At 46.0% G+C, this 60,948-nt stretch overlaps 1 protein-coding gene, 1 long non-coding RNA gene, 14 other non-coding genes and 2 pseudogenes across 17 annotated transcripts; 17 read left to right on the plus strand and 1 right to left on the minus strand.

Annotated features, from left to right (window-relative positions):
* Window positions 1-40,934: 40,934 nt before the first annotated feature.
* On the minus strand, window positions 40,935-47,601 carry LOC123449424 (J domain-containing protein required for chloroplast accumulation response 1). Of its 2 annotated transcripts, none has more exons than XM_045126648.1 (9): window positions 47,019-47,601; window positions 45,535-46,175; window positions 45,055-45,365; window positions 44,692-44,806; window positions 44,242-44,306; window positions 43,162-43,221; window positions 42,986-43,063; window positions 41,916-42,092; window positions 40,935-41,192 (listed from the first exon to the last, which is right to left on the minus strand). In XM_045126648.1, the coding sequence occupies exons 1-9, from the start codon at window positions 47,447-47,449 to the stop codon at window positions 41,154-41,156; spliced, it is 1,917 nt and encodes a 638-aa protein (XP_044982583.1). In that variant the 5' UTR covers window positions 47,450-47,601; the 3' UTR covers window positions 40,935-41,153. The 2 variants fall into 2 exon arrangements, with proteins under 2 accessions (XP_044982583.1, XP_044982582.1); XM_045126647.1 differs by having other exon boundaries at window positions 44,242-44,327.
* Window positions 47,602-47,955: 354 nt separating this feature from the next.
* Window positions 47,956-53,863, plus strand: LOC123449425. Its single transcript, XR_006632015.1, has 2 exons — window positions 47,956-50,514; window positions 51,549-53,863. It is a non-coding gene; the product is annotated as an uncharacterized LOC123449425 (long non-coding RNA).
* LOC123451561 lies at window positions 48,389-48,477 on the plus strand. Its single transcript, XR_006632401.1, has one exon. It is a non-coding gene; the product is annotated as a small nucleolar RNA R16 (small nucleolar RNA).
* Window positions 48,524-48,608, plus strand: LOC123451560. The gene has a single exon (XR_006632400.1). It is a non-coding gene; the product is annotated as a small nucleolar RNA R16 (small nucleolar RNA).
* LOC123451645 lies at window positions 48,662-48,747 on the plus strand. Its single transcript, XR_006632473.1, has one exon. It is a non-coding gene; the product is annotated as a small nucleolar RNA U36a (small nucleolar RNA).
* Window positions 48,791-48,885, plus strand: LOC123451523. The gene has a single exon (XR_006632371.1). It is a non-coding gene; the product is annotated as a small nucleolar RNA Z223 (small nucleolar RNA).
* Window positions 49,220-49,324, plus strand: LOC123451633. Its single transcript, XR_006632462.1, has one exon. It is a non-coding gene; the product is annotated as a small nucleolar RNA snoR97 (small nucleolar RNA).
* On the plus strand, window positions 49,450-49,545 carry LOC123451518. The gene has a single exon (XR_006632366.1). It is a non-coding gene; the product is annotated as a small nucleolar RNA SNORD25 (small nucleolar RNA).
* Window positions 49,613-49,757, plus strand: LOC123451653. The gene has a single exon (XR_006632480.1). It is a non-coding gene; the product is annotated as a small nucleolar RNA snoR136 (small nucleolar RNA).
* Window positions 50,260-50,353, plus strand: LOC123451522. The gene has a single exon (XR_006632370.1). It is a non-coding gene; the product is annotated as a small nucleolar RNA Z223 (small nucleolar RNA).
* LOC123451556 lies at window positions 50,821-50,913 on the plus strand. The gene has a single exon (XR_006632397.1). It is a non-coding gene; the product is annotated as a small nucleolar RNA R64/Z200 family (small nucleolar RNA).
* LOC123451519 lies at window positions 51,334-51,429 on the plus strand. The gene has a single exon (XR_006632367.1). It is a non-coding gene; the product is annotated as a small nucleolar RNA SNORD25 (small nucleolar RNA).
* Window positions 52,020-52,117, plus strand: LOC123451607. The gene has a single exon (XR_006632442.1). It is a non-coding gene; the product is annotated as a small nucleolar RNA Z101 (small nucleolar RNA).
* LOC123451619 lies at window positions 52,161-52,239 on the plus strand (annotated as a pseudogene).
* LOC123451614 lies at window positions 52,410-52,496 on the plus strand. Its single transcript, XR_006632447.1, has one exon. It is a non-coding gene; the product is annotated as a small nucleolar RNA Z102/R77 (small nucleolar RNA).
* On the plus strand, window positions 52,610-52,693 carry LOC123451618. The gene has a single exon (XR_006632451.1). It is a non-coding gene; the product is annotated as a small nucleolar RNA Z102/R77 (small nucleolar RNA).
* On the plus strand, window positions 52,919-52,997 carry LOC123451630. Its single transcript, XR_006632459.1, has one exon. It is a non-coding gene; the product is annotated as a small nucleolar RNA U83 (small nucleolar RNA).
* LOC123451599 lies at window positions 53,232-53,318 on the plus strand (annotated as a pseudogene).
* Window positions 53,864-60,948: the final 7,085 nt, after the last annotated feature.

Below are 60,948 nucleotides of genomic sequence, written 5' to 3' on the forward strand. Positions count from 1 at the left end.
CTAGCGAATGGGACGCCAAGGACGCCAACATGGCAAGCTACCGCTTCCTCATCCAGCAGCTCAGCGGCCCCTTCGAGGGCTGCGAGTTCCACCATGTTCCCAGAGCAGACAAGGAGGCGGATGATACATTGGCCAAGATTGGCTCCATGAGACAGGCTATCCCAGCCGGCGTCTCCCTCGAGCAGCTCCACAAGTCGTCTATCAGGTCATCTCCAGAGTCGGCATCGATCTTCGTGCCGGCTGATTCTTCGGTGCAAGCATCGTCGGCTCCACCATCTACGCCGGCTACAGCTCCTGTGCCTACTACGCTGGCTATGCCAACTCCAATTGCGGCAACGGCTGAATTTTCAGTGCAAATGCTGTCGGCTCCACCAGCTACGCCGGCTACAGCTCCTGTGTCGGCTACGCTGGCTATGACGACTCCAATTGCGGCACCGACTACAACAACAACTCCGGCTCCGCCCTGCCTCGAATCCTGTCGTCTTGACACCCAGTGGGTGGATGTCATGGAGGTAGACGGCGAGCCAGCCGCCACGACGATAGCAGAGACACCTTGTCTCGAGCCCACGACTACTGCTTCATCAAGCGCGGGGGTTGCAGAAGCCCTTGACAGCTAGGTCGAGGCGGAGCCAGCCCTTGTGTCGGCTCCGTCATGGGCTCAACCCATCCTAGCCTTCCTCCTTCGCGGCGAGCTTCCTAAAGACAAGGCGGAGGCGAGGCAGATCCAGCGTAGATCTGCAGCCTACGCCATCATCAATCGCAGTTGGTTCTGCGTAGCGTGACTGGCGTGTTCGAGCGTTGCGTCGAATCAAAAAAGGGACAGGAGATCCTCAGAGACATTCACGAGGGGGAGTGCGGGCATCATGCTGCCTCTAGAACCCTGGTGGCCAAGGCGTTCCGCCACGAATTCTACTGGCACACGGCCCTTGAGGAGGCCATGGACATGGTCAACAAATGCGAGGGCTGCCAATTCTTTGGCACGCAGAGCCACATGCCGCCTTTGGCCCTCAAAACCATCCCCGTGTCATGGCCTTTCGCCGTCTGGGGGTTGGACATGGTGGGGCCTTTCAAGACGGCTCGCCGTGGCATGACTCACCTCTTGGTGACCGTTGACAAATTTACCAAGTGGATCGAGGCTAGGCCGATCAAGAAGCTTGATGGCCCCACGGCTGTCAAGTTCATCACGGACATCTCTGTTCGATATGGCGTCCCTCACAGCATCATCACCGACAACGGCACCAACTTCGCAAAGGGCGCTCTGGCGCTCTACTGCTCCAAGGTAGGCATCCGGCTCGACTTGGTGTCAGTGGCACATCCCCAGTCCAATGGCCAGGTGGAGGGCACCACTTGTCAGCTCAGTCGGCTGCTGGATCGAAGAACCGCCGGCTGTACTATGGAGTCTCTGCACCACGCCCAACCGGTCACCCGGCTTCACTCCGTTCTTTCTGGTATACGGGTCCGCGGCCATCATCCCTACGGATATCGAGTTCGGCTCGCCACGGGTCACCCTGTACATGGAAACGGAGGCGAAGGAGGCAAGATAAGACGGTGTTGGCCTCCTCGAGGAAGCAAGGGACCTGGCCTTGAGCCGGACGACCATCTATCAACAAAAGCTGAGATACTACCACAGCAAGAAGAGCAAGCCTCTCTCTTTCAGAGAGGGAGACTTGGTGCTCAGAAGAATCCAACGCACCACCGGCCAGCACAAGCTCTCATCCCCATGGGAGGGACCCTTTATCATCAGTAGGGCATTGCACAACAACGCATACTACTTGATCGATGCCCATAAGCCAAGGAAGCGCAAGAGGGACGACTCCGGCCAGGAGACAGAATGCCCATGGAACGCGGCATTGCTTCGCCCGTTCTATTGCTAGAAGGCAAGTATCAAACATGGAAAGAACATGCACATATGTATATTTCTCCCTCTTCAGGTATTTCCAATGAATGCAATGAAAAGAGCATGCCTTATGCTTCTTTTTAAGTTCATATCTAGAGTGCTCACTCTGTGAGCCCCTGGCTGGCTCTAATAAGCTCGGGGGCTCGCTAGCCGCCCGGACGACTTCCTTATGTTGTAGAAAAAACACATAGTGTACGCCGGACCAATCCCTGGTCACCTCGTAACACCTACAGACCGGCTCCCGGCTGTCCGGCTAGCGAGGCGACACCAGGTAAGGCCGGATGCATGTAAAGTTTAACTACAAAAAGGTTGCCGGCTCGGGTTAGCTTGATCTATTTTATGATCTCATTCTAGCCGGCCTCTGTTGGTTTATGTCTGCATCTTTAAGTCTTGATGGCTTTGAAAAATCTAAGTCTGATATTCTCAAAGTCAGAAACCTCGACCCAGTCACAGATAGGCTCCCGGCTGTCGGACTGGCGGGGTGGAAACTTGGGGGGTAAAGGAGTTGGAGAAGAAGAAGTCAAACAGGAATCAAAAGATAAAGATATAAAACAACACACATGGCAATACGAATATAATGTTGAATCCATACATTCAAAATGCATTGGCCAACGGCCGAAGTTCATTACACCCCCCAGTGGGTGGAAATGTTGGATTGACAAGATAATTGCAGACAACAAAAAGAAAAAACAGGATCGGCTAAGGGGTTGCGGCCTCGTCGGTCGCCCCGGCCGCTGCTCCTGAAGTGGTGGCTTTACCATCGCCGGCTCCTCCCGGGGCGGTGGCGCAGTCTCCTCCGCAAGGGCTCCCGGCTCCGTCCGCGTCGGAGTCGGCATACGCCCTGTCGCTGGAGGCGGCAACATTTTCCACCTCATGGGCCGCTTCATCGGAGCTGCCATCGGTGTCATAGGGCTGAAGGCCATGCAGATCCTCAGGGATCACATTGCCGCCTTCGCCCTGCTCCAAGTTGAGCTCATCCTAGGCCTCCTATGAGGCGATGTCGCTCGCCCTCACGCGCAGCACCTCCTCCATGGCTTGCAGCTCCGCCTCCGAGCCGTCGCGCTGAGCGACGAGCTTGCCCAAGTCCAGGTTCTGGTACCAAGACTTGGCCAAGCGCAGGGCCATGTAGGCTCCAGCGCGTGCAGCCGAGGCACGCCAGGCGTCAAGACATTCCTCGCCGGCCGCAAACCAGCGGGTGAGCCGGCTCATCAACACCGGCTTCACGCCTTCAGGCCACAGGGCCGCCACCATCGACGAGCCTGTGATCTGGAGTTGAGCCAGAGACTCACCCAGGACGCGCAGGCGGGCCCTGAGGCCCACTCTGATCTCCTCCACGCTCCATTCGGAGGTAGCGTCTACCTCCTGCCCAGCCATGCGGCGCTCCTCGCGGCTCACCTCAACGGCCGTGTCGGCTGCGCCCTGTGTCTCACGGAAGAGGCCTGAGACAGGGAAAGGGGTGCAAAAACGAGTAAGAAGAAGAGACGGCCAAGAAAGTTCAAGACGAAACAAAAGAAGACTCACGATTGAAGTCGCCATCGGTCTCATGAGCGCTCTCTAGAACCTCGAGTTCCCGCACCTTGCTCGCTTGAGTAAGGCGGGCAACTTCCTCCTGGAGGGTCGCTGCCGAGTCCAGGGCCTTGGCCAGCTGCGTCTGCTTCTGGGCCAGGGCGTCCTCCTTCTCCTTCAAGGCGGCGTCCTTGAGCTTCATCTCCTCGAGATGAAGCGACCCCAGACATTCCACATCAGCAGTGTGGGAAGCGTCCTTCTCCTGCAGAGAGGCATGCAGCTGCTCCAGCTTCGCCCAGCGGGCCGCCTCTAGCTCTTTCTTCTCCGTCTGGAGAAGATCCTGTTGCTTCTGGAGCCGGCCGTCCGCGTCACACAGGGCGTCCCGCTCCACGACCACCTCGCCCAGCCGGGCTTGAAGCTCGGCAACCTGACCTTCAGCTGCCTGGTGTTGAGCCCGGAGCATGTTGAAGGCCTGCACCTGGGCATCATAAAGATCCTACAAGGCAAGGATAAAGCAGAAGTAAGATTCGGCCTGGTTAAGTCATAACCAGCCTGATTCTCGGGGGCTACACCCCAGTGGGTGCGCTAGGGCGCCCCCACTAAAGAAGCAAAGCAAGAGAAGAAGCTCAAAAGAGATTCGGCCCGGCCGATGCTCGCCCGACCCGACTCTCAGGGGCTACACCCAGTGGGTGCGTTGGCGCGCCCCCACTGATTCAAGAAAAGAAAAAAAATTAAAGACAGAGGCGAGGCAATTACCCTGGTGTGCTCCTCCAAGCGCTCCAGATCGCCGCTCACCACTCGGGCCGTCTGGTCCACCTTGAACCGGCTGCTGGCAAACATTGACACCAGCTCCGAGATGCCGTGGAGCACGGTGCATGCGGGCAGCTTCGAGCGCTCCAGGTTAGCTGCTCGCCAGGCCTTCATGGGACAGCTCCTGACTCTGGGACCGGCTCTAGGAGCAGTCGGACCACGGTTGGAGACGACGATGGTGCCGTCTCCAGGTGCTGGCATGGCGGCCGGCTCCGCCGACGTCCCAGGCGGCGCCGCCTCCTCAGCAGGAGGTGGATGGGCCACGTCCGGCGCATCCCTGTTCACCCCTGGCGCATCCGGGGCCACGTCTGGCGCGTCCAGGATCAGTTCCGACGCGTCGGGTGATACGTCACCAACGTATCTATAATTTTTATGGTTTCATGCTATTATCTTGTCAAACCCTCGTTGTTTTGTATGCCTTTTATATCTTTTTTGGGACTAACTTATTAATTCAGTGCCAAGTGCCAGTTCCTGTTTTTTTCATGTTTTTGACCCCTTTCAAAGGAGGATTTTAAACGGGGTCCAAACGGAACGAAACTTCCAAAAAGACTTTCTCCGAAATAGAAGAAGATCGGGAAGCCTCAAAATCAGGGCAGGGGGCTACCAGGGACCCCACAAGCCCCCTAGCCGCGGCCAGGGGGGCCCGCGCCTCCCAGGATTGTGGGCTCCCTGGGCTACCTCTGCCCTAGGTATTTCGCCTATATATTCCCTAAAATCCTAGAAAAAATTAGGAGATCATCGAAAGTACTTTTCCGCTGCCGCAAGCTTCTGTCTCCGCAAGATCCCATCTGGGTCATGTTCTGGTGCCCTATCGGAGGGGGGATTCGGATACGAAGGGCTTCTTCATCAACACCATGACCTATCCGATTATGCGTGAGTAGTTCACCATAGACCTACGGGTCCATAGCTAGTAGCTAGATGGCTTCTTGTCTCTCTTGGATCTTCAATACAAAGCTCTCCATGATCTTCATGGAGATCTATCTGATGTAATTTTCTTTTGCAGTGTGTTTGTCGAGATCCAATGAATTATGGATTTATGACCAGATTATCTATGAATCTTATTTCAGTTTCTTCTGATCTCTTATATGCATGATTCCATATCCTTGTAATTCTTTTCGAGTTGTGGGTTTTGTTTGGCCAGCTTGATCTATGATTCTTGCAATGGGAGAAGTGCTTGGTTTTGGGTTCATACCGTGCGGTGACCTCACCCAGTGACAGAAGGGGTAGCGAGGCACGCATCATGTTGTTGCCATCAAGGGTGAAAAGATGGGGTTTTCATCATTGGTTTGAGTTTATCCCTCTACATCATGTCATCTTGCTTAAGGCGTTTCTCTTTTCGTCATGAACTCAATACACTAGATGCATGCTGGATAGCGGTCGATGTGTGGAGTAATAGTAGTAGATGCAGAAAGTATCGGTCCACTTGTCTCGGACATGATGCCTATATGTATGATCATTGCCTTAGATATCGTCATGACTTTGCGCAGTTCTATCAATTGCTCGACAGTAATTTGTTCACCCACCGTAATATTTGCTATTTTGAGAGAAGCCTCTAGTGAACACTATGGCCCCCGGGTCTACTCCACACCATATTTCCAGCCTTACTCTTTTTCTTCGTTGCACTTTCCGCCTTCAGATCTCACTTTGCAATCAATCTTAAAGGGATTGACAACCCCTTTATAGAGTTGGGTGCAAGCTCTTTTGTGTTTGCGCAGGTACTCTGGACTTGACGAGATTCTCCTACTGGACTGATACCTTGGTTCTTGAACTGAGGGAAATACTTACTGCTCCTGTGCTGCATCACCATTTCCTCTTCAAGGGAAAAACCAACGCAAGCAAGTCTCCATCAACGTGTCAAATTCTGGCGTTGTTGTTTGAGAAGTAGCAAGAAGGATTTCTGGCGCCGTTGCCGGGGAGGATCAAGTCAAGAACTCATCCAAGTAAGTGTCGCAAACTCATCGCTTGCATTTACTTTTTTGCCTCTCGTTTTCCTCTCCCCCCACTTCTGAAAAACAAAAAAATTACAAAAAAATATTTGCCTTTTTCGTTTGCCTTTTTGTTTGCCCTTTTCTCTCGCTTGCTTTCTGTTCGTTTGTGTGGGATAGTCTATCCTCATGGCTAGATCCACCACTTTGAACGATACTCCCGAGAACGAAGTTCTCAATTTCAAACAAACTGAGGAAGAAAACTTAAAGGATGCTTGGTATAGGATTTGCAATGCTCAGAGTAGATCTACTCATAAGCAATCCACTACCGTCCTGCTTCGCAGTTTTTACGTGGGTGTTTCTCCTTGGAATAGGTATATTCTTGACACCATCGTAGGTGGAAATTTCTTGGGTAGCCATACCGTTGATTCTTATGGAGCGGTATTAAATTTGGTAGGCTCACCCCCACTCATGGTTAATGGAACTACCTTGACTCTGGAACATGTGATGCGTAGGCTGGATGTCATTGAAAATAAAGTTGCTACGATCGAACTTATTGAGAATTTGGATAAAAAGATCCACAATCAAATCACTCGATACGGATCCAAGGTAGGAATGGTTTTGAAAAATTTAAAGGAGAAGCAACCCGCAGTTAACGAAAAACTAGGTCATGATTCCGCTAGGATTGGCAAACTAGAGGATGTTATAACCAACTTGGGTTCCGCTTTTGCCGCTGTGCAGAATACTCCAAATTTTGCCCACAATAAGGTCACCAAGTCTGTTTTTGTTCCCAAAAATAGTGGTGAACCATCTAGCAAGAAAGATGAAAACCTTAAGATTATAAGTGATCACGCTACTTATGGTTTGAGCACCAAAGACGACGATACGTGATTCTATCGCCTTATGCCTAGCTAAGGGCGTTAAACAATAGCAATTGTTGGGAGGCAACCCAATGAATTTATTTCTTTTTCTTTCTGTTTTGTTGCGTCCACACCATCATAATTCTGTTATGATTGTGTCTTTTGTGTTTTTTTTGTGTTTGAGCTAAGCAAAACTTTTATGACTGGTCTTGGTAATGGTTGTTTGATCCTGCTAGAAAAAGACAGAAACTTTTCGCTCACGAGATGATTTTTCATTTTTATTAAGAAAGAGATTTTAAGTTGATTCTTTTTTATGCTGGTTGATATGCCTTTTTCCTAGGCAGTCGTAATTTTTCAGAATTTTTGACGTACCAGAAGTATACAAAGTATACAGATTGCTACAGACTAGTCTGTTTTTGACAGATTCTATTTTTGTTGAGTTGGTTGCTTGCTTTGATGAAACTATGGATAGTATCGGGGGGGTAATAGCCATGTAAAAGTGAGAATACAGTAATCTAACACCAATATAAATAGAAACCAAGATTGCTACAGTACCTAAAGTGGTGGTAGTTTGTTTTCTTGTGTTAATGTTATCACGAGTTTCTGTTTAAGTTTTGTGTTGTGAAGTTTTCAAGTTTTGGGTGATGTTCTCATGGACAAAGAGATAAGGAGTGGAAAGAGCTCAAGCTTGGGGATTCCCAAGGCATACCAAGCCAAATTCAAGGACACCAAAAATCCTAAGCCTGGGGATGCCCCGGGAAGGCATCCCCTCTTTCGTCTTCAATCCATCGGTAACATTACTTGGAGCTATATTTTTATTCACCACATGATATGTGTTTTGCTTGGAGCGTCTTGTATCGTAGGAGTCTTTTCTTTTTGTTGTGTCACAATCATCCTTGTTGCACACCTTTTTGAGAGAGAGACATGCACTCATCGTGATTTTGCTAGAATGCTCATAGTGCTTCACTTATATCTTTTGAGCTAGATAATTTTGCTCTATGTGCTTCACTTAGATCTTTTAGAGCACGGCGGTGCGTGACTTGGTAGTTAGCTTGTGCTATGAAAGTAGTGTTGGGGAACGTCGCATGGGAAACAAAAATTTTCCTACGCGCACGAAGACCTATCATGGTGATGTCCATCTACGAGAGGGGATGAGTGATCTACGTACCCTTGTAGATCGTACAGCAGAAGCGTTAGAGAACGCGGTTGATGTAGTGGAACATCCTCACGTCCCTCGATCCGCCCCGCGAACAATCCCGCGATCAGTCCCACGATCTAGTACCGAAAGGACGGCACCTCCGCGTTCAGCACACGTACAGCTCGACGATGATCTCGGCCTTCTTGATCCAGCAAGAGAGACGGAGAGGTAGAAGAGTTCTCCGGCAGCGTGACGGCGCTCCGGAGGTTGGTGATGATCTTGTCTCAGCAGGGCTCCGCCTGAGCTCCGCAGAAACGCGATCTAGAGGAAAAACTATGGAGGTATGTGGTCGGGCAGCCGTGAGAAAGTCGTCTCAAATCTGCCCTAAAAGCCCCATATATATAGGAGGAGGGAGGGGGACCTTGCCTTGGGGTCCAAGGGACCCTCAAGGGGTCGGCCGAGCCAAGGGGGGGAGGACTCCCCCCCCCCAAACCGAGTTGGACTTGGTTCGGTGGGAGGAGTACCCCTTCCTTCCCACTTCCTCCCTCTTTTTTTTTCTTTTCCTTTGATCTCCTTCTCTTGGCGCATAGGCCCCCTTGGGGCTGTCCCACCAGCCCACTAAGGGCTGGTGTGTCTCCCCAAAGCCTATGGGCTTCCCCGGGGTGGGTTGCCCCCCCCCCCCCGGTGAACTCCCGGAACCCATTCGTCATTCCCGGTACATTCCCGGTAACTCCGAAAACCTTCCGGTAATCAAATGAGGTCATCCTATATATCAATCTTCGTTTCCGGACCACTACGGAAACCCTCGTGACGTCCGTGATCTCATCCGGGACTCCGAACAACATTCGGTAACCAACCATATAACTCAAATACGCATAAAACAACGTCGAACCTTAAGTGTGCAGACCCTGCGGGTTCGAGAACTATGTAGACATGACCCGAGAGACTCCTCGGTCAATATCCAATAGCGGGACCTGGATGCCCATATTGGGTCCTACATATTCTACGAAGATCTTATCGTTTGAACCTCAGTGCCAAGGATTCGTATAATCCCATATGTCATTCCCTTTGTCCTTCGGTATGTTACTTGCCCGAGATTCGATCGTCAGTATCCGCATACCTATTTCAAGCTCGTTTACCGGCAAGTCTCTTTACTCGTTCCGTAATACAATATCCCGCAACTTACACTAAGTTACATTGCTTGCAAGGCTTGTGTGTGATGTTGTATTACCGAGTGGGCCCCGAGATACCTCTCCGTCACACAGAGTGACAAATCCCAGTCTTGATCCATACTAAATCAACTAACACCTTCGGAGATACCTGTAGAGCATCTTTATAGTCACCCAGTTACGTTGCGACGTTTGATACACACGAAGCATTCCTCCGGTGTCAGTGAGTTATATGATCTCATGGTCATAGGAATAAATACTTGACACGCAGAAAAACAGTAGCAACAAAATGACACGATCAACATGCTACGTCTATTAGTTTGGGTCTAGTCCATCACGTGATTCTCCCAATGACGTGATCCAGTTATCAAGCAACAACACCTTGTTCATAATCAGAAGACACTGACTATCATCGATCAACTGGCTAGCCAACTAGAGGCATGCTAGGGAAGGTGTTTTGTCTATGTATCCACACATGTAAATGAGTCTTCATTCAATACAATTATAGCATGGATAATAAACTATTATCTTGATACAGGAATTATAATAATAACTATACATTTATTATTGCCTCTAGGGCATAATTCCAACAGTCTCCCACTTGCACTAGAGTCAATAATCTAGCCCTCACATCACCATGTGAATTACATTGTAATAAATCTAACACCCATACAGTTCTGGTGTCGATCATGTTTTGGCCGTGGAAGAGGTTTAGTCAGCGGGTCTGCTACATTCAGATCCGTGTGCACTTTGCAGATTTTTACGTCCTCCTCCTCGACGTAGTCGCGGATGAGGTTGAAGCGTCGTTTGATGTGTCTGGTCTTCTTGTGAAACCTTGGTTCCTTTGCTAAGGCAATGGCACCAGTGTTGTCACAGAACAAGGTTATTGGATCCAGTGCACTTGGCACCACTCCAAGATCCGTCATGAACTGCTTCATCCAGACACCCTCCTTAGCCGCCTCCGAGGCAGCCATGTACTCCGCTTCACATGTAGAATCTGCTACGACGCTTTGCTTGGAACTGCACCAGCTTACAGCACCCCCATTAAGAATAAATACGTATCCGGTTTGCGACTAAGAGTCGTCCGGATCTGTGTCAAAGCTTGCATCGACGTAACCTTTTACGGCGAGCTCTTCGTCACCTCCATACACGAGAAACATCTCCTTAGTCCTTTTCAGGTACTTCAGGATATTCTTGACCGCCGTCCAGTGATCCACTCCTGGATTACTCTGGAACCTACCTGCCATACTTATGGCCAGGCTAACATCCGGTCTAGTGCACAGCATTGCATACATGATAGAGCCTATGGCTGAAGCATAGGGGACGGAGCGCATATGCTCTCTATCTTCATCAGTTGTTGGGCACTGAGTCTTACTCAATCTCGTACCTTGTAACACTGGCAAGAACCCTTTCTTGGACTGTTCCAATTTGAACCTCTTCAAAACTTTATCAAGGTATGTGCTTTGTGAAAGTCCTATCAGGCGCTTTGATCTATCCCTATAGATCTTAATGCCTAGAATGTAAGCAGCTTCTCCTAGGTCCTTCATGGAGAAACTTTTATTCAAGTAACCTTTTATGCTTTCCAAAAGCTCTACGTTGTTTCCAATCAGTAATATGTCATCCACATATAATATCAGAAACGCCACAGAGCTCCCACTCACTTTCTTGTAAATACAAGATTCTCCAACCACTTGTATAAACCCAAATGCTTTGATCACCTCATCAAAGCGTTTGTTCCAACTCCGAGATGCTTGCACCAGTCCATAAATGGATCGCTGGAGCTTGCACACCTTGTCAGCATTTTTAGGATCGACAAAACCTTCGGGTTGCATCATATACAACTCTTCCTTAAGGAAACCGTTAAGGAACGCCGTTTTGACATCCATCTGCCAGATTTCATAATCGAAAAATGCAGCTATTGCTAACATGATTCTGACGGACTTAAGCATCGCTACGGGTGAGAAGGTCTCATCGTAGTCAACTCCTGGAACTTGTGAAAAACCCTTTGCCACAAGTCGAGCTTTATAAACGGTCACATTACCGTCAGCGTCCGTCTTCTTCTTAAAGATCCATTTGTTCTGAATAGCCTTGCGGCCCTCAAGTAGTATCTCCAAAGTCCACACTTTGTTCTCATACATGGATCCTATCTCGGATTTCATGGCTTCTAGCCATTTGTTGGAATCTGGGCCCACCATTGCTTCTTCATAATTTGCAGGTTCATTGTTGTCTAACAACATGATTGATAAGACGGGATTACCGTACCACTCTGGAGCAGCGCGTGACCTCGTCGACCTGCGTGGTTCAACAGAAACTTGAACTGGAGTTTCATGATCATCATCATTAACTTCCTCCTCAACCGGCATCGCAACGACAGAGGTTTCCCCTTGCCCTGCGCCACCATCCAGAGGGATGAGAGGTTCGACAACCTCGTCAAGTTCTATCTTCCTCCCACTCAATTCTCTCGAGAGAAACTCCTTCTCGAGAAAAGTTCCGTTCTTAGCAACAAACACTTTGCCCTCGGATTTGAGATAGAAGGTGTACCCAACTGTCTCTTTTGGGTAACCTATGAAGACGCACTTTTCCGCTTTGGATTCCAGCTTTTTAGGCTGAAGCTTTTTGACATAAGCATCACATCCCCAAACTTTAAGAAACAACAACTTTGGTCTTTTGCCATACCACAGTTCGTATGGTGTCGTCTCAACGGATTTCGATGGTGCCCTATTTAAAGTGAATGCAGCTGTTTCTAATGCATAACCCCAAAATGATAACGGCAAATCAGTAAGAGACATCATAGATCGCACCATCTCTAACAAAGTACGATTACAACGTTCGGACACACCATTACGTTGTGGTGTTCCAGGCGGTGTTAACTGCGAAACAATTCCACATTGTCTTTAGTGAGTACCAAACTCGAAACTCAGATATTCACCCCCACGATCAGACCGTAGGAACTTGATCTTCTTGTTACGATGATTTTCCACTTCACTCTGAAATTGCTTGAACTTTTCAAATGTTTCAGACTTGTGCTTCATCAAGTAGACATAACCATATCCACTTAAATCGTCAGTGAAGGTGAGAAAATAACGATATCCGCCGCGTGCCTCCACGCTCATTGGACCACACACATCGGTATGTATGATTTCCAACAAGTCACTTGCACGCTCCATTGTTCCGGAGAACGGAGTCTTAGTCATCTTGCCCATGAGGCATGGTTCGCACGTGTCAAGTGAATCAAAGTCAAGTGACTCCAAAAGTCCATCAGCATGGAGTTTCTTCATGCGCTTTACACCAATATGACCCAAGCGGCAGTGCCACAAAAATATGGCGCTATCATTGCTTACTCTAACTCTTTTGGTCTCAATGTTATGTATATGCGTATCGCTATCAAGATTCAATATGAACAATCCTCTCACATTCGGTGCATGACCATAAAAGATGTTACTCATAGAAATAGAACAACCATTATTCTCAGACTTAAAAGAGTAACCGTCTCGCAATAAACAAGATCCAGATATAATGTTCATGCTCAACGCAGGCACTAAATAACAATGATTTAAGTTCATCACTAATCCCGATGGTAGTTGAAGTGACACTGTGCCGACAGCGATTGCATCAACCTTGGAACCGTTTCCTACGCGCATCGTCACTTCGTCTTTCGCCAGCCTTCGTCTATTCCGCAGTTCCTGCTTCGAGTTGCAAATGTGAGCAACAGAACCGGTATCAAATACCCAGGCACGACTACGAGAGCCGGTTAAGTACACATCAATAACATGTATATCAAATATACCTGATTTTTCTTTGCCCGCCTTCTTATCTGCCAGATACTTGGGGCAATTGCGCTTCCAGTGACCCATACCCTTGCAATAGAAGCACTCTGTTTCAGGCTTAGGTCCAGCCTTGGGTTTCTTCGGCGGATTGGCAACAGGCTTGCCGCTCTTCTTCGAATTGCCCTTCTTGCCTTTGCCGTTTCTCTTGAAACTAGTGGTCTTGCTTACCATCAACACTTGATGCTCTTTACGGAGTTAGACTCTGCGACTTTCAGCATCGCAAACAACTCGCCGGGAGACTTGTTCATCCCTTGCATGTTGTAGTTCAACACAAAGCCTTTATAGCTTGGCGGCAGTGATTGAAGGATTCTGTCAGTGATAGCTTCTTGCGGGAGTTCAATCCCCAGTACAGCTAGACGGTTTGAGTACCCAGACATTTTGAGCACATGTTCACTGACAGACGAGTTTTCCTCCATCTTGCAAGCATAGAATTTATCGGAGGTCTCATACCTCTCGATCCGGGCGTTCTTCTGAAAGATAAACTTCAACTCCTGGAACATCTCAAATGCTCCATGACGCTCAAAGCGACGTTGAAGTCCCAGTTCTAAACCATACAAGACTGCACATTGAACTATTGAGTAGTCCTCCTTACGTGCTAACCAAGCGTTCTTAACATCCTGATCAGCCGTAGCGGGTGGTTCATCTCCTAGCGCAGCATTAAGGACATAATCCTTCTTTCGAGCTTGTAAGATTAGCTTAAGATTACGAGCCCAGTCTACAAAGTTGCTTCCATCATCTTTCAACTTAGCTTTCTCTAGGAACGTATTAAAATTCAGGATGACACTTGCGTGAGCCATGATCTACAACACAAATATATTCAAAGTGAACTTAGACTATGTTCAAGATAATTAGAGTTCAACTTAATCAAATTATATGCTAAACTCCCACTCAAAAAGTACATCTCTCTAGTCATTTGAGTGGTTCATGATCCACTTACACTATCCCAAGTCCGATCATCACGTGAGTTGAGTATAGTTTCAGTGGTAAGCATCCCTATGCTAATCATATCAACTATATGATTCATGATCGACCTTTCGGTCTCATGTGTTCCGAGGCCATGTCTGCACATGCTAGGCTCGTCAAGCTTAACCCGAGTGTTCCGCGTGCGCAACTGTTTTGCACCCGTTGTATGTGAACGTTGAGTCTATCACACCCGATCATCACGTGGTGTCTCGAAACGACGAACTGTAGCAACGGTGCACAGTCGGGGAGAACACAATTTCGTCTTGAAATTTTAGTGAGAGATCACCTCATAATGCTACCGTCATTCTAAGCAAAATAAGGTGCATAAAAGGATTAACATCACATGCAATTCATAAGTGACATGATATGGCCATCATCTTGTGCTTCTTGATCTCCATCACCAAAGCACCGGCACGATCTTCTTGTCACCGGCGCCACACCATGATCATCCATCAACGTGTTGCCATCGTGGTTGTCGTGCTACTTATGCTATTACTACTAAAGCTACATCCTAGCAAAATAGTAAACGCATCTGCAAGCACATATGTTAGTATAAAGACAACCCTATGGCTCCTGCCGGTTGTCGTACCATCGACGTGCAAGTCGATATTTCTATTACAACATGATCATCTCATACATCCAATATATCACATCACATCGTTGGCCATATCGCATCACAATCATACCCTGCAAAAACAAGTTAGACGTCCTCTAATTTTGTTGTTGCATGTTTTACGTGGTGACCAAGGGTATCTAGTAGGATCGCATCTTACTTACGCAAACACCACAATGGAGATATATGAGTTGCTATTTAACCTCATCCAAGGACCTCCTCGGTCAAATCCGATTCAACTATAGTTGGAGAAACCGTCACTTGCCATTCATCTTTGAGCTAAGGGGGTTACTCCTAACGATGAAACCAGTCTCTCGTAAGCGTACGAGTAATGTCGGTCCAAGCCGCTTCAATCCAACAATACCGCGGAATCAAGAAAAGACTAAGCAGGGCAGCAAAACGCACATCACCGCCCACAAAACATTTTGTGTTCTACTCGAGAAGACATCTACGCATGAACCTAGCTCATGATGCCACTGTTGGGGAACGTCGCATGGGAAACAAAAAATTTCCTACGCGCACGAAGACCTATCATGGTGATGTCCATCTACGAGAGGGGATGAGTGATCTACGTACCCTTGTAGATCGTACAGCAGAAGCGTTAGAGAACGCGGTTGATGTAGTGGAACGTCCTCACGTCCCTCGATCCGCCCCGCGAACAATCCCGCGATCAGTCCCACGATCTAGTACCGAACGGACGGCACCTCCGCGTTCAGCACACGTACAGCTCGACGATGATCTCGGCCTTCTTGATCCAGCAAGAGAGACGGAGAGGTAGAAGAGTTCTCCGGCAGCGTGACGGCGCTCCGGAGGTTGGTGATGATCTCGTCTCAGCAGGGCTCCGCCCGAGCTCCGCAGAAACGCGATCTAGAGGAAAAACTATGGAGGTATGTGGTCGGGCAGCTGTGAGAAAGTCGTCTCAAATCTGCCCTAAAAGCCCCATATATATAGGAGGAGGGAGGGGGACCTTGCCTTGGGGTCTAAGGGACCCTCAAGGGGTAGTCCGAGCCAAGGGGGGGAGGACTCCCCCCTCAAACCGAGTTGGACTTGGTTTGGTGGGAGGAGTCCCCCTTCCTTCCCACTTCCTCCCTCTTTTTTTTCTTTTCCTTTGATCTCCTTCCCTTGGCGCATAGGCCCCCTTGGGGCTGTCCCACCAGCCCACTAAGGCATGGTGTGTCTCCCCAAAGCCTATGGGCTTCCCCGGGGTGGGTTGCCCCCCCCCCCCCCCCGGTGAACTCCCGGAACCCATTCGTCATTCCCAGTACATTCCCGGTAACTCCGAAAACCTTCCGGTAATCAAATGAGGTCATCCTATATATCAATCTTCATTTCCGGACCATTCCAGAAACCCTCGTGACGTCCGTGATCTCATCCGGGACTCCGAACAACATTCGGTAACCAACCATATAACTCAAATACGCATAAAACAACGTCGAACCTTAAGTGTGCAGACCCTGCGGGTTTGAGAACTATGTAGACATGACCCGAGAGACTCCTCGGTCAATATCCAATAGCGGGACCTGGATGCCCATATTGGATCCTACATATTCTACGAAGATCTTATCGTTTGAACCTCAGTGCCAAGGATTCGTATAATCCCATATGTCATTCCCTTTGTCCTTCGGTATGTTACTTGCCCGAGATTCGATCGTCAGTATCCGCATACCTATTTCAATCTCGTTTACCGGCAAGTCTCTTTACTCGTTCCGTAATACAATATCCCACAACTTACACTAAGTTACATTGCTTGCAAGGCTTGTGTGTGATGTTGTATTACCGAGTGGGCCCCGAGATACCTCTCCGTCACACGGAGTGACAAATTTCAGTCTTGATCCATACTAAATCAACTAACACCTTCGGAGATACCTGTAGAGCATCTTTATAGTCACCCAGTTACGTTGCGACGTTTGATACACACGAAGCATTCCTCCGGTGTCAGTGAGTTATATGATCTCATGGTCATAGGAATAAATACTTGACACGCAGAAAACAGTAGCAACAAAATGACACGATCAACATGCTACGTCTATTAGTTTGGGTCTAGTCCATCACGTGATTCTCCCAATGACGTGATCCAGTTATCAAGCAACAACACCTTGTTCATAATCAGAAGACACTGACTATCATCGATCAACTGGCTAGCCAACTAGAGGCATGCTAGGGAAGGTGTTTTGTCTATGTATCCACACATGTAAATGAGTCTTCATTCAATACAATTATAGCATGGATAATAAACTATTATCTTGATACAGGAATTATAATAATAACTATACATTTATTATTGCCTCTAGGGCATAATTCCAACAAGTAGTCCCAAAGGTGATAGGTACCCAAAGAAGATACAAAAACCTCCATCTTCATGTGCATTGAGTAGAAAGAGAAGTCTTGATTCCTCTCAATTAGTTTTGAGACCTGGATTTGGTAATATTAAGAGTCATGTTAGTAGGGTGTTGTGAATCTAGAAATACTTGTGTTGAAGTTAGTGATTCCCGTAACATGCATGTATGGTAAACCATTATGTTAGGAAGTCGGAGCATAGTTGATCTATTGATTGTCATCCTTTGTGTTGAGGTCGGGATCGCGCGATGGTTAACACCTACCAACCCTTCCCCTAGGAGTATGCGTTTAGCACTTTCTTTTGATTACTAACAAAAACTTTCTCAACAAGTATGTGAGTTCTTCATGACTAATGTGAGTCCATGGTATAGATGCACTTTCACCTTCCACCATTGCTAGCCTCTCTAGTGTCGCGCAATTCTCGTCGGTACACAAACCCACCATATGCCTTCCTCAAAACAGCCACCATACCTACCTATTATGGCATTTTCATAGCCATTCCGAGATATATTGCCATGCAACTCCCACCGTTCCATCTCATGACTTGTGCCGTCACTCTCATATTGCCATTGCATGATCGTAAGATAGATAGCGAGATGTTTCAATGTCATATGCCAAGCTAGATCATTGCACATCCCGGTACACTGCGGGAGGCATTTCCTATAGAGTCATCATCATTCTAAGCTTTGAGCTGTGAGTAAATAAAAGTGTGATGATCATCATTATTAGATCATTGTCCCATGTGAGGAAATAAAAAAAGAGCCCAAAGAGCCCAAATAAAAAAAAAGGAAAAAAGAGAGGCCCAAGATCCCATAAAAAGGAGAGAAAAAGAGAGAAGGGACAATGCTACTATCTTTTTCCACACTTGTGCTTCATAATAGCACCATGTTCTTCATGATTGAGAGCCTCTCGTTTCGTCATCACAATATGCTAGTGGGAATCTTCATTATATAACTCGGCTTGTATATTCCAATGATGGGCTTCCTCAAAATTGCCCTAGGTCTTCGTGAGCAAGCAAGTTGGATGCACACCCATTAGTTCTCCTTTTGAGTTTTCACATACTTATAGCTCTAGTGCATCCTTTGTATGGCAACCCCTACTCATTCACATTGATATCTATTAATGGGCATCTCCATAGCCCTTTGATACGCCAAGACAATGTGACCATCTCCTCCTTTTTGTCTCACAACCACCACCACACTCTATTCCACCTATAGTGCTATATCCATGGCTCACGCTCATGTATTGCGTGATAGTTATAAAAAGTTTGAGAAAGTAAGAGTGTGAAAACAATTACTTGGCCAATACCGGGGTTGTGCATGATTTACATTAGTTGTGTGATGATGATGGAGCATAGCCAGACTATATGATTTTGTAGGGATAACTTTCTTTGGCCTTGTTATTTTGAACGTTCATGATTACCTTGCTAGTTTGCTTGAAGTATTATTGTTTTCATGTCAATAGCAAACTATTGTTTTGAATCTTAGGGATCTGAACATTCAAGTCAAACGAAATAAGTTGCAAAGGACAACTATGCTAGGTAGCATTCCACATCAAAAATCCAGTCTTTATCACTTCCCTACTCGAGGACGAGCAGGAGTTAAGCTTGAGGATGCTTGATACGTCTCCAACGTATCTATAATTTTTGATGGTTTCATGCTATTATCTTGTCAAACTCTGGATGTTTTGTATGCCTTTTATATCTTTTTTGGGACTAACTTATTAATTCAGTGCCAAGTGACAGTTCCTATTTTTTCCATGTTTTTGAACCCGTTCAGAGGAGGATTTTAAACGGAGTCCAAACGGAACGAAACTTCCAAAAAGATTTTTTCCGAAACAAAAGAAGATCGGGAAGCCTGAGAATCAGGGCAGGGGCCCCCAGGGACCCAACAAGCCCCCTGGCCGCGGCCAGGGGGCCCGCGCCTCCCAGGCTTGTGGGCTCCCTGGGCCACCTCTGCCCTAGGTACTTCGCCTATATATTCCCTAAAATCCCAGAAAAAATTAGGAGATCATCGAAAGTACTTTTCCGCCGCCGCAAGCTTTTGTCTCCGCAAGATCCCATCTGGGGCACGTTCTGGTGCCCTGCGGGAGGGGGGATTCGGATACGGAGGGCTTCTTCATCAACACCATGACCTCTCCGATGATGCGTGAGTAGTTCACCATAGACCTACGGGTCCATAGCTAGTAGCTAGATGGCTTCTTCTCTCTCTTGGATCTTCAATACAAAGTTCTCCATGATCTTCATGGAGATATATACGATGTAATGTTCTTTTGTGGTGTGTTTGTCGAGATCCGATGAATTGTGGATTTAAGATCAGATTATCTATGAATCTTATTTGAGTTTCTTCTGATCTCTTATATGCATGATTTCATATCCTTGTAATTCTCTTCGAGTTGTGGGTTTTGTTTGGCCACCTTGATCTATGATTCTCGCAATGGGAGAAGTGTTTGGTTTTGGGTTCATACCGTGCGGTGACCTCACCCAGTGACAGAAGGGGTAGCGAGGCACGCATCATGTTGTTGCCATCAAGGGTGAAAAGATGGGGTTTTCATCATTGGTTTGAGTTTATCCCTCTACATCATGTCATCTTGCTTAAGGCGTTTCTCTTTTCGTCATGAACTCAATACACTAGATGCATGCTGGATAGCGGTCGATGTGTGGAGTAATAGTAGTAGATGCAGAAAGTATCGGTCCACTTGTCTCGGACATGATGCCTATATGTATGATCATTGCCTTAGATATCGTCATGACTTTGCGCAGTTCTATCAATTGCTCGACAGTAATTTGTTCACCCACCGTAATATTTGCTATTTTGAGAGAAGCCTCTAGTGAACACTATGGCCCCCGGGTCTACTCCACACCATATTTTCAGCCTTACTCTTTTTCTTCGTTGCACTTTCCGCCTTCAGATCTCACTTTGCAATCAATCTTAAAGGGATTGACAACCCCTTTATAGCGTTGGGTGCAAGCTCTTTTGTGTTTGCGCAGGTACTCAGGACTTGACGAGATTCTCCTACTGGATTGATACCTTGGTTCTCAAACTGAGGGAAATACTTACTGCTCCTGTGTTGCATCACCCTTTCCTCTTCAAGGGAAAAACCAACGCAAGCAAGTCTCCTTCAACGTGTCAAATTCTGGCGCTGTTGTTTGAGAAGTAGCATCGGGCGCCGCCTCGGCTCCAGGTGAATCGGGGATCACCTCAAGATCCACCGGCGCAGAGGCGTCCGGCTCGGACGGACGGGCCTCCTCGGTCCTCGGGGCGCGCCTCGGGGCCGCCTCGCTAGCTGGCTCCTCCACGCGAGCACGCGTGAAGGGGTCATGTCTAGCCTTCGTATGCTTCTCCGCTGGCTTCTCTGCCCGGCTGGGGTGAGACTGGCCCTCGGCCGTCTTCCCCGCGGCCGCATCCCACCGGCGGGTAGACTGCTCCTCGAGCTCCTTCTGGGCAGCGTCAGCCGATGTCCAGCCGGCTCGTTCGACTGCAGAGGCGGCGTCTTCCTCCACGTCTTCCACCTCCCTGTCGGACGACGTTTTGAGGAACGAAGCTTCACACAAGACAAAATAAAAAGAAGGGAGAGGAACCCTTACCCTGCGACGCTGGGCACGTGCCTCCTACCACCACCAGCACGGCGCTTCTTAGCGCCGCCTGCTCGTGTTACGGCTGGAGGACCCGTCGCTGGGCGCTGAGGAGCCGGCCTGGAAGCTGTGGCACCGTTGCCCTTCTTCCGGGCCGCCTCGTCAAGTTCGGCCGCCTCGGCCCTATGACGCTGTCCGTGCATCAGAGGCGGGTTGGTGACCTCCTCCACCCCATCAGAGTCTTCCTCGAAGGCTGCATCAGATAAGGAGGAGGGAGTCTCGTCATCGTTCGTCCAATCTACAATGGAGGGCCGCAGATGCTCACTAGACGGCTCCGTCCCCTCCGACTCTAGCGCATTCTCCGAGCCTTCGGGGGAGGCTGAACGGGATTCGATCATGCCCTTGTCCTCAATCTCCGAGGCGTCAGACGTCGCCACATCGGGGGTAGGCGGGTTGAGTGCCTGCAACTTCTCAAACACCTGCGCGAAGGAGTTGATGGCCGGCTCAACGAGACGGCCGACCACGAGACAAACAACAAGAACAGAGCAACGGAGTATGCTTACCACTGGAGGCGGGCGGGACCTGCTGTAAGGGATCATCCCCCACGCCCAGTTCCCACTGTCGTCCATGCGGGCGACGGAGATATGGTTCACCCCCCGCGCCACCGCGCTGGGGATGAATCTCTTGGTGGAGGTCCAGCACGGGTCGTGACGGCCGCTCATCTGGCACACCAGATGGGGCCGCCTCTGTAGCGACAGAATCATGTGGGTAACCATGGTGGTAAGCAGGTCGCGGCCAAGGAGGCCGCGATCCTGCAAGATGTCGAGGTGGGCGCCGATCTGCGCCACCTCGGGAATCGGCTTCGGGAACTTCGCCCCCCAGTTCAACTTCGTCGGAGGATTGATGTTGAACGGGGGCATGTTGAGGGCGTCGTGTGCAGGGTCGATATTCTTCACATAGAAGAAGCCCCTCTACCACTGCTTGATGGACTCCTGCAGCGGCATCTGGGGGAAGCCGGACTTCGAGCGATGATGCACCAGTGCGGATCCGCACGGCGTCATCGGGCGTGGCCCAGTGAGCTTCTCCAGCTCGGCCTTGTCCATCACAATGGATTGCTGCTTGAAGAAAAACAAGCTTCGCCATAGATCGAGGCGGGGCTCGATCCCCAGGAAGCCCTCGCATAGGATAACGAAGGCCGACAACTGCAAGATGGCGTTCAGAGCAGGTGACGCGGCTGCAAGCCAAAGAAGTTGAGCCAGTCGGAGAAGAAGGGACTCGCCGGGAGCCCAAAGCCCCTGTAGAAGTGCTCGTCGAACACGACGATCTCTCCCTCTTCTGGTGTTGGAGCTATCTTGGCGCCAGGGATCCGCACCAACACCTGGGAGGCGGGGGGCAACATCCGGTGATGGCGGAGCGCCTCGATGTGGCCTTCGCAGATCTCACTGCCAAGCCAGGCTCCTTGAGATGAAGCCTTCTTCGAGGAAGAACCGCCGGCCATGACTGCGGGCGGCGGATGCTCGAGAAGGCTGGTGGTGCAACGGCAACAAAGAAGAAGAAGACGAAGGTGGACGGGGTCTTTCTCTCTCGGCTCAGGGAGGAAGAGGGCGTTGATGCGGGGCGAGAAAAGGGCGAGTTGCCTCCTCGGAACCCCCACATCCTATTTAAACCCCACGAAGCGTCGTGAGGAGGGGATCCGGTGCGCGCGGACCCCCACTAACCCCGTGTATTACGGGCGGTAGCGCTTCCCGAAACCCAACCGTCGCGGAGTAAATCCGTAGAGGATCTTCCGCGCGGAGGCCGAGGGGGCATCGTGGCGGGACCCAGGGCCGAGGCCCGGTCCCGTCATTAGTAATAACCATCATTACGTCAGGCCGGGCCTGGCACGTGGCGCGTTCTACGCAGCCTACGACGAAGCCGAGGCGTCGCTTCGAAGCCAGCCGGCCTCGGAGCCGACGTTCCCTGCCGCAGATGGCGGTAGGAATACAAAGACAAAAAATCAAGCGGGTGAGGCCACCCGTCCGCAAGCGGCAGGCCTCTCCAGCTTCGGGGACTACTATCGGGGGGATAACCCCGGGGTAGGCTCATCGAGCCTGCTCCTTCATCTCCTGCCCAAAAGGAATGACCAAGTATAATTTTCCGAGGCCCAAGTCCTCTGGCCGGCTAGGCTGCACCTACCGGCTCGAGGACGAGACGGCTACCTCTTCCTGACCACCTAGGCCGAGCCAGCCGGCTAGGAACGAGGCGGCCGTCCCCAAGCCGGTTAGCCAAGCAGGCTAGCCGGCCGGGGAACTCAAGTCACATCAGATCGTAGGTCATGACGAGACCCTACGATTAAAGGTGGCTACGTGTCAGCAAAGGTACTGGATCGGAGTGCACGGCAGGTACCAGCGTCGGCGGCGACGCCGCTGACCTACCCTGGCTCTGATCCATCACCCAGCATAGTGTCGTCCGTCAAACTCCCACTCCATTACTGCACTTGACGTGGGAACAGTGGAGGCGGCCGTACCGTCTGCCCATGACGAATCTCGCTGGACGACGTTGGACGTACCGCACGTGCCTGTTGGGGAATGTCGCATGGGAAACAAAAATTTCCTACACGCACGAAGACCTATCATGGTGATGTCCATCTACGAGAGGGGATTTCCGATCTACGTACCCTTGTAGATCGCACAACAAAAGTGTTAAGAAACGCGGTTGATGTAGTGGAACGTCCTCATGTCCCTCGATCCGCCCAGTGAACCGTCCCATGAACCGTCCCACGATCCGTCCCACGATCCGCTCCAATCTAGTGCCGAACGGATGGCACCTCCGCGTTCAGCACACGTACAGCTCGACGATGATCTCGGCCTTCTTGATCCAGCAAGAGAGACGGAGAGGTAGATGAGTTCTCCGGCAGCGTGACGGCGCTCCGGAGGTTGGTGGTGATCTAATCTCAGCACGGCTCCGCCCGAGCTCCGCAGAAACGCGATCTAGAGGTAAAACCGTGGAGGTATGTGGTCAGGCTGCCTTGAAAAGTTGTCTCAAATCAGTCCTAAAACCCCACTATATATAGGAGGGAGGGAGGGGAGGAGGCAGCCTCAAAACCTAAAGGTTTGGACGAAATTGGAGGTGGAGGAGTCCTACTCCAATCCTACTTGGAGTAGGATTCCACCTTCCCACTTGGAAACTCTTTCCACCTTGTGTTTTTTCCTTCTCAAACCTTATGGGCCTTAGTGGGAACTTATTCCAGCCCACTAGGGGCTGGTTTATCTCTTACCATAGTCCATGAGACCCCTTGGGGCGTGACACCCCTCCTGATGGTCCCCGGCACCCCTCCCGGCACTCCCAGTACACTACCGATGAGCCCAAAACTTTTCCGGTAATGCACGAAAACCTTTCGGTAACCAAATGAGGTCATCCTATATATCAATCTTCGTTTCCGGACCATTCCAGAAACCCTCGTGACGTCCGTGATCTCATCCGGGACTCCGAACAACATTCGGTAACCAACCATATAACTCAAATACGCATAAAACAACGTCGAACCTTAAGTGTGCAAACCCTGCCGGTTCGAGAACTATGTAGACATGACCCGAGAGACTCCTCGGTCAATATCCAATAGCGGGACCTGGATGCCATATTGGTGATGGAGAACGTCGCATGGGAAACAAAAAATTTCCTACGCGCACGAAGATCTATCATGGTGATGTCCATCTACGAGAGGGGATGAGTGATCTACGTACCCTTGTAGATCGTACAGCAGAAGCGTTTAGAGAACGCGGTTGATGTAGTGGAACGTCCTCACGTCCCTTGATCTGCCCCGCGAACAATCCCGCGATCAGTCCCACGATCTAGTACCGAACGGACGGCACCTCCGCGTTCAGCACACGTACAGCTCGACGATGATCTCGGCCTTCTTGATCCAGCAAGAGAGACGGAGAGGTAGAAGAGTTCTCCGGCAGCGTGACGGCGCTCCAGAGGTTGGTGATGATCTTGTCTCAGCAGGGCTCCGCCCGAGCTCCGCAGAAACACGATCTAGAGGAAAAACTATGAAGGTATGTGGTCGGGCAGCCGTGAGAAAGTCGTCTCAAATCTGCCCTAAAAGCCCCATATATATAGGAGGAGGGAGGGGGACCTTGCCTTGGGGTCCAAGGGATCCCCAAGGGGTCGGCCGAGCCAGGGGGGAGGACTCTCCCCCCCCCCCAAACCGAGTCCTACTTGGTTTGGTGGGAGGGAGTCCTTCCCCTTTCCCACTTCTCCTTTTTTTTTCCCTTTGATTTTTTCTCTCTTGGCGCATAGGGGATTGGTGGGCTGTCCCACCAGCCCACTAAGGGCTGGTGTGACCCCCCCAAATGCCTATGGGCTTCCCCGGAGTGGGTTGCCCCCCTCCGGTGAACTTCCGGAACCCATTCGTCATTCCCGGTACATTCCCGGTAACTCCGAAAACCTTCCGGTAATCAAATGAGGTCATCCTATATATCAATCTTCGTTTCCGGACCATTCCAGAAACCCTCGTGACGTCCGTGATCTCATCCGGGACTCCGAACAACATTCGGTAACCAACCATATAACTCAAATACGCATAAAACAACGTCGAACCTTAAGTGTGCAGACCCTGCGGGTTCGAGAACTATGCAGACATGACCCGAGAGACTCCTCGGTCAATATCCAATAGCGGGACCTGGATGCCCATATTGGATCCTACATATTCTACGAAGATCTTATCGTTTGAACCTCAGTGCCAAGGATTCGTATAATCCCGTATGTCATTCCCTTTGTCCTTCGGTATGTTACTTGCCCGAGATTCGATCGTCAGTATCCGCATACCTATTTCAATCTCGTTTACCGGCAAGTCTCTTTACTCGTTCCGTAATACAAGATCCCGTAACTTACACTAAGTTACATTGCTTGCAAGGCTTGTGTGTGATGTTGTATTACCGAGTGGGCCCCGAGATACCTCTCCGTCACACGGAGTGACAAATCCCAGTCTTGATCCATACTAACTCAACCAACACCTTCGGAGATACCTGTAGAGCATCTTTATAGTCACCCAGTTACGTTGCGACGTTTGATACACACAAAGCATTCCTCCGGTGTCAGTGAGTTATATGATCTCATGGTCATAGGAATAAATACTTGACACGCAGAAAACAGTAGCAACAAAATGACACGATCAACATGCTACGTCTATTAGTTTGGGTCTAGTCCATCACATGATTGTCCTAATGATGTGATCCCGTTATCAAGTAACAACACTTGCCTATGGCCAGGAAACCTTGACCATCTTTGATCAACGAGCTAGTCAACTAGAGGCTTACTAGGGACAGTGTTTTGTCTATGTATCCACACAAGTATTTGTTGGAATTATGCCCTAGAGGCAATAATAAATATAGTTATTATTATAATTCTTGTATCAAGATAATCGTTTATTATCCATGCTATAAGTGTATTGAATGAAGACTCATTTACATGTGTGGATACATAGACAAAACACTGTCCCTAGCAAGCCTCTAGTTGGCTAGCCAGTTGATCAAAGATAGTCAGTGTCTTCTGATTATGAACAAGGTGTTGTTGCTTGATAACTGGATCACTCATTAGGAGAATCACATGATGGACTAGACCCAAACTAATAGACGTAGCATGTTGATCGTGTCATTTTGTTGCTACTGTTTTCTACGTGTCAAGTATTTGTTCCTATGACCATGAGATCATATAACTCACTGACACCGGAGGAATACTTTGTCTGTATCAAACGTCGCAACGTAACTGGGTGACTATAAAGATGCTCTACAGGTATCTCCGAAGGTGTTAGTTGAGTTAGTATGGATCAAGACTGGGATTTGTCACTCCGTGTGACGGAGAGGTATCTCGGGGCCCACTCGGTAATACAACATCACACACAAGCCTTGCAAGCAATGTGACTTAGTGTAAGTTACGGGATCTTGTATTACGGAACAAGTAAAGAGACTTGCCGGTAAACGAGATTGAAATAGGTATGCGGATACTGACGATCGAATCTCGGGCAAGTAACATACCGAAGGATAAAGGGAATGACATACGGGATTATATGAATCCTTGACACTGAGGTTCAAACGATAAGATCTTCGTAGAATATGTAGGATCCAATATGGGCATCCAGGTCCCTCTATTGGAAATTGACCGAGGAGTCTCTCGGGTCATGTCTACATAGTTCTCGAACCCGCAGGGTCTGCACACTTAAGGTTCGACGTTGTTTTATGCGTATTTGAGTTATATGGTTGGTTACCGAATGTTGTTCGGAGTCCCGGATGAGATCACGGACGTCACGAGGGTTTCCGGAATGGTCCGGAAACGAATATTGATATATAGGATGACCTCATTTGATTACCGGAAGGTTTTCGGAGTCACCGGGAATGTACCGGGAATGACGAATGGGTTCCGGGAGTTCACCGGGGGGGCAACCCACCCCGGGGAAGCCCATAGGCCTTGAGGGTGGCACACCAGCCCTTAGTGGGCTGGTGTGACAGCCCAAAAGGGCCCTATGCACATTGGAAGAAAAATCAAAGAGAAAGAAAAAAAAAAGAGGAGGTGGGAAGGGAAGGAAGGACTCCCACCCACCAAACCAAGTCCAACTCGGTTTGGGGGGGGAGACCTTCCCCCCTTGGCTCGTTCGACCCCCTTTGGGCTCCTTGAGCCCCAAGTCAAGGTCCCCTCTCTCCCACCTATATATACGGAGGTTTTAGGGCTGATTTACGACGACTTTTCCACGGCAGCCCGACCACATACCTCCACGGTTTTTCCTCTAGATCGCGTTTCTGCGAAGCTCGGGCGGAGCCCTGCTGAGACAAGGTCATCACCAACCTCCGGAGCGCCGTCACGCTGCCGGAGAACTCTTCTACCTCTCCGTCTCTCTTGCTGGATCAAGAAGGCCGAGATCATCATCGAGTTGTACGTGTGCTGAACGCGGAGGTGCCATCCGTTCGGTACTAGATCGTGGGACTGATAGCGGGATTGTTCGCGGGGCGGATCGAGGGACGTGAGGACGTTCCACTACATCAACCGCGTTCACTAACGCTTCTATTGTACGGTCTACAAGGGTACGTAGATCACTCATCCCCTCTCGTAGATGGACATCACCATGATAGGTCTTCGTGCACGTAGGAAAATTTTTGTTTCCCATGCGACGTTCCCCTACAGTGGCATCATGAGCTAGGTTCATGCGTAGATGTCTTCTCGAGTAGAACACAAAAGTTTTTGTGGGCGGCGATGTGCGTTTTGCTGCCCTCCTTAGTCTTTTCTTGATTCCGCGGTATTGTTGGATTGAAGCGGCTTGGACCGACATTACTCGTACGCTTACGAGAGACTGGTTTCATCGCTACGAGTAACCCCGTTGCTCAAAGATGACTGGCAAGTGTCGGTTTCTCCAACTTTAGTTGAATCGGATTTGACCGAGGAGGTCCTTGGATGAGGTTAAATAGCAACTCATATATCTCCGTTGTGGTGTTTGCGTAAGTAAGATGCGATCCTACTAGATACCCGTGGTCACCACGTAAAACATGCAACAACAAAATTAGAGGACGTCTAACTTGTTTTTGCAGGGTATGCTTGTGATGTGATATGGCCAACGATGTGATGTGATATATTGGATGTATGAGATGATCATGTTGTAATAGATAATATCGACTTGCACGTCGATGGTACGGCAACCGACAGGAGCCATAGGGTTGTCTTTATACTAACGTTTGTGCTTGCAGATGCGTCTACTATTTTGCTAGGATGTAGCTTTAGTAGTAATAGCATGAGTAGCACGACAACCCCGATGGCGACACGTTGATGGAGATCATGGTGCGGCACCGGTGACAAGAAGATCGTGCCGGTGCTTTGGTGATGGAGATCAAGAAGCACGTGATGATGGCCATATCATGTCGCTTATGAATTGCATGTGATGTTAATCCTTTTATGCACCTTATTTTGCTTAGAATGACGGTAGCATTATGAGGTGATCTCTCACTAAAATTTCAAGACGAAATTGTGTTCTCCCCGACTGTGCACCGTTGCTACAGTTCGTCGTTTCGAGACACCACGTGATGATCGGGTGTGATAGACTCAACGTTCCCATACAACGGGTGCAAAACAGTTGCGCACAGCGGAACACTCGGGTTAAGCTTGACGAGCCTAGCATGTGCAGATATGGCCTCGGAACACATGAGACCGAAAGGTCGATCATGAATCATATAGATGATATGATTAGCATAGGGATGCTTACCACTGAAACTATACTCAACTCACGTGATGACCGGACTTGAGCTAGTGTAAGTGGATCATGAACCACTCAAATGACTAGAGAGATGTACTTTTTGAGTGGGAGTTTAGCGTATAATTTTGATTAAGTTAAACTCTAATTATCTTGAACATAGTCTAAGTCCACTTTGAATATATTTGTGTTGTAGATCATGGCTCACGCGACAGTCACCCTGAATTTTAATACGTTCCTAGAGAAAGCTAAGTTGAAAGATGATGGAAGCAACTTTGTAGACTGGGCTCGTAATCTTAAGCTAATCTTACAAGCTAGAAAGAAGGATTATGTCCTTAATGTTGCACTAGGAGATGAACCACCCGCTACGGCTGATCAGGATGTTGAGAACGCTTGGTTAGCACGTAAGGAGGACTACTCAGTAGTTCAATGTGCAGTTTTGTATGGTTAGAACCGGGACTTCAACGTCGCTTTGAGCGTCATGGAGCATTTGAGATGTTCCAGGAGTTGAAGTTTATCTTTCAGAAGAACGCCCGGATCGAGAGGTATGAGACCTCCGATAAATTCTATGCTTGCAATATGGAGGAAAACTCGTCTGTCAGTGAACATGTGCTCAAAATGTCTGGGTACTTAAACCGTCTAGCTGAGCTGGGGATTGAACTCCCGCAAGAGGCTATCACTGACAGAATCCTTCAATCACTGCCGCCAAGCTATAAAGGCTTTGTGTTGAACTACAACATGCAAGGGATGAACAAGTCTCCCGGCGAGTTGTTTGCGATGCTGAAAGTCGCAGAGCCTCAACTCCGTAAAGAGCATCAAGTGTTGATGGTGAATAAGACCACTAGTTTCAAGAGAAACGGCAAAGGCAAGAAGGGTAATTCAAAGAAGAGCGGCAAGCCTGTTGCCAATCCGACGAAGAAATCCAAAGCTGGACCTAAGCCTGAAATGGAGTGTTACTATTGCAAGGGTATGGGTCACTCGAAGCGCAATTGCCCCAAGTATCTGGCAGATAAAAAGGCGGCCAAAGAAAAATCAGGTATATTTGATATACAAGTTATTGATGTGTACTTAACTGGCTCTCGTAGTAGTGCCTGGGTATTCGATACCGGTTCTGTTGCTCATATTTGCAACTCGAAACAGGAACTGCGGAATAGACGAAGGCTGGCGAAAGATGAAGTGACGATGCGCGTGGGAAATGGTTCCAAGGTTGATGCAATCGCCGTCGGCACAGTTTCACTTCAGTTACCATCAAGATTAGTTATGAACTTAAATCATTGTTATTTAGTGCCTGCGTTGAGCATGAACATTGTATCTGGATCTTGTTTATCGTGAGACGGTTACTCTTTTAAGTCAGAGAATAATGGTTGTTCTATTTCTATGAGTAACATCTTTGATGGTCATGCACCCAATGTGAGAGGATTGTTCATATTGAATCTTGATAGCGATACACACATACATAACATTGAGACCAAAAGAGTTAGAGTTAACAATGATAGCGCCATATTTTTGTGGCACTACCGCTTAGGTCATATTGGTGCAAAGCGCATGAAGAAACTCCATGCTGATGGACTTTTGGAGTCACTTGACTTTGATTCACTTGACACGTGCGAACCATGCCTCATGGGCAAGATGACTAAGACTCCGTTCTCTGGAACAATGGAGCGTGCAAGTGACTTGTTGGAAATCATACATACCGATGTGTGTGGTCCGATGAGCGTGGAGGCACGCGGCGGATATCGTTATTTTCTCACCTTCACTGACGATTTGAGTAGATATGGTTATGTCTACTTGATGAACCACAAGTCTGAAACATTTGAAAAGTTCAAGCAATTTTAGAGTGAAGTTGAAAATCATCGTAACAAGAAGATCAAGTTCCTACGGTCTGATCGTGGGGGTGAATATCTGAGTTTCGAGTTTGGTGCTCACTTAAGACAATGTGGAATTGTTTCACAGTTAACACCGCCTGGAACACCACAGTGTAATGGTGTGTCCGAACGTCGTAATCGTACTTTATTAGAGATGGTGCGATCTATGATGTCTCTTACCGATTTGCCATTATCGTTTTGGGGTTATGCATTAGAAACAGCTGCATTCACTTTAAATAGGGCACCATCAAAATCCGTTGAGACGACGCCATATGAACTATGGTATGGCAAAAGGCCAAAGTTGTCGTTTCTTAAGGTTTGGGGATGTGATGCTTATGTCAAAAAGCTTCAGCCTGAAGAGCTGGAACCCAAAGCGGAAAAGTGCGTCTTCATATGTTACCCAAAGGAGACAGTTGGGTACACCTTCTATCTCAAATCCGAGGGCAAAGTGTTTGTTGCTAAAACGGAGCTTTTCTCGAGAAGGAGTTTCTCTCGAGAGAATTGAGTAGGAGGAAGATAGAACTTGACGAGGTTGTCGAACCTCTCATCCCTCTGGATGGTGGCGCAGGGCAAGGGGAAACCTCTGTCGTTGCGACGCCGGCTGAGGAGGAAGTTAATGATGGTGATCATGAAACTCCGGTTCAAGTTTCTGTCGAACCACGCAGGTCGACGAGACCATGTGCTGCTCTAGAGTGGTACGGTAATCCCGTCTTATCAATCATGTTGTTGGACAACAATGAACCTGCAAATTATGAAGAAGCAATGGTGGGCCCGGATTCCCACAAATGGCTAGAAGCCATGAAGTCCGAGATAGGATCCATGTATGAGAACAAAGTGTGGACTTTGGAGGTACTGCCTGAGGGCCGCAAGGCTATTCAGAACAAATGGATCTTTAAGAGGAAGACGGACGCTGACGGCAATGTAACCGTTTATAAAGCTCGACTTGTGGCAAAGGGTTTTTCACAAGTTCAAGGAGTTGACTACGATGAGACATTCTCACCCGTAGCGATGCTTAAGTCCGTCAGAATCATGTTAGCAATAGCTGCATTTTTCGATTATGAAATCTGGCAGATGGATGTCAAAACGGCGTTCCTTAACGGTTTCCTTAAGGAAGAATTGTATATGATGCAACCCGAAGGTTTTGTCGATCCTAAGAATGCTAACAAGGTGTGCAAGCTCCAGCGATTCATTTATGGACTGGTGCAAGCATCTCGGAGTTGGAACAAACGCTTTGATGAGGTGATCAAAGCATTTGGGTTTATACAAGTGGTTGGAGAATCTTGTATTTACAAGAAAGTGAGTGGGAGCTCTGTGGCGTTTCTAATATTATATGTGGATGACATATTGCTGATTGGAAACAACGCGGAGTTTTTGGAGAGCATAAAGGATTACTTGAATAAAAGTTTCTCTATGAAGGACCTAGGAGAAGCTGCTTACATTCTAGGCATTAAGATCTATAGGGATAGATCAAAACGCCTGATAGGACTTTCACAAAGCACATACCTTGATAAAGTTTTGAAGAGGTTCAAAATGGAACAGTCCAAGAAAGGGTTCTTGCCAGTTTTACAAGGTATGAGATTGAGTAAGACTCAGTGCCCAGCAACTGATGAAGATAGAGAGCATATGCGCTCCGTCCCCTATGCTTCAGCCATAGGTTCTATCATGTATGCAATGTTGTGCACTAGACCGGATGTTAGCCTGGCCATAAGTATGGCAGGTAGGTTCCAGAGTAATCCAGGAGTGGATCACTGGACAGCGGTCAAGAATATCCTGAAGTACCTGAAAAGGACTAAGGAGATGTTTCTCGTGTATGAAGGTGACGAAGAGCTCGCTGTAGAAGGTTACGTCGATGCAAGCTTTGACACAGATCCGGACGACTCTAAGTCGCAAACCGGATACGTATTTATTCCAAGCAAAGCGTCGTAGCAGATTCTACATGTGAAGCGAAGTACATGGCTGCCTCGGAGGCGGCTAAGGAGGGTGTCTGGATGAAGCAATTCATGACGGATCTTGGAGTGGTGCCAAGCGCACTGAATCCAATAACCTTGTTCTGTGACAACACGGGTGCCATTGCCTTAGCAAAGGAACCACGGTTTCACAAGAAGTCCAGACACATCAAACGACGCTTCAACCTCATCCGCGACTACGTCGAAGGAGAGGACGTAAATATATGCAAAGTGCACACGGATCTGAATGTAGCAGACCCGCTGACTAAACCTCTTCCACGGCCAAAGCATGATCAACACCAGAACTGTATGGGTGTTAGATTTATTACAATGTAATTCGCATGATGATGTGAGGGCTAGATTATTGACTCTAGTGCAAGTGGGAGACTGTTGGAATTATGCCCGAGAGGCAATAATAAATATAGTGAATGGGCTAAAGTGAATGTGGTTGTCTCTAATGCATAACCCATAAACGATAGTGGTAATTCGATAAGAGACATCATAGCATGCACCATACCAAATAGTGTGTGGCTATGACGTTCACACACATCATCGCACTATGATGTTCCAGGTGGCATGAACTGCGAAACAATTTCCACATTGTCTTAACTGCGTACCAAAACTCGTAACTCAGCTATTCATTTCTATGATCATATCGTAGACAGTTTATCCTCTTGTTACGACGAACTTCACTCCTGAAACAGAATTGAACCTTTCAATATTTCAGACTTGTGATTCATTAAGTAAATACTCTTGTATCTGCTCAAATCGTCATTGAAGTAAGAACATAATGATATCCACTGCGTGTCTCAGCACCCATTGGACTGCATACATCAAAATGTATCACTTCCAACAAGTTACTATCTTGTTTCATCTCAATGAAAACACGGCCTTGCTCATGTGGTATGATTTGCATGTCACTAGTGATTCAAAATCAAGTGAGTATAAAGATCCATCAGCATGGAGCCTCTTCATGCAATTTATACCAACATGACTCAAGCGGTAGTGCCACAAGTAAGTGGTACTATCATCATTACCTCGTATCTTTTGGCACCAATATCATGAACATGTGTAACACTACGATCGAGATTCAATAAACCATTGAAGGTGATTATTCAAGCAAATAAAGTAACCATTATTCTCTTTAAATGAATAATCGTATTGCAATAGACACGATCCAATCATGTTCATGCTTAACGCAAGCACCAAATAACAATTATTTAGGTTTAACACCAATCCCGATGGTAGAGGGAGTGTGCGACGTTTGATCATATCAACCTTGGAAACACTTCCAACACGTATCGTCACCTCGCCTTTAGCTAGTCTCCATTTATGCCGTAGCTTTCATTTCGTGTTACTAATCACTTAGCAACCGAACCGGTATCCAATACCCTCGTGCTACTAGGAGTACTAGTAAAGTACACATCAACATCATGTATATCAAATATACTTCTTTCGACTTTTGCCAGCCTTCTTATCTACCAAGTATCTAGAGTTGCTCCACCTCAGTGACCGTTCCCCTCATAACAGAAGCACTTAGTCCCGGGCTTGGGTTTAATCTGGGGTCTCTTCATTAGTGCAGCAACTGCTTTGCCGTTTCACGAAGTATCCCTTCTAGCCCTTGCCTTTCTCGAAACTTAGTGGTTTTACTAAAAATCAACTATTGATGCTCCTTCTTGATTTCTACTCTCGCAGTGTCAAACATCGCGAATCGCTCAAGGATCATTGTACCTATCCTTGATATGTTATAGTTCATCACGAAGCTCTCACAGCTTGGTGGCAGTGACTTTGGAGAACCATCACTATCTTATCTGGAAGATCAACTCCCACTTGATTCAAGCGATTGTCGTACTCAGATAATCTGAGCACACGCTCAACGATTGAGATTTTCTCCTTTACTTCATGAACAAAGAATCTTGTCGGAGGTCTCATACCTCTTAAGAAGGGCACAAGCATGAAATCACAATTCCATCTCTTTAGAACATCTCTTATGTTCCGTGACATTTCAAAACGTCTTCGGCGCCTTGCTTCTAAGCCATTGAGTATTTTGCACTGAACTATCGTGTAGTCATCAGAAACGTGTATGTCGGATGTTCACAACATCTACAGACGACGCTCGAGGTGCAGCACACCGAGTGGTGCATTAAGGACATAAGCCTTCTGCGCAGCAACGAGGACAATCCTCGGTTTTACAGACTCAGTCTGCAAAGTTTGCTACTATCAACTTCCAACTAAATTTTCTCTAGGAACATATAAAAACAGTAGAGCTATAGCGCAAGCTACATCGTAATTCGTAAAGACCATTAGACTATGTTCATGACAATTAGTTCAATTAATCATATTACTTAAGAACTCCCACTCAAAAAGTACATCTCTCTAGTCATTTGAGTGGTACATGATCCAAATCCACTATCTCAAGTCCGATCATCACGTGAGTCGAGAATAGTTTCAGTGGTAAGCATCTCTATGCTAATCATATCAACTATACGATTCATGCTCGACCTTTCGGTCTCATGTGTTCCGAGGCCATGTCTGCACATGCTAGGCTCGTCAAGCTTAACCCAAGTGTTCCGCGTGTGCAACTGTTTTGCACCCGTTGTATGTGAACATTGAGTCTATCACACCCGATCATCACGTGGTGTCTCGAAACGAAGAACTGTCGCAACGGTGCACAGTCGGGGAGAACACAATTTCGTCTTGAAATTTTAGTGAGAGATCACCTCATAATGCTACCGTCGTTCTAAGCAAGATAAGGTACATAAAGTATTAACATCACATGCAATTCATAAGTGACATGATATGGCCATCATCATGTGCTTCTTGATCTCCATCACCAAAGCACCGGCACGATCTTCTTGTCACCAGCGTCACACCATGATCTCCATCATCATGATCTCCATCATCATGATCTCCATCAACGTGTCGCCATCGGGGTTGTCGTGCTACTCATGCTATTACTACTAAAGCTACGTCCTAGCAATATAGTAAACGCATCTGCAAGCACAAACGTTAGTTTAAAGACAACCCTATGGCTCCTGCCGGTTGTCGTACCATCGACGTGCAAGTCGATATTAACTATTACAACATGATCATCTCATACATCCAATATATCACATCACATCGTTGGCCATATCACATCACAAGCATACCCTGCAAAAACAAGTTAGACGTCCTCTAATTGTTGTTGCATGTTTTACGTGGTGACCATGGGTATCTAGTAGGATCACATCTTACTTACGCAAACACCACAACGGAGATATATGAATTGCTATTTAACCTCATCCAAGGACCTTCTCGGTCAAATCCGATTCAACTAAAGTTGGAGAAACCGACACTCGCCGGTCATATTTGAGCAACGGAGTTACTCGTAGCGATGAAACCAGTCTCTCGTAAGCGTACGAGTAATGTCGGTCCGAGCCGCTTCGATCCAACAATACCGCGGAATCAAGAAAAGACTAAGGAGGGCAGCAAAACGCACATCACCGCCCACAAAAACTTTTGTGTTCTACTCGAGATTACATCTACGCATGAACCTAGCTCTGATACCACTGTTGAGGAACGTCGCATGGGAAACAAAAATTTTCCTACGCGCACGACGACCTATCATGGTGATGTCCAGTTACGAGAGGGGATTTCCGATCTACGTACCCTTTTATATCGCACAGCAGAAGCGTTAAGAAACGCGGTTGATGTAGTGGAATGTCCTCACGTCCCTCGATCCGCGCCGCGAACCGTCCCATGAACTGTCCCACGATTCGTCCCACAATCCGCTCCGATCTAGTGCCGAACGGACGGCACCTCCGCGTTCAGCACACGTACAGCTCGACGATGATCTCGGCCTTCTTGATCCAGCAAGAGAGACGGAGAGGTAGATGAGTTCTCCGGCAACGTGATGGCGCTCCGGAGGTTGGTGGTGATCTAATCTCAGCAGGGCTCCGCCCGAGCTCCGCAGAAACGCGATCTAGAGGTAAAACCGTGGAGGTATGTGGTCGGGCTGCCTTGAAAAGTTGTCTCAAATCAGCCCTAAAACCCCACTATATATAGGAGGGAGGGAGGGGAGGAGGCAGCCTCAAAACCTAAAGGTTTGGCCGAAATTGGAGGTGGAGGAGTCCTACTCCAATCCTACTTGGAGTAGGATTCCACCTTCCCACTTGGAAACTCTTTCCACCTTGTGTTTTTTCCTTCTCAAACCTTATGGGCCTTAATGGGAACTTATTCCAGCCCACTAGGGGCTGGTTTATCTCTTCCCATAGCCCATGAGACCCCTTGGGGCGTGACACCCCTCCTGATGGTCCCCGGCACCCCTCCCGGCACTCCCAGTACACTACGGATGAGCCCGAAACTTTTCTGGTAATGCACGAAAACCTTCCGGTAACCAAATGAGGTCATCCTATATATCAATCTTCGTTTCCGGACCATTCCGAAAACCCTCGTGACGTCTGTGATCTCATCCGGGACTCCGAACAACATTCGGTAACCAACCATATAACTCAAATACGCATAAAACAACGTCGAACCTTAAGTGTGCAGACCGTGCGGGTTCGAGAACTATGTAGACATGACCCGAGAGACTCCTCGGTCAATATCCAATAGCGGAACCTGGATGCCATATTGGATCCTACATATTCTACGAAGATCTTATCGTTTGAACCTCAGTGCCAAGGATTCATATAATGTCGTATGTCATTCCCTTTGTACTTCAGTATGTTACTTGCGCGAGATTCGATCGTCAGTATCCGCATACCTATTTCAGTCTCGTTTACCGGCAAGTCTCTTTACTCGTTCCGTAATACAGTATCCCGCAACTTACACTAAGTCACATTGCTTGCAAGGCTTGTGTGTGATGTTGTATTACCGAGTGGGCCCCGAGATACCTCTCCGTCATACGGAGTGACAAATCCCAGTCTTGATCCATACTAACTCAACGAACACCTTCGGAGATACCTGTAGAGCATCTTTATAGTCACCCAGTTACGTTGCGACGTTTGACACACACAAAGCATTCCTCCGGTGTGAGTGAGTTATATGATCTCATGGTCATAGGAACAAATACTTGACACGTAGAAAACAGTAGCAACAAAATGACATGATCAACATGCTACGTCTATTAGTTTGGGTCTAGTCCATCACATGATTCTCCTAATGATGTGATCCCGTTATCAAGTAACAACGCTTGCCTATGGCCAGGAAACCTTGACCATCTTTGATCAACGAGCTAGTCAACTAGAGGCTTACTAGGGACAGTGTTTTGTCTATTTATCCACACAAGTATTGTGTTTCCAATCAATACAATTATAGCATGGATAATAAACGATTATCATGAACAAAGAAATATAATAAAAACTAATTATTATTGCCTCTAGGGCATATTTCCAACAGTGCCCTCCGTCAACCTTACACGAGAGCTCCATTGGCTAGCCGACGGGTCCCACAGCCAGACCGGACCTCGCAGCCGGCGGGCCCCTCAAGCGACAAGACAAGACCCTCGTGGGCTCCCTGGCCAGCCGACGAGGCTGCTAGCCGGGTCCCATTCTTGTACCTTTATCCATATTGTAGGCCGGTGGGTTCGTCTATAAAACCCCCCGGCCCCCTCCATACAGAGGGTCGGTCAACAGATTACACACACCCTCACCAACCACATAGGAGAGGCAGAGACGAGCCGGCTGCTCCCCTCTTCCTCCTTCGCAATACAGCTCCAGGAGCAACCTTGTAATCCCGTCCATATACATCATACACTCCGGCAGGACTAGGTGTATTATCTCTACGGAGAGCCCTGAACCTGGGTACATCGTGCATTCCATGCTTGTACCAACCTCGTCCCCAGCACCCTCCGTTGTCACTTCGGTTTTCATTGACTTTAGCCTACCTATGGCATATGTTGTGAGTATTCACCGACACATTCAGTATCGGCAGCTGTACCATATTACACAACGTTGACAGACGTCTGTTGCGTCAATATTACGGGAGTCTCTCTCTAAATATTCAGTTTCGTAGAGCCTTGTTGGGTAACAGATGGATTAGCTGGTTGCATCTTGTCAGAAGGCTGATGGACATCAAACGTTCTGATTGCCCTGATAATGTTTAGTGGAAGTTGACCGCTAACGGAATTTTCACGGTAAAATCTATGTATTTGCATCTCATAGATTCAACGCCAATTCCAAAATCTTTGCATATCTGGAAGGTCAAAGTTCCACTTAGAATTAAGATCTTCATGTAGTTTGTCCACAAAGGGATTATTCTAACGAAGGATAATTTAGCAAAGCTTAAGTGAAAGGCAATCCAAGATGCAGCTTCTGTCAGGATAACGGAACTATTAAGCACCTCTTTCTTGAATGTCCCATGGCTAAACTTTTATGGCGATCGTTTCACACTGCTTTCAACATCAATCCACCTAATAGTATAAACACGTTATTTGGGACGTGGTTAAAGGGGGTTGATGGGGAAATTGCTCAACTTATCCGCGTAGGATCATGTGCACTTTTATGGGCTGCATGGAATTGCAGGAACGACTTAGTGTTTAACAGACATTGTCATATTCACTTTTTGCAGGTCATATTCAGGGCTAATGCCTTGATCCGCACGTCGTCCTTACTCACTCCTGTGGAAGTCAAGGAGCCTATGGTTACTGGGTGTGTCTGATGGAAGATGGTAGCTCAGGGTATATTCAACCGGTTTGGATGATGACATATTAATAGGATAGGTGGTTAGGCATCTACGTCTATTATCATCTCCGGCTCTCACGCGACATACGCCGTGTATCTTTACTTGTACTTTTGCTAGACTCCTTTGTACTTTTGAGACTTAGGTGTGATATTAATAAAATGCCGCATACATCATTCGATGCAGAGGCCGGGGTTCCGCCTTCTTTAAAAAAGAAAACCAAACCCGCCCCGTATCTTTGCTTATCTCGCCAGCCTCTAATCAACATTGATTGTTCGAAAGATGCGTATTGCCTTACACGTAGCATGCTTAATTTTCCAGGTTATTTTGTTCTTGTGTTGGATCTGGCAATGCACATGACCCTCGGGTGAAATCCGTGAACAAGTAGAATCTGAATTCGACGCCGACCGGTGTCGGCGGCAGCAGAGCTCTTCCGCCCCCTCGCGTGCGGATCCGATGTGGGCCGGATTTGACGGGCAAGGGCATCGTGATGCGGAGGATCACGGCGGCGTGATCCGGCTTCCAAGCAGCTACGTAGGGAGGCGGGTGACGCAGATGTGTCCTTCGGTGGTGGGGCGTGCTGGGTCTTGGCGGTGGTGGCAATCTGGCCCAGACCCGTGGTCCCAGGTACTAGGCGGCGCGGGCTAGATGACGACGACGGTCGGCTGGTGGTGCCTTCTGGGCAGTAGTGGTCGGCGGCGATGGTGGATCGGAGCTGTGGTGGCAGTCCTCGTAGTTCTACGGTTGCGTGCGTCTACTCAAAGAGGCACCGCATGGTTCCAGTCAGCTATTGGGTCGGGATGGCGCGACCGCCAGTGAAAATCGTGTCGACTTCGATCCTAACGTTTTTTGTTGAGGCATCGTCGTTGCAGGCAATGCCATCATCCTTGGGCTGTTTCGGGAAAAACCTTAGATCTAGGTCATTCCGGATCGGACGGTAACGATATCTTCGATGTCGTTCTTCCTTCTAGGGCATCGTTTTGGAACAGGTGCTCACTGGAAGGGCCCAGAAGCGGGGTGTGGGTTTCATCTTCCGCATGAATGACGGTGGATCTCGATGGCATGGCACAATGGAGTCTCGACGTCCAATGCAGGTTGACGGACTCATGCAGGAGGACGGTGTTGTTTGACGTCGTGGTGGCATGGAGGACATGCCTGGCAAGGTTGAAGTGTTAGTTTATTTTTTAAAGATAGATAAGTGGAAGACGGCGATAGTCATGTCTGAGAGTGCACCATACCAGTGTGTGTCCCAAACCCGACATTGTGGCTTGATTGGGACCTCTGACTTTAGATGTTAGTCTTTGTTGCGAAATCTGTTTGGTATTCGGTTCGAAATTTTGACACCTCTTCATCAAGTGGATATGAATAGCGGCAAATGTTGTTGAGATGGTGGCTTCAAACATACTGATGTACTGTTTTGTAATATCTTTATAAATAATTAATAAAGTGGCTGCATTTATCATCTAGATGTAGAGACCAGTGGTCATCCCCTTTTCTAAAAAAAAGGTAGAATCTGCATTCTTACTGGAAATTTCAACATTTCAAGACTCGGTAATCAAGCAAGGACCAGGCTTCAGGTGCATAAGCATAGCATATGGATAATTTCAATCATCAAAATACACCAAAAGTCCATAACCAAAGAGTGTAGTTTAATACTTTAATTGCTAAAAAAATTCTTTTCGTTTAGCAAAGGGGAGCAATGGCCGGTTCTCCAGATTCACACTTGCATTTACACCAAAACAAGTACGTACAAAAGGCGTAGTTCGTCGGCTTAAAGAAATGTCCTTGTACCATGTCCATTTTGGCACCGCGGTAGACAGTGACATGCTGAACAAAAAATGCTATGAAAGACTATCCAAAAGTGACAGAATTGAATTCCTTCCATGCCTCCTGCAGAAACAAAAGGGGAATCACGTAAATTATTTTGGTTAATCAAAACAGTTATTTCTCACAACAATGAATCAGCGTGAGAAATGGTCGCAGGCTCGCAGCCATCACAGAAGATATTATTTTGTACAAAATCAACTAGAAATGCATACTACAGCACCGCCGTACAGACAAGAGTGAATACACCTGCAAAACGTTCACACAGGTTTGATACTTGACTTCAAATGATTTGGTTAGCAAGTCAAAGCCCGGGATATGTGCATTTGAGATGATTTTGAAAACCACCAACAGATTTGAGTAAAATCAGGCTGTAGTAGTATAAAAGGCAACAACAGTGGAGCAGAATTGCATAATATCACGTTGCCCTCCACTGTCATTTATGCCTGTAAACGACATACCAAACTAGCTATCCCGACCTCTAATCGAGCTGGTATAGAGTTTCATTTCTCACAAAAAATGGGAAAAACTGGTATACAACTAGTACCCTGACATAAGTTAGCCACTTGTTGTGAACTCCACCATCAGCTATACCATAAACCACATAGAAACTAGCTATCACCAATTCTAACTGGACAAGCATAGAGTTTCACCCTAAAAAATGATTTAAAAAATGATATAGAACTGTTACCCTGAAGTAACTAAGCAATTTGTTATGAACTTCTAGTCAACCCGTAAAGTTGTTTAATTTTCTTTTACATGAAGGCATTTGGGATAAATCCATGGTACCTGTAGAATCTCAAAAACCTTTTCTGCTATATACTTTTGATGCATGGCAGCTCCTCGCTGTTGCAACTTATCTGGATGAAGACATAATAATGCCCTCTGATAAGCTTTCTTAACCGCTGCTCCTTCAATTATGTTAACCAATGGAACTGGTTTCCATCCACTCTCAGGCCAGAGAACCTACAGAAGCACATGAAGTTAAAAAGAAAAAACTATCACAATGTCATACTCTAAAGAGAGAAAAGAGGAGCAAAGCCTCATTTAACAAAAACAACACCTGTTCAAGAGGTATTTTTCTTTATGTACATAAGGCGAACTCTAGCCGATCCCCTATAACCGGTTAGAGGAGTAAAAATCAGGTTTTACTCCTCTAACCGGGACCTAGCCAAACCCCTAAAACTGTTAGAAGAGCAAAAAAATTCCTCCACCGCTTATCCCGCGCCTATATTTACTCCACCGCTCGGCGGCGGAGTAAAAAATCTTCACCCATCCATGCCTCTCTTCTTCCCCAATCCCTGCCGCCGGCGATTCCCCCATTGCCCCAATGGCCGGATCCCGTGGCCGCCGTCCCCGCCGCCCATCCACAGCACGGATCCGCGCTGCCACGAGTGCAGCGCCGCTGCCACGTGTGCGTCTTCAAGCCGCTGCCGCTGCGGCCGCCTCCGCTGGCTCGCCGGCTTCCCCGATCTCCCCGCGCCCACACCAGAATTACGTGTCGAATTTTGGTTGTTTAAATCGAATCTATGTTGAACTTAAATTTGGTTTTTACTCCGCTAAATTTAGGAGTTCGGCTAGGTCCAGCCAAAATTTAGTGGAGTAAAAGTGCTTCACTAAGTTTACTCAGCCGATCTGCTCCTCTATTTTTAGGGGATCGTTTAGAGTTGGCCTAACATGGCACTGATTTTTAGTGCACCATTAAAGTAGGAAGAAGATGGTAATTTATTTTAATAATGGGTTAAAGAAGAAGACGAGTCAACACAAAATTGCAAATGTGGATGTGAAACTTTTGCCCTGGGGAATTCAGAGATGGCATACACTATGAGATTACATTCAAATGATGCTCTTGCACTTACATATTGCAGTGTAGAAAGCAATGACCGAATATTTCCTTCTTTACCCTTTGACCACTCCCGGATTTTGGATTGAGATATCTACGTTGCAACAAGCAATAGAGCTTGAGAAATAGAACATAAAGTTAATGCGAAAGAAGCAACAAGTTGTGAACTCCGATTCCTATTCCGTGTGGTACCTTTATTTGTTCCTTTTCATTGTCATCCTGAAGAATCTGATCTTCGTCCAAATGTTCAACCTGGTTTGTAAAGTAAGAGATGGTAAAACATTAAAAAAAAGGTTAGAGAAAACATCTAATGGGCTGAACAACTTTCATACTTATGTTTTGTTAAGAGAGGCACACACTTTTATTAGTCTAGTCTCCAAAATTTGATGCAAACTGCTCAAATCCTGGTGGTTTCTGCTAATGAATCATCACTAGGTTAGGTTTCATGGTATAAATTAGGAAACTATATCTAAATTGAATTCTTAAATTATTTCCTCTTGTAAGATATTGTTCTTTTTCATGTTGGCCCTGGGTTACAGCTGAATATAGTAGGTAACTAGTTATGGCACTCTAATGGTGCATATGTTGAATCTCTAGAGGCCAGAATAACATGGTGTGGAGATATGCTCTCTTTAAAATATTTTGTTGGAGGGTGGCAACTCATGTCCAAATGTAACACTTAGGTATACAGCTTTAACTGAACAGCATTACCATAAGTTAAATCAGAAATATTTGGGTGTTACAGTTAGGCCTATCCATGCCATTATTCGCAAAAAAAAGGGCTATTCATGCCATGTCATTCTGAGATGATGACTTAAATGGTTATGGTCAGTGTACGTGTTGTTTGCGGATAGGCATAATGGTTCATACAGTACCTGTTAAAAGTGAGAAAGTTTAAAACGTTGTAACAGTCAACATGGCTCTGAAAAAGAGCAAGAAACTGGCTATTGGCATAGAAACTGGCCAATTCCAAGTTGTCATGGGCTTGTGTCTCAACCTTTGACAGTGTCTTGTTATAAGACATGTAGGTTAGCAATTAACTGGATGTAAACTGACATAGTCAGCTTGCTTAGCAGAAAAGCAGTAATAACTATATACCAGTCCAATGATGGAATTTCAACTTTCAGGGTCCTTGGAGTTTATATACCGATTATAGCAAGCAGGGTTAGCATGGTTGCTCGGTATACAAACCAACAATAACAATTGTATTTTCTTATACCTAGAAGGCTAGAATAATTTATTTTTTGAATAACAGAAAGACTTTGCACGTACCACGCACTCTTCAAGATTTTCCATGTGACTTTCTTCACGACTTGTTGTGTCACGCACCTTTTCCTCTGTTTCAACATGGAACAACTCTAAGAAACACAACAACAAGAAATACATCACAGATAAGTTCTTGGAGATTACGCTAGCGACACAAGTTCAGTAAAATGATGACAACAATCATATGGAAATGTTTTGCAAACCAACATCTGGAGAAACTTATGGCCAAACATGAATAAACCACTTACGGTCCTACACTACCCCTCTGCTACATACTGAGTATTGCAAGCCCTAAAAATGTTACAGAGGACATTCAAAGATTAGAAAGAACTATGTGGGGATTTATGGGCTGCAGGATTATTGAAAAACAACCAATGGTTTAACCAATTAAAGTTATTCCTTGAAAGCAAAAACAATTCACAGATTTGATTCATTAATTCATTCAGGTATACTTACTATCAGAAGATGGAGGTTTAACATCTTCCTTTCCCGAGAGTTTGCCTGTTCTTGTGAGCATTTCATCATCGACTGTAAGGATGGGTTTCTCCATCCTACCTTGTATGTCTTTCATCTGAATGAAATTAAAGATTAATCTAACTGGTGTATCTTTGTAATGTCAAACTGCTTATCTTGTTTAAAGATAGTACTCCCTCAGTCCCATAATATAAGAACATTTTTTACATTAGTGTAGTATCAAAAAACGCTCTTATATTATGGGATGGAGGGAGTACAAAGGAAAATATCACACATTTATAATTCAGAGCTTGATCAGCATTCAGTGAAGTATCCAGGAATTATGACCACCCAGATTTGACTTACTTGAGCAGCTGCAGAGGAAAATGCATTCTGGTTGTTTGTTTTATCTGTCTTAATATCCTCACCAGTCTCCAAATCCGAGATGCTAAATTTATCTTCAACTCCACCTTTGCTTCCATTTTTTCCACTGAAGTGATCTTGAGCCTCAACTGCCACTTTTCGCTTTGGTGAAACCTCAGGACTGAAGATTTTGATGAAATCCTTTAGCACTCTGCTACCACGACTTTTCTCTCCTGAAGGTGGACGTGAACTTTGAGTTCTGGGGCTCCCTGCTGATACATTGTTCTTTGCATTATTGATACTCTTCTTTGTTCCTGAAGAGAGAGAGAGCACCAGCTTCAATAAAGTTACATCAAAATGACACGAAAACAGTTTATATTACTGTCCTAGAAAAGAGCCATGCTGTTTACTGGTAGAAAAGTTATAAGTTGACAGACTACATTACTTAATGACATGCAAGCAGCGTTTTAAATGAAAGGACACCTGCTTCTTTGGAATTATCACCCTGCAGGTACTCATCAAACACTGAAGATTCCTCCTTGGTTGTTGAGTTTATACTGTGTTTTCTTTCAAACAAGCCATCCTTCCCAGATTTGTAATCTTCATAGTCGGTCTGACTTTTTGATGCAGGCGTGGCGGTTGACATGCTTTCTTCCTCATCAATTAGGTCGATGCCTTGCAAAACAACTTGGGGGAAACTTCTAACCCCAATAATATTTCCATCTTTTTCTTGCACACTAGCTGGCAACATCAACAAAGCTCCTTTCCCTGCCCACTTATAAAATGAAAAATGGAACTTGTCGCTGCTGATGAAGCTTGCTGAGCTAATAGGAGTCCCTTCACATTCACTGTCCATAGAGTTAACACGTTGAGAAGTGTCCTTCTCCTTCTTATCTCCACTTGAACGGAACCGGGATAGGAAGGGATATCGATGCCACGAAAAGGGATTCTTCTTCGAATCTTGCTGGGATACCCCTTGTGCAAAAGAACTGTTCGTGGATGAATTCGGTGAAACTGGAACACTGTAACCATAAGATGTGTCATCATCGTTTCTGTTGGATGTATGCCGGGATGGAGAAGTAGGCACTGAACTGTCCACACCTCCGGTGAACTTCATGGAGAAGCTGCAAGAAGCATATATAAGTGAAATAAAAAAAGTATGATATGTAATTCTGTTCATTCGTATGTGGAGTGAAATTTCACATGGTGTGAGCAGATAGTAGTTATTTTGGATATAATGAGGGGAAGTGGATGACAATCACTAAAATAGAGCCATTTAAAAAAATCACTAAAACATAGAATAACGGCTCAAGAAAAGAAAGGAAGAAAGGAAAAGGAAAACAGTACTATGGTACAATTAAAGAAGCACAAGCGGGCGTACACCATGCATGATCGGAAAACTCAATCCACTCCCCTGGCTGTGCTCCATAGCATAAAATGATTCTTGATCGTTTGAATGACATGGGACAGTGGGACAATGGGAGTATTTCCTTGCATTGTGATGTCAAAATGACGAGACTGCCGATACCGTGTGCCTTCACACCTTATCAAAGTTCGCTCTTGCACCCATCCACAAATTCTTGAACATAACCCAACAAGTCCAGCACAAACGACCAGATAATTCCCTGATCGGCGCAGCCAACCATGAGATGGCCAATGGCTCAATCTCTTCAGTGTCACCCAAAGCAGCACGAGATCTCAAACAACACACCCAATTTGGAGCAGCTAGATAATAGCGCCATGTCCAATTCTCCATCGTTTCTTTGTTTAAATTCCATGATCAACAAATAAATGGTAGAGTTACAACTGTTTGCCCATTTTGAAAACTTGGCAATGTCGATAATTTCACATTTCTTAGCATGACAATGTCTACAACTTGATAAGAACAACAGCGGGCACCGCTACTGTTCACATCGCTTCAGTAGTTCAGTATGAAAATCCCAGACAACACTGACTGAACCAAATACCTGGACCGCGACAGCAGGCGGCTGGTGGACCCGCCGGGCGACGTGGGCGCCCCAAACACGTCCCGATCGCCGGAGGCGCCGCCCCGTCTGGGCGACGCCGGCGGCTCGCCCCCCGGGAAAATGTCCTTGTAGAACTCCTGGCCGAGCTGCCTCCGCTCGGAGCTGGTGCGGTCCCCGAAGACGGGCCTCTCCCCGGGCCCGCTCTCGCCGCCGCTCCGCCGCTCCCTGGACGCGAAGCCGGAGCTGGTGCGGTCCCCGAAGGCGGGCCTCTCCTCGGCCCCGCTCCGCGCCCTGGACGCGGAGCCGGAGCCGGAGCCGGAGGGCGAGTCGAGCGAGGAGCGGCGCCCGCGGTCGCTCCCCGACGAGCGGCGGGGCGGGCCGCCGAAGACGTCGGCGAAGTCGACGTCCGACCTGCGCGGGGCGCCGGCCATGGCGACGCCGACGCGTGTGGGTGTGGCAGCGGGGAACTGGCCGAGCAGGTGGCGGGCGCAGCTGGGTTTTGTGGCGTGGAGCGTCGCTGGGACTGGGCATGGCTGCGGTTTTCGCTCGCTCGGACGTCGGACCCGCCACGTCGGCGTCGGCGGCCCTGACCCGGTTGTCCGTTGCGACGGCCGCCCGTGAGTGATTTCGATCACTCGTGTCGTTTTCGCGGCTGGCGGGTTGCAATTGGGCCAGTTTTGGAGATGGGCTTCTCTTGTCCTCCGCAGCCCACTTACTAATGTTTCGGCCGGCGGCCCATAAGGTTGATTTCTTTCCGTTGCTACCGAAACCTAACCTGTCTTCCTCATCCTCCCCTCTATATAGAGGCGCTTCCCCTTTCCTCCCACCCAACCAACGCAGCGGCGCGGCCGCCATCGCCTCAGCCTGCCTAAGCCCCCGCCTCCACTCATCGGCGGCGCGGCAGCCATCGCCTCGGCCTCCGCATACGCTCGTCGGTGCTATCCGCTGTTTCTCAGCCTCGTTTCTCGTGTTGCTTCTGAGTTTTTGTTGTGGGTTTAGATAGATCAGATTAGATGATCTGTGGTCCGAAATCTTTCTCGATGACGAGAGTACACGCAGACGGGCGGTCTGAACTGATGCCATGTTGACAAGTCTGCATCATCCGTGCTTGCCCCTGTGGTTGGCATCCGAGAGAAAACATTAGGATCCCGATCTCTTATTTTTCTTCTTCTGTTCATGTTTGCGCTCAGCTCATAGTCTCCCTCTTAGACGCGGTTCAGTTTTTTGCTAGACTCAGATCTGAGGGGGCCAGAGCGGGCGCGCATAGTGAGATGGTTTACTTACCAACCCTCAGCAGCGTTTGCCATTGCTCTGGAGTCAAATAGCCTAACCGAGATTTTTAGTTTTCGAAATCTTTTTTATTCTTTCGTGCTGGCAAGTGATGAACAGATATCCTACACTCTCAATGGAAAAATTCCACGTGTGGACCAATAATCTCCGCTTATTATCTGATGCCTTGCATTATCCTTCTCTGTTTCCTTGTAAATTTATCGGTACTAGCTTAGGGTGGCAAATGATGTGAAATATTGTATGCTAAACGCTGAATCTTTGATATGTTTACAAAAACTCCGCTTATTATCTGATGCCACCCATCTGTTTGAACCCGCGTTACATAGCTCTTTAGTGAATTTTGTTTTGATTGATGGCGGTGATTTGAATCTTACCCGCGCTTCTGATTTACTCATGAAGTACAAGGGAAACACATGGTTGAATTTCTTGATATGAGCCATACAAATATAAAGTTAATTTTTAGGTTTGTGCGTTTTGTTTGACCATGGCTGTGATGATAAACACTTTCAGCAAACATGCCAGTTCTGCTTCTGACAATTCATGACTGAAAACCTGTTATACAATATCTGAGCCATTACACTTCAATTCTTTATATTTTCTCACATCGTTGGTAACTGAAAATTAATGATTGATTACCGTAGTCTCTTCCTTGCATCCTGAATCAGGATAAGTCATGATTTGTTGTGAAACACTATTTGAATTGCTGATGATGCTACAAACATTTGGACGTGCAGATGGCTCCAGGATCCTGTTTAGAGGATGAACCTACCTGGAGGCGCCTTACCCACATGACATTCATGGGCAATTCTGAGGTTCTTCTGATCAGATGAAACTTTTGTTTCTGTTTTAGATTTGATTTCTGCTACTATTGAAATGATAAAACAAGTCGAGTTTAACTATTCTCTCACAAGTACCTCTGATTTGTGGAAGAGGTTGAAAAACTTGCAGATCGTGTGTTGTCATCAGCTTTGTCTCTTGCTCCTATGAGATGGGAGTTAAATAACGGCACAAGATTCACTCGATTCATTTCCTCTTTGAATGATCTGTGCACAGAACCCGCTGCAAGATATTGAAGAAACAGACTCTGTGGTGATTGTCAGTTCGGCAGCTCTTACATACACTTTCTTGGTATTATGATTTTGACAACTGTGATGAGCCAATTTTACAGTTACAGACCTGTAATGACTCTTGTGGAAATGATCACATGGTCAAAGAACATCTAAGGGACTGAGTTGTCTTTGTATTTTGCATCTTTGCTGGCAGTAGATGAAAAAAATACAGATTAGATATTGCTGTGTTTTTTATCTGCTTTTCTTGACAGTACTTGCCTGTAAACTAATCTTTATGGTTCTTGGGCAATGAGAAGATGGTAAGCAGAAAGCAGATATTCCTCTCGCTATCCAGCGCAGAATTTCTTGTTATGTGATTGGACGTTGAGGAACTAAATTGCATTCTCTTTTGATGAATTTGATGAGCAGATATAAATTAGAATTGACAAAAATACATGTGTTTTGACTACTGAATTGTCATTCTGGAGGCACCATACCAAGAGAATGGGTTGTGTTGTTTCAGTAGGAAGGTACAGAGGAAATATGTGGTGATAATGGAGTGTGGTGTGATCCTTATATCAACAATTTTTTTTGCTGGACTCAGGCCTTATGCTTATGTAGCGAGTGTGTATAGTGAGATGATTTACCTACCAAACCCTTTGCACTGTTTGGAATTGCTCTAGAGTCAAATTGTCTAACCAAAACTCTGCTTTATTATCTGGTGCGACCTATCGGTTCCAACTTTCAATACAGTTTTTGAAGAGCTTAGCTGCATTATTTTTCTACAATGCCATCTTACCTGTTTTTCAAATTAATTCATGAATACAAGGGAAAACATGTGCCATAAGAATGTTAGTTTTTATTTGTGCACTCTTTACTTTAGATATGGGTTTTCTGGTTTGATATGGCAGTGATGATAACACACTTACAGCAAACATGCCAGTTCTGCTTCTGAGAATTCATGACTGAAACCTGTTATATTGATCTGAGCCATTCCAGTTGTATTGGGTGTATATTTGAACCTAATCAGAGAGATGGATGACAAACAATATGTGGACTATACCCAACTTTTGGAGTTTCAGATGGCTCCATGATCCTGTTTACTGGATGAACCTACGGGGCTCTGTATCCACATGACATCGATGGACAAATCTGAGGTTGTTGATGATTAAATGAAACTTTACTTTCTGTTTCTAAGTTGACTTATTCTTTTTTAACTAGTAAAACTAAGCCTGCATCAAAGGATTAGAGAATACTGCAACAATATGATCCATGATCTGATTCTTAGTATTTAAAAGTTGCAACAATACTCTTTGCCAACTTTCATATTTGTTCTATCTTGTTTTTTGTTTCAAAAGTTGTGCTGTGTTTTTGATGTCCTGTTTCGAAAGTGCATCTTTGCTCTTCCATTTTTCTTGTAGATTGTCTTTGTAGACGTTTTCTCATATTTGCCTAGTTTTGTGGCATTGCGGTGATGAATTATGAATTTTCGCATGTCAGACTTCAGAGATGCCTCTGGCCTCAGTGAGAAGTCATATCATATGACTGAGCAATGTAAACCATCGGTGAAGTACCACAAATTGGCATGATTGATGGAAAGAATGAAAAACAATGAAAAATGAGCCGTTTGATTACATAACACAAATTGCATAGTAAATGTAATTGATGTAGATATTTATTCATATTTCACATATATGAATTACATGTAGCACTGCTCCTCTGAAAATTAATGGATGTGAGGACACTTTTCACAACTGAACATGTGTTTTGTTTGTGCTTCGTCATCTGGTCATTGGGATGATCGTCTGATCGGTTCCCAATGGACTCGTTCCCTTGAAGCAACATCATCCTGTTGTATCCTGAGTTTGCCCCTCTTTTGTGCTCTCCGAGTTCTCTCATAGGGCACTGGCAGCTTCTACATACATGTCATGTCACACACAAAATCCTTGTTGATCCTCTGTTTGGCTTTTGATTTTGACAACTGTGATGAGCAAATTTTACAGTTACAGACCTGTAATGACTCCTGTGGTAATGATCGCATGGTCAAAGAACATCTAAGGGACTGAGTTGTCTTTATATTTTGGATCTTAGCTTCCATTAGTTTAGATATTCTGTGTTTGTTTTGATCTTCTTCTCATAACGGTTATATTTATCTAAGCCATTGCAATTGATAAAATCTGTGTCATTCCAGGTGTAATTCTCCAAAGAGGCTAATGTTTAGAAGTGCAGATGGCTCCAGGATGCTGTTTAAGGAATGAACTTGTCTGGAGGCACTGTACCCACATGACAACCATGAGCAAATGTGGATCAGTTTGCTTGTTGTTTCAAGTTGATTTCTGTTTTTCTAACTGATACAACAAAATGTTTGTTTAACATCTTTGATAATCAGTTTCTCTTATTTACCTAGGTTTGTGTTATTACTGTTATTTGAAGAGTTTAACAATATTTAATTTTTGGTTTAATTGGTCTGATATGCTGGCCTCAAATACTGAACCGAATCTAACCTTTCGTCATACAGTTATTTCATTTATTGAATAGATATCAATTCTTTCTGAAACCTTGAGCCTTGCTGCAAAAGCTTTCATTCATTTCTTCTGGTTGTAGTATCTCTTGCAGTTAGTTTTTTGTCTTGTTCTTGCTGCTGTTTCTTTGATGGCCATTGTTGATGCAAATAAGGAGTCACAATTTTTGTGGGTAATTTGCGTCTGAGGCATCTCAATGATGTTACCATCTTTTCACCTTGGAGATCTGATGCATCCAGGATTATATTCTCACTATTTGGTTGTGCTGTTTTGATTATTTTGGGTGAAATGAGGATTAAATAATTATTGAAGGACGGTATGATGTCCGTTGAATCATGTATTAGCTCTATCTGATCATTCTCTACTGAATTTTGCCTTTCCATTTTTAAGAATTTCTTTTTTGTTGTTTGAATGGCTGTTGATGCAAATGAGGAAACCTGAGTTTATGGGTAATTTGCATATGAGGCATTTCTTTGATGCATCCTGCCTCACTGAGTAATTTTCTTTCAGTTTATTTTTTGTATTGAATGAGATGAGATGATGAATGAGATTTATTTCCCTATTGGTTTGATTGGCTGATATGATGGCCTAAAATACTGAACTGTATCTGATCATCTTCTTGTTTCTAAGTGAGTCAATTGAATTTTGCTTGCTTTGCCTTGTCATAGTTTCCCTTGTTTTATTCTATGTAGAGTAATTTCATGCAATAGTTTTCTTATTTAATCGGTGGAAGTGTGATGATGAATGATTAATTTCCCTATTGGTTTGACTGGCCAACATGATGGCCCAAATGCAGAACAAAGTCTGATCATCATCCCTGGTTAGATTCCAGAAATTAATGGATTTTTTTAGCTTTCTCCTGCTGAAGCTGTGGACCTTATTTTGTTTGTTTGGGCCTAGGATTAAATTAAACTATAGACAAGCATATGTCTGAATTCTCTTCATGTGGAACGATCTAATCTTCTCTATGAGGCCTATCTTTTACATTTCTTTGTCTGCAGTTTTATTTGATGTGTTTTTCTGTTTTTTTGTTGTGTGATGCCGATGATGATTAGTGTGAACCTTTCTCAATGAAATCAGTAATGATTACATTAACCTACTGCCTTCCTTCTGAGGCATCATTATTCCTGTATCTCATTTTCTTTTCTGTTAATTTGTTTTGGTTTGCCTGTTGATTTAGTGTGGTTTTCCCAGGTTATACTTGAAAAATAAATAGTCTTTTGCTCCTATCTGATGACCTTTCATCCTCACCCTTTTCAGGTGAATCAAAACTATAGTTTTTTGTTGTCTTTTTTGCATTTACTTGTAGAACCCTACGTGTTAATTTGGTTTATATGTATGGATTCCTTTGAGGACGGTGAAGATTGATATTTGGTCTCAACTGGCATTTATTTGCCTTGCCGACCATCCTGCTATATCACCACCCATATTCTGTGTCCTCTTTATTATAGTATCTTGGTTTTTCATGTTAATATCATAATATGTTTTAAGTTTTTGTATAATAATACGTTCTTCCTATGTCCCTGTTTGTTAGCTTTTTGCTTTTGAGATTTCTTCTATGGTTGTTTTGATCTGTTCACCAATTTGGTAAAGTCAGCTGGTTTGCAGATCCTGGTTCTTCAGATCATTTTGAAGTTCGGGATTTGTTTGGTTGCAGGGAAATCCTCCCCGGGACAGGGATAGAGGCAGTCAGATGCTGGGAATATTGGCCAAACAAAGGATATGGTCAGTCGCAAAAAAGTGGCCGGCGGCTGATTGTGGTGGCTTAATTTTGCTGGTCGGCATGGCGATGTGCATCAGTGTTAGAGCTGGATCTCAGGGACGTGGCGACGCGGTTTTTGAGGCGTGCTTGATGTGGTGTGCTTGCGTGCATGATGTGTAGGTGTCCTTTTTTCGTTTTGGGGATGTAGTTGTCCTCTTATTATGTTAACCCATGAGAGTTATGGATGGATAAGTTTTGTCTGCAATGAATTTCTTCAATATAGACAGCATCGTATAACATAATGTATGAATGAATTTCCTTCTTGATGAGACTCTTTTAGTGAAATTCATAATTGATCTATATTCTGATACCCGACTATATCATAACACAATCTACTAATTGATCTATATTCTGATACCCTACTATATCATAGTCTCTACTACTAGTATTTTTAATACCTCAGGAGCTCATGAGACTCTTTTAGTGAAATTCATAAGTCTCAATTCCCGAGCGATCGCACCAAAAACTCGAGTTCCTTTTGGATTTCCTTCTTGATCAATGACAACCGTCATCATATCGTATTATCATACCGTTGTCATGTTTGAGTTCTTTACATGTACGTACAATTACAGCTCGTCTTACTTCTGTCTGATCTTTCTAGAGGCATTTTGGGCACTGCTTCTTTGATTACAGCAACAATAACGTCACCAATATGAGCATATCAGTGATTACCAGCTCCTAAGATTCGAATACATATCAATTCAATAGCCCCACTCCGTTGTTATCCGCTACATTCAAAAGGGTTTGAGTGAGATGGATCTTGAAAGTCTGGTTTTTGATTGGATAGTGATCTCGGGCACGAGTGGTTGATCTTCGCGGGCCGTGAATGGCCATGGAAAGGAGTATTGATGTCAATATGTTCGATCGAGAAGATTGGACGATGAAAGACGGATCCTTTGTGGTTTGAATAATAGGCTGTGGTCTCGATATTGGGCTATGGGCTGATTGCTTTCTGTATGAGCCTCTTGTGATTGGGCTCTCGTGGACGGATTACCCGATGTGTACTCATCTTCCAACAAAGAGGAGAGGACAGGGCTACTGCTGGTCCACGCATGAGAGCTCCTCTGTGTCTTTCCGGAAATTACTTCGACTCGCAAAGGTGATCCCAGCCCACAATACAATCAGTAGTTTACTTAACTGATATAAAGAGTTTCCCCTGCCTGCCCCTACTATCAATTGATAATACATAAACGATCCGGGGCTAGTGTTGGGTAGCCGGGCCCACTAGAATTCAAGTGCTTCTTATCGATTCAATACGCCCTTAACGGATCCCCGTGCTTTATCTCCATTGGGTGGAGCAAGACCCTTGTCCTATCTTTTCTTTACAGAGCAATAGAAATGATGGTTGCCCCTCGCTGCACTGACCAATGATATCTCAGAAGAGAGAAAGACTTCTATAACTTGCCAATGACATCTAGTGGGCACTACGAACTCCAGGCATACTGTACTTGACCACCGTACTTTGCTTTGTCCCTATTAGGCGAAATCAATACTTACTTTCAATTGGTAGAGAGGAAGAAGAGAACTGACACTAGTAATAGGTTGATGACTTCTCTTAACAGAACTGACACTAGTAATAGGTTGATGACTTCTCTCACTTAATAGCTGGCCGACTTCTCTTCATGGATCACCGTTCTATATAGTTAGGCGCAGCATCGCGTTTAACCACCTATCCCTATTCCCTCAATCGATACCGTCCAACTATCCTTTTATTGGGACAGCAGCATACTTCTCGTTAGGGACAATAGTTCCTATACTTAACTAACCTCTGTGCGCAATCACTGTTTGACACATCATTCTTTCAGCTTTTCGTTCTTGACGACTCTGTTTGACGGAGCCTGACCTTGAACTAGCTTTTTGCAACACAAACCACTATCTGTACTTTCCTTTAGCAATAGTATCTAACTATCAATTCATAAGAGTCAAACGGGTGGGTCCATCCCATCTATCGACAGGTCCTGATACCGGATCTGGGAAACAAGCAATACTCGCCGCAATTCCTTAATGAAAAAAAGACCTATCTTCTCTTGAAAGACTGTCCTTTCCTCGCTTGTTATTGTGATATCAATGAAAGAAAGCTGGATACCGACTTCTTCCCAAGAGCTCTATCAGCCCTGAATTCCTTAGCTATACGACTCTTCCTTAGTTTCCTAATGCTGGTGGCCCTAGCTAGTGGTGAGACGGGGCATATACTATTCTCGGTCTTATAACGAAGAGGTTGCCTAGTTTGAACCGAACACTGTACTTGATCTCTCGTCCTATCACAAACAAGTCTCTTCCCCCGAGTCCTAGTAGACTAGTCCAAGTAGTCCGGGACAACAGCGTCCCGTCTCTTCGCTGACCCCTGGCACACAATCACTATAAGACAAAGCAAGACAAACCTCTCTTATCCTTCTCGGCTAGAAGTTACAAGTTTCCTGTTCCGGTTTCGGCTTGAGGGAAGTGCCTGAAATCGATTCAATTCTTATCTCCGATTTCGAACTCCGGCTGGATTCTTATGACCAAGAGCTATTTTCTTGGTCAGAAGAATGGAAGGACAACGAGAAGATGGTTCGGTTGCTCCTGCTGGAATATTCCATTTATTTAATACTCCGACTCGCGTAACCCCGAATGGCAATGTTGTTATTGCGGTTGGTCAGATCAATAAGACAACAAGGGAGTCAGAATATTCTGATAATAGCAAACAGGGCTTTGGAATCTATGGAAGGAGCCTTCAATGCTTCTCCAGTGTCAACCATTAGTCGATAACAGAATGAAATGCCACAATTAAGTTGAAAAAGAGAGTCATTAAAAAGAGGCATGCTTGAAAAAGAGTACAGATAATATGTTATGGATGTGAGGAGCCTCACCCAGTACTTTTCTTACTAAACTAAAAAACTCTACTCTCCTTTCACAGCCAACCCACCCATTGCTTTTTCGAGCTCGATAAAAAGGAAAGTTCACGTGCCAATCCTTACCATTGGTAACTGTAATTACCAAGCCTAATCTTTCACTGAATACCGAGTAAAGCAAGCAAGAAAGAGGGAAGGAGCAGCTGTTTTCGAGCTAGGCTCGATCCCTTTTTCATCCACTTCTCGCTATTTTTAATTCTACTTGAATTAGTTCTTCCTAAGTTTAGTGAGGTGAGTACTGCATCCATAACTAGAGGACTTGCTTTTCTGCTTGGCTCCCAGGGGAAGTTGGATTGGATAAGAGGAATTGAAGCGCAAGGAAGGCAGTCGGTATTCAAACAACTATTCAGAGTTCCCAACTCTGGGTAAAGGAAATCTGTACTTGACGACTGAACCAAATCCTTTGCCTTTATTTATTCTATTATTTTTATATAGATCAGCTGAAAACAAAACAAAAATACTACTACGTTGGGACAATGACCCACCTTTCTCTGCTCAACCTGTCATCTTCTCTCCTCGCTCCCTGGGACAAATAAGACTATTTATTAAGTGATAAACAAGAGAAACTAGTGATATTATCTAAGCTTCTGGCCATGTCTGATTGGCATTCAAGTCTGCCTTCCATTGCTTGAAAAGGCCTAGCACCGTAAGTAGCAATTGGCTATGTCCAAACTCAAACGTCGTATTTTATCTAAGCACAGGAGTCGTAATAAGGAAAGAAGACATAAGAATGGGAAGTATCCGCTAGTTATAACGTAGTATAAAGAGAGCTATTTCATGGATCTTGGTCACAATAAAAAGAATCCAATAATGATCTATCAACTAAATGAGTTTAGTATATAATCCCGTATCTTCAAGGTTGTTAAGATGATTTAGTAGATGTGTCGGTATCGTTTTCATCTGCCGTTGGGAGTGACTGCTTTGCTAATCTATCCTTTTATCCTTCTTTTCGGAGACAAGCACATATTACCGTAACCTAGTGATTAATATATCCTGTTGGTACTACTTCGTCGAGCAATCAATCCTTTTTCCATTCTTGTTCTGAGGTTGTCAGCTTCCTCTGATGGCACCACTTATACTCTCTGTCGGAATCTGTAGACATAGTTTCTGGGCGTCTTTAAAAACTGATCGACATAGTTGTCACACACAAACCTGCGCAACGGCTTTGGAGTAAAAGAATCTCCTGCCCGGTCACACACATCACCTCGAGCGCGGAATCTACTACTCTAACAAGATACTCGGCTCGGGTAAATCATGCTTTCGTTATGCGAGGAAAGTGAAAGGAAAGAATCAACCACTCCCCCCTCGGTTTAACCATCTCTCAAGCAATGCCTGAATCAACACATACTTCCTTTCTGGCTTTCATACCATCATCCCTTGTGCTGCTCGCCTCAAGCGCCGGCTGGGCTAGCATTTTCAGTCTTATTCAGACCCAGAGTGAAATTCCCCTGGCAAATGGACCATGATCTGCTCTTTTCTCAGCTCGGGGAAAAGAAGAAAGAATGGCACTGAAGTGGACATTCGAGAGAGATGGACAATAGATACAGATGCAAGTCAGGGATGAGATGGCTGAAATGAAGGTATGTGAGGCTGTTCATTATGCACCCGGCACATAGTAAGGTTTTCAACGGCAACCCCTAGACTGGGAATGTCCACCCGGCCTTTTCACTAGGAAGACGAATCCTCATTCCAGCAACTATACCTTCCTCGAGCAAACCAATACGAATTTGAATCCCCTATCCCTTGCGCCATTTCAATTAAAGCTTTGGGAAGGACTAGTACGCTATGTTGGTTTACTCCCTCCGGGGGTGCTTTTACGCGTATAAAACATGTATCATGAGCTAGAGTGAATATCTTCCTACGACTAACGCTTGAGCGATTCCTCTACTACCGAAGCGAGGGAGGGAAGAGCGAGTACTATCTTTCGGATTTTCTAGTTGTATACCACCAACTCGTATATGTAGTGGTTTCTCTCGCCGCCACCCTCTGCATTTCCTGCTGATAGCATTTGGAACAAAGCCAAGCTCAGAGAAGAGCTTAAAACCAGGATTACCCCAAATCCTACGCCCTCCGGGGGCACGGGCCAGGGAAAGAAGACTGGTGAGATATGGAATGGAAAAAGGGGTACTAATAAAAGTGAAAGGCCAGGCTTATAGCTAAGAAATTGACTTAATAACACGACCCCTGACTCAGTTTGCCTTACTCGAAAGAAGCACGAGCGTCACCCTAGCCAGCATTCTTTTGATTTAGTAGAATCCAAGCCATCTTACTCTTAGTAGAGGTCAATTCAATGCTCTAATAAGCTTGCGAGAAAGCCTAAGTGAAGTTCAGTCTCTTTTTTAGTTTGTCTCTTTTCAGTTTTTAAGCAAGTGACCATAGGGCAATGGAAAGATCTGATACAGCGTTATAGGCCTTGTAGGTTGCAACTCCTTCTAAGATAATAAAACGTAACCACGAGACGAGGGAGATTACGAATATTCCAAGCATATACATCTTAGGCCAGTAAGCTAAGGATAGACGAAATCCAGTAAGACAGCCAGAAGCAAACGAGTTCTCAAGTGGCGAGATAAAGCTTTGTATAGCTGCTGTCTTTTTCATATATACGTATGTAGAAAGGGCTATAGCTGAGGAGTTTTGAATTCGAAGAGCAGGCATATTTAGAATAAGCGAGTAGTTTTATTTCTTACCTCACTACTGTTTCAAGTGCTTTTGCCTTCTTGCGAGTGTGAGTTCCCCCTAGGTAGGGCTATAGACTAAAAGATATCTGTCAATGATAGAGCAGTAGATTTCTTTCTTTTAAGAGTTCTCTTGCTTGTACTATAAGTTAACATCTTCATTACTCGATGGTGAAACCAACTCTGGTGGAGTGTAGCCCCGAGAACATAGCTAGCCCTAAAGCAGCTTACCCTGATTCCCTTAGCGATTTGACTAAAAGCCGAGTTAGCTAAGAATGCAGGAAAGAGAGATGATCTTAAAGAAGATAACCAAGTGGTGTATCGATAGCTTGCTTGGCTCCTTTACCCTTCTGGGTTAGAATGGGTACCTCGCGGTTCTACAGGGATCCATTCCATCATCCATCACTCTCTGGATCCAGGCTCGCCTTCACTCGGTCAAGGGGTAGCCCTTTACCTCGTTCCGGTGTGATGAACCCTTTCATTCCTAGAGCTGGGTATCTCCAATTTTAGTAACCAGCTTGCCATCCTTCTCAACCCACAATTGGAATGAATCCCGATAATCCTTAGTTAGCTGCCCAGAAGGCGATCCAAACAAGAGCTGTATCAGCTCACGGGGATGACCCTGAATCTCTTTCTCTGGTCTGTCGAACCAACCAGCTACCATGTAAACAACTATACCATGACTAGTTGACCCACCCAGTGAGTAACAACTATCGTAGAGAACCTAAAGCATTCATGCTTACCTCTTGGTAAACTTTGACTTTACTTTTATATTACGCATAACCTTCCATCCAGTGGCCTTCCACCAGATCTTTCTACATCCGTGGTTATTAGACAGGATTCACAACTTCTACTTTTAGGCTTGCGTTCATAGACTGAATTCCACTATCTTAGCTCGCTTATGGTGGGAGTGTTCACTCGCTATCCTTGGGTAGGATCTTCTTACCGAGGGTATGACTACAAGAGCACAGCCAGCTGTATTCATGCTCTTCGAAGTACCCCTTTCTTGTCCACAGCTAGACAGCTCGTACTCATTTGCCCAGCAGTGGTCGGGTTCTCCCATTCTGTGAACCTACCTATCTGCTTAACCCTAATGACACCTTCCTTCATATCAGAATGGAACAGTAAACTATATTGTTAGATGCTATGTTTCTAGGATGGAATTCCCTGTACTCAACAGTCAAAATACAAATAGTATCCATGGGATAACCCTGATCGATAGAAGTCACCGCTAAACAAGTTTTGACAAGAGGAATGCTTATTGAATAATAATAATTATTGGCTTTATTTATTGCTACTAGAAAGGTAGATACCGGTGGTAAGCGAATAGGAAATAGACTCTAGTGAGTATCTATTTGAGTAGAGAGGTATGCCATTAAAAGCAATTAAATAATAGAAAATGAAGGAGATACTAGGTAATGTGTATGAAGGGGTAGCCTGTATAGCATGGTCTAGGGTTGTGAGAGACAGAAAGAAGAGATCGGTCATCAAGAAAAGGCATAGGACTAGAAATAAGTCATAGGCAACTCACAGATACGCACGAATAGCTAGTAAAGAACGCGGAGCTCCTATTCTATTCAGGCAACCTTGGCAGCTTTGCAAGCTCTTCGCAACAGGCTCCAGGGATGCAATAATGGTGATGGTGGCACTCCATGGATTCATGAAGAGAAGCTGACAGACCCAGTAATTGATGCTTTCCAAGCTGATGAAGAACGAGGCGTAGGAATGCTATGAAAATTTC

The sequence above is a fragment of the Hordeum vulgare genome, chromosome 4H (assembly GCF_904849725.1).
Source record: "Hordeum vulgare subsp. vulgare chromosome 4H, MorexV3_pseudomolecules_assembly, whole genome shotgun sequence".
Taxonomy (NCBI): domain Eukaryota; kingdom Viridiplantae; phylum Streptophyta; class Magnoliopsida; order Poales; family Poaceae; genus Hordeum; species Hordeum vulgare.

Bases quoted from the DNA above. Each gene is read 5' to 3' on its own strand.
- LOC123449424 (XM_045126647.1), bottom strand. From the start codon at position 47,449: ATGGCCGGCGCCCCGCGCAGGTCGGACGTCGACTTCGCCGACGTCTTC. The intron at 43,222-44,241 runs GTACGTGCAAAG...TTTACAAACCAG, and splicing joins AAAATCTTGAAGAGTGCGTG to GTTGAACATTTGGACGAAGA. The intron at 43,064-43,161 runs GTACCACACGGA...GTTGCAACGTAG, and splicing joins ATGAAAAGGAACAAATAAAG to ATATCTCAATCCAAAATCCG.